Source organism: Abrus precatorius, unplaced genomic scaffold, assembly GCF_003935025.1.
Source record: "Abrus precatorius isolate BTA unplaced genomic scaffold, Abrus_2018 Scaffold10, whole genome shotgun sequence".
In the NCBI taxonomy this organism is placed as follows: Eukaryota; Viridiplantae; Streptophyta; class Magnoliopsida; order Fabales; family Fabaceae; genus Abrus; species Abrus precatorius.
Window position 1 is genome coordinate 14,899,078 of NW_020874292.1, and position 72,089 is coordinate 14,971,166.

The following is a 72,089-nucleotide window of genomic DNA, read 5'->3' on the forward strand; positions in this document are numbered from 1 at the left end:
ACATTCATACCCAAGAATTCAAGAATCCATGAACTCACTAAGGATTACAAGAAAGTTTAGCCCTCTATAAGGCTGGGTCTTACAAATTCAAGATGAAAACAAGGAAAATTCAACATTATCAATGCAAGAATTAAAGGAAAATGAAGAGAAATTGTAAATCAAACCCTAAGATTGGCCTTAACTGTCACCCAAGGACCTTAAGCTCTGCAAAATGCTCCCCAAAGTGGCAAAAGAATCTAAAGTTATGTAAAAAGCTCCGTACCCTAATTTCTCAAATCCTATTTATAGCGCAGAAGTTTTTGCCCAAAGTAACTACTATGGTTTCATAGTGATGACGCGCAGCGCTCTATAGTGTTTACGCGCAAGTCCTGTGATTTGGGCCTCTCTGGAGTTATCACTTTGGCTTCAGAGTGATAACGCGCAGCGCTCTATAGTAGTTACTCTCGCTCTATAATGTATATACGTTAGTCCTTTTGGTATTAGAGTGATAACTTTGGTTGCTCCAGAGTGTCTACTATGGTCCCAAAGTAAGCACGCGCAGTACTTCTTCAAAATGGGTCTCTGTAGTTGTCACTATGGGTTCATAGTGATCACTTTAGTCTGCCCTTTTGGACTTAGCTTGCTGTAGTGTTTACTATGGGATCCAAAGTGATCACTTTTATCTCAAACTTTCTCAAATGCTAAAAATCCATGGAAATAGTCTAGAAATTCCTACTTAATTATTCAAATGATCAAAATTGCAAACTATATCTATGTAAATCAATGTAAATTAACCAAAAATTAAGAAACCTATGATATTTGACCAAAGTGATGTTTTTATGTTATTTACACTTCTTAAGTTTACTTTTTCTATTAAGAAACATCAAAATGACAAGTAAAAATCCAATAAAATGTGGATTCATCACTAGGATCTTCTCGCTACAGCGAGAATGTCCCTGTAGGTCACTCTTAGTCTATATTTTCAATCAGTCCAAACATATCCATTATCAATCCATAATCAATATTCACATTTATACTTACATATTTATCCACAGATATTCACACACACATATTAATATCATTAACACATAAATCAAAATGCATATTCAATTAGAAACTCACAATTTATATAATAAACAAAATACCATTACAAAAATTTGGGCCGTTACACTCTCCAAAGTGTTAGTTTAAAATAAACCCTAACCTAATCGTCATCCCTGTCCTTCCGCTTGCTACTCTTTGTCACCTTCTCAACAGAAGTAATTTTGACTAGCAAGTGTACTAGTGTTATTGTAGCAAGTTATAAAAATTTTAGAACTATGTTTGAGTCCAAATATCGTCCTTAGGGAATAGAATTCTCAAATATCACTTCACAAGTCCACAATTATTTGAGCCTAACGAAATTCAGTTGAAGTTTGAAAGCAAAAACAACAAATATTAAACTCAACAAATATTAAACTCAAAAAATAGAACAGAACAAAGATCATGAAAATGTGTATTTAACAGATGTAGAAAACATAGTTAGGGACTTCTTTCACTAATGCTTCAGTGTTGATTCAATAAAGTTCTGAACTTACAAGTATTTAGATGGAATGACAATCAGTTTCGCAATATATTAATCAAAGGTTAATTCCTTAACTCAATGAATCTAACATTCAATTCAATTATTCTAATTCCTTAGATCTGGTTCAATTAAATATTGCATTAAGCATTAGAAACCAAAAGATTGCAAGATAAAGATGTCTGATTGATGAAACGATATTTGAGCTACTCGTCATGCAAAAGATTGTCGTTAATCCTCATCAAATATGCAAAGAAATGAATGCAGTACTAGGGTGTTATCCTAGGTCGTCTCCAAGGAATTTTTGGTTGAGAACATACATCGAACAAGTGTAAACATGTATTTTAAAGCAAGTAAATTGGGGGGAGGTTTGTCAATTTCTGGGTTTTAATCAAGAACGAAATGTAAATTTAATGAAATTCAATCAATTAAAATGAGTAATCCCTAGTCAAGCAATGAGTTCTATCATTATTCTTTCAAATGATTCAATAATCCCCTTTCTTTCCCTTGAATTAAGTTAATCTAACAAGCGAAGACTAACTTTAACATCCCAATTAAAATTAAGCATCTTAATGGGCTCCAATCTCTATCCCTAAGATTAAGCAACCTCAAGGATTAATCAAAATTAAGCAATTTTGAATTAGAATTTCGTTAGGTAAATTAGGGTTCATTAAGCAATGTTCCCTTCATGCAAATTCCATTTCATTCAGAGATTGGGGTTAATAAATTCAAGGAAAGAAAGATTTGTATTGCAATTAATCCCAAGAATTCAAGATTCATGTGCATTGACTAGGAATTACAAGAAAGTTTAGCCCTCCATATGGATGGGCTTCACAAATGAGAGAAAGAAATGCAAGAACGTAAACATCATTAATGTAAACTTAACAAAAATCAAAGGAGAAATTGGAAATTAAAACCTATAGAGGACCCTTGGCTGTCACCCAAGACTCCAATGTCGTAAGAAAATATCCCAATTTGACAAAGAGAAATTGTGTAAAGTGTCAAAAGTCCCGTACCCTAATTCCTAAAATCTATTTATAGTGGATGACATGTCACCAAAGTGTCCACTTTGGGCCTTCAAAGTGTCCACGCGCAGGATGGAAGGAATGCCGCTTCTCTGGAGTTGCTACTATTTGTGCTGAAAGTAGCTACTTTGGATGGGCGTAGCTACTATGAGAGCCCATAGTAACCACGCGCAGGAAGGCTTCAAAATCAGCGTCCAGGAGCTTCTGAAGTTGCCACTTTTGGTCTTCAAAGTAACTACTTTGGATGCGCGTAGCTACTATGAGAGCCCATAGTAACCACGCGCATCATGCTTCAAAATTGGCGTCCCTGGAGCTTCTGGAGTTGCCACTTTTGCTCCTCAAAGTGGCTACTTTGGGACCTTTAATGCCCAGGCTTGCTGTAGTTGCTACTTTTGCTCCTCAAAGTGGCTACTTTGTGGGCAACTTTCATTCAAGGACCAAGATTTCTCAAATTTAACTTGGGCATTCTGCAAATTAACCAAAAATTAATAAACCTATGATATTTATTCAAAATGTGATTTCTATATTATTTTCACTATCTAAGTCTATTTTTTCTATCAAGAAGCATAAAAAAGGCAAGTAAAAATATAATAAAAAGTGGATTCATCACTTATCCTTAAGAAATCAAAAATCTTGGTAATTGATTCAGATATGAGAAACAAGTTCAACTTCCATTGATAAAAGTTCCTTAGTAATTAGTTAATCAAATTTCCATTCAACAACTACTTGAAAAGCAGAATCAATTACTCAATCCAATTCAACACTCAAAGTTCAGATCCAAAATAATTCAACACTTCGATTTCAGATCCATAATCCCTAACTACAAAGAGTTTAAGCAACCATTACAAAATGAAAAGAGAAAGAAAGAAAAGAAGAAGATGAACGAAGAAGCATCTTCAAGCCAATCTTCAATCTTATTCCTCAAGATTTGAAGCTTGGTGTTCGTCCCCAATTTCTCTCTTAGACTCTCTCAACACCAGAAAACAAATGGAAAGTAAAAATGAACAAAAGATCCCAATAGATCTGAGCTAATTTGTATGTTGGTAATGAGGCCAGTACTTCATCAGCTCTTGAAACTTTGTCGCATACTCCCCCACAGTCATGCTTTCTTGTTTCAGGTCAAGGAATTCTCGAGCCTTATGCTTCTTCAGATCTTGAGAGAAGTAGTTCCCTAGGAAGCTTGTCTTGAATGCTTTCTACAAAATATAGCCACCCTCTTGTAGTAACGTTTGACTGGCAAACCTCCACCAATCTTCTGCCTCCCGACATAGCATGTAGGTGGCTTAGGTTACTTTGTGCTCTTTCCTGCACCTCATTGCATGGAAGATTTTCTCCACGTTTGCTATCCATTTCTAGGCTCCTTCCAGATCAAACTTTGAAGGGTTATGCCTAGTGAAGGTAGACGGCCTTTGGTATTTAGCCAGCACTCCATCTTGGTTATGCACCAAGGCCTCTAGACCATCATTGGTGACACCAGCTCCTCTACCTCTACCAGCCATTTCTAATCTAATCTAGCAAAAATTTCAGCAAATCACATTCAACAAGTCAAATCGATAACAACATTTACAATTCAAGCAAACAAAACACACCAACACACAGTTTGGATGCTTCAGCCCCAATACCCCAGTCCAGTTTGGATGAAATGCTCTGATACCAAAATTGTAACACTTTAATTTAATTTTCAAATAAATAAATTTCACAAAAATGGAAATAATAAAATTTTTCATTCAAACGGTTCCCAATACATAGTTCAATAGAGTGTTTCAAAATAAGGATGAATTACAAGTTTATATCAAATCATTGCTACAAGACTAGTTCAAATACATCAGAGTTTTCAAAATAACTTTCTAAGTTCTATAGTAGTTTCATCCATTCCTTCACTGAGCCCATGCTAATTGTCTTGGTCACCTGAAAATTAAATGTAAAGGTGAGTACTTCACACTGTCAGACACAAGCACAGAGACTCATCTTGCACGTTTCACGCATTTACTACTATAATTTAAAGCATGCATCAATAGACACAAGTAACACTTCAACATTCCATTCCAATTCACATACAGGTGTGCTCACTACACCATCAAACAATCCACACACATGTGCGCTCACTACACGTAGCCATGCTCACTGTGGTACTATAATCACAGTTTCATGATGCTCTTAACCTTAGGGACTTACTCAATTTCATACCATGGATGGTTGTCGAATAGACCCTGCTCCACGGATACAACGGGTGCGGTACTAGGCCCCCTAAGCAAAGGTGTTAGTGAGAGGCCGAGTTAGGAGGAGAGTGTGTAGCTTATGGTGCACCCACACTCACTGTTGGTGTCACCACCACTCTCTCTTCCCTAAGGTATTTTTATCGCCCCCATCTTCCACACCCTAGTGTATCGCTAAACCATTCATAGTTTTTCAACACATTCAAACACAATCATATTCAACATGTCATTCTCACACATTCTCGCTCATTTTATATTATTCAACATCAATCAATGGCATGTCTACACATATTCACCCACATTCACATTCACTTCCACACATGGCACATATGCCTACATTCAATCACATTACACTTAAACATCAAATTTCCATAATAGCTCTACCACAATCATGTCACTTCATCACACATAATATCAACCTACATTGAAACTGTGTTTTTGATCCCCATTTCCATGGAGGGCTAAATTTTTGTGTAATCCTTAGTGAGTTCACATGGATTCTTGAGTTCCTTGATTTTAATGATAATATAACTCCTTTCTTTTCATGAATTACTTCTTCCTTGCCTCTTGAATTGAATTAATGGTGAATAAGGGGGACATTGCTTAATTAACCCTAATTCGTTTTAAGGAGATTCCATAATAGCTCTACCACAATCATGTCACTTCATCAAACATAATATCAACCAACATCTAATACGTCATGCCAAACACGAATTGTCCATCAAAACACACATAGCAAAATAAATGAATTTTAACAAAATGAGATAGGGTAGAGTCCCCCTTACCTCGGATTGAAGACCAAACACAATCTAACGGTAGAAAACGTTTCCCACACAGCGTTTCATCCTCCCAACGTCCCAAACACAATCTCAACATTCAATCTTGCTTACACTTTGGAGACAGTTTAATCGGTGAAATAGGGCTGGGAATCGAGAGAATCGAAAAAAAGACGAAGAGAAAAGAATGGGAATGTGTTTCCTGAACCCTAAACCTCTCAAATACCTTAGGAGTTGCGACACTCTCGCTATAGCAAGATATAGGTTTTTGGAAAATCTCGCTACAACGAGACTGCAGCCAGAAATGCATCATTCTCTATTGCCCTCTTGCTACAGCTATAATACCTTAATTTTAATAAATAATTTTTGCAAAAATAGGAATAATAAAAATTTCCATTTAAATAATTCCCAACACACAATTTCATCAAAGTGTTTCAATATAAGAAGGGTTTACAAATTTATATCAAATAACTGCTACAGGATTAATTCAATTACATCATATTTTCAAAATAAACAGTCTAAGCCCTATAGCAATATCATTCATCCCTTCACTGAGCCTGGTGCTGATCGTCTTGGTCACTAGAAAAATAAATGTAAAGGTGAGTACTCTATACCATCACACACACAAACAAGCATAAAGTCTCACCTTGTCTGTTCCACACACTTTCTAACGTATTCTAAATCAAACATCAGCAATCACAAGTAAAACATTCTATTTCAATTCACAGACAGGTACGCTTACTAAACCAACAAACATTCCACACACATGCACTCATTGCAAGTAGCCACACTCATTGTGGCACTGTGATCATAGTTTTATACCATGGATGGTCACTGGTTAGCCCTTGCCTCACGGATACAACACGTGCAGTCATGAGCCTTTTAGCAAAGTTGTTAGTCAGAGGTCGAGTCAGGAGGAGAGCATGTGGTCCGTGGTGCACCCACACTCACTGTTGGTGTCACCACCACCCTCTCTCTCCCAAGGTATTTCTACCCCCCATCTTCCACACCTCTAGTGTATCGCTGAACAGTTCATAGCTTCCAACATATTAACGATCGCATATAACATGCCATTCACACACATTTTCAGCCACATTCTCAATCACATATACTATTCATGTTCACACACGACACCCATGCCCACATTCATTTGCGTTACATTCAAACACACAACATTTCCAACACAATTCATTCCATCATACATAACATTTCTCTATACCGAAAACACTAAGTTCCATACAAGATTTCCACTATACCCTATTACAATCAAGTCATTTTCATCCATATGCACACCTTTCTACGTGTTATTTCAATCAAAACTCTACAAATAATAATATAAACATATTTTCAAGCAAAATGAGATAGGGTAGAGTCCTCCTTACCTCAAATCGAAGACCCAATACAATCTGATGGTAAAAAATGCCTCTCACGCAGTATCTCAGCCTCCAAATGCTCCAAACGTAATTACAACCTTCAATCTTACTCACAATCGACTTTGGAGGCAGTTTAATCGGTAAAATAAGGTTGAGAGTCGAGAGAATCGAAGAGAGTTTGAAGAGAAGGATGAGAAATGAGCTTCCCAAAATCCTAAACCCCTCAAATACCCCTTCAATCTTAGAGGAAACTGGATTATAGTTTCTGTAAAATCTCGCTACAGCGAGACTACACCCAAAAATGCACCTTCCACTGTCGCCCTCTCACTACAGCAAGGGAATTCTCGCTACAGCGAGAACGCGACAGTTTCACTCCTCCTCTCCCAGTGCCTTCTCGCTACAGCAAGAACGACACAATTTCCTGCTTTTCGCCTAGGGTTGTCTCGTTACAACGAGAACACTCTGCAACACACACTTAGCCTATTTTCAATCCAGTCCAGTCATCCAATCTCAATGCACAATCAGCAATCAAACTTAAAATTTCACGTATTCCCATTATATTACAAAAATATGGGGTGTTGCAATAGCGAAGGGACTTTCGTTGCAGCGAGAACGCAACAGATGCATGTCCTTCACCCAAGGCCTTCTCATTATAGCGAGAATGCCTCTGCAGCCCACACTTAGCCTATTTCTCATTCTATTTCAACCATAATATACAAATATATGTACATCCATACATATTTACACACATATTCACGTCACCGCACAAGTCAAACGCACATTCAATACTATTCACATATTTATATTAATAATCTAACAATATTATAAAATTTGGAGCGTTACAAACGATGTCTAATTTTAACTTCAAATGCATGATCCCCGTATTATTTTTATGCTAATATTGTAATGCATATAATTTGTTTTAATTCTTTCATATAAAAACTCTTAAAGTTAACATCTTTTGTTTACATATTTGTTCACTTTTGCTCAAATTTAGAGTTCACTTTTTTTTTTTAATTTCTCAACTAGGAATAAGTCATTCACAAAGATCATGCACTTTGGAATATTTTTTTGTATGTCAAGTTAAACAAGTAAAAATTCAAAGCTTTACTTTAATGTAGAATGATTCTTATAAGGAAGTCTTTAGATACGCCTTCAAGAATTTTCACATTTGTAATTATCTTCTTATCCATGTTTTATTTAGCTTAAATACATGTTATACAAACCTTCTTTTTTTCTAAAGTCTTATAAAAGACTTCTCTTTAACACACAATCATATGTCTTTTTTTAAATTAATATAAAGTATCTTCTTTTGTAATATTATTTTTAGTAAAAAAGAAGTATATAGTTTTTGTTTATAGACCTTTCTACATAAAATGAAATTGATTATCTTCAATTCCAATTTCTTCTTAATTTATACTCCATCACCTTTTTTTTTATGACTTCATGTTATAATTCGTAAGTTTTATAACTCAATAATTCACAAAAAATACTAACATGTTAAAATTAGAATGTTGTAAACATAATCTAGCCACTTTTATCACAATTTTAATATATTATATATAAATATAATAGAACATTGAAATGAATTACTAATGGAGATGTTTTATGTGCATATCTTTCTTTAAAATATTTCAACCTATTTTCAATCTTCAACTATTTACGTGTCATTTGATATTGGTAAGTTCATAATTTTTTTAATTATCATGTCTTAAGATAAGTTATTTATGCTGTCAACTGTTATTTAGTTGTCTTATAAATTATATATTTAGTAAACTTCAATTCTTAAAGTTGAGTTCAACTAATTATAAACAGTAAATTTTTATTAAAAAATTAATAAAAAAATATAATATTTATTACACTTTTATATCTTTCAAATATTAAATAATTTTTTTTTCAATAAAATTTATCACTTTTAATTACTTATACAGATTGAGGATAACATTTTATTCAATTGGCCAACAAGTAAAATCATATCCAACAAGATCATATTCATTTATTTGATGCCAATGGAGAACAATAGTATACGGCCCCTAATCCTGAACTAAGACCGTGGTGTCATTTTGCTAAGTGACAAGCAATATATACAAAGATCTCAGCAAAACTGAGAATAACCCTTCACTTTCTGAGCTAAGTATAGTGCATAGATTTTGACGAACCTTGAAAAAGGTCGAAAATACAAGTCTGGAGATCCTCCACAGTGTATTTGATATACTTTTCAGCAATGGTGGATGAGTGTCTCCCAGTGTATGTGCGATAAGCAGAAACCACTTTCTGGGAAACTGAAATTTGAAGTTCTTCACGAAGTTGAGGGTCAGGGATACACCACCCTGTCTGAGTCCTATATATTTCACCAAAGGCAGTGCTAAACTCTTTGCACCTTTTTTGCAAAGTTCTCTGTGAAACATTTGACACACTTCCATCTCTAAGCATAGAAAGTACTGAACCCCAAGTGACCATCTCGTAACTTTTAGCATCGCGTTGCAACCTCCCAGCATGCTGGCGAAGCCAGCGATCACCAAAGAAATGGCTTAGGTCAGAGGACTTAACCTTCTGCACCATGTAATGAATGTTATTCATCATGAAAATATTTTGCAAAGCCACATCTTTATATAACTTGGATTTGGTGCTTAAGTTGGATTCTAGAGCGTTTGTGATCGACCGAAAATGGCAAGCCATTGGACACAATGAGAGAGCTGGAGTGTCATGTTTATTGCCTGAAGGATCAATAGAACTTTCATCAACAAGAAGGAGATTAAGGGTATCAGCATATCCACCTAGTGCCATGATGTAATTCATCACATACTTGGTAATCTGGTGAACACCCCCTCCAGGAAAACGGGTCTTTGATGGGTTAGTTGCAATGGCATTTCTGAATGCCTTAAGTGTAGACTTTACAGCATCACCAAACCTCCTTAAAAGCTTGTGAAACTCTCCCCTAACAAAAGAACCAACTTCTTCAAAGAACAAGATGTCCACATCCACAGAAAGATGCTCCAAAACCTCATACATGTTTAGAAAAGAAAACAACTTTTCTGGTGTGTGTGTTGACATTGCCACTGCCTCACCAAAATTCAGAAGGTGCAACATAAAACTCTGAGATATTTCAGAAAAGCAAAATTGATAAAATGAACCAAAGTCTCCAAGGAGCTGCTTACACAAACGTTTTTCGCTAACAAGATATCCCCTAATAATGATCTTCATGGCGCGAATCCATTTCTTTATCTCATGGTTTAAGCAATGCCACTCCAATTTTAGCACATTCTCAATGCTTAATTTCTCCATCTCAAGAATGACAAAGTACTCAGCCAAGGCATCCCTCCTGGATGTGACAAAGACCTGACAGAATTCCTGATGGTATTTTGAAGCAAACATGACATTTGCAATGGTCTTTAGATCTTGAAGCATTGCTGGATTCACCAAATCAACAGTGCTCGCCTGGGATTGATTACCGCCACTACTCCGGGATGCCTCCTCGATTTTTTCACCCTCAATTGAACCAAATGATTCATCATACACCATATCCATCCTATTAGAAAAGAAAGACATGTATTCAGGCTCAAAATATTGCTTATGTTGAACAAAAATGTGGACTAACTCTTCCTCAAGCCTTGACATAGCAACCTGTAGAATCCCATTGGCGCGCTGAAGAAGTTCCTTCTGCTTCCAATTCTCTTTCAGAGAAAGGTTTTGCAAACTCAGAGTCAGAGCTTGGATATCACCAACAACTTTCAAATACTCAGAAGACTCACTAGGACTAGAATCCCATATCATGGAGCGGTTTGTCTCCCACCTCATTACTGTGTCTTCAGCACACTTAAGTTGCCTCTCTAATTGCTTCATGCCCCTTTCATTTCTCTCATTGACTATGGACATCGTAGACAACTGGGTCACAATATCCAACAGCGTTTTCCTCATGTCATCAGAAACCGTCTTACTTGCTGCTAGTGCCTTCAAAATGTGCTGAGCAGCAGCAACCACATGTTGGTCCTCTTCACAGGAAGTGACAACAGATTTATGTCCCTCCATACTGGCCAAGAGGAACCAGCAAGAAGAAATCCAGACCAGAATGCACCCCTCTACAACTGAAAAGGACTATTTCATCTCCGATTCAAAATCATTATCCACTGTATACACAAAAGGAAAACAGTGATAGCAGCAAGAGCTTACCTAAAAGGAAGCTTGGAAATAAATGAAGAATATACTGCTTTGTCCTTAAAGGAACAATAATTGAAGGATTGTAAATGGTTTAAACTTCGAAGTTTAAACCCTGCATCTGAAAATTATCAAAAAGATGAGGACATAGCTGGATAATTTGAAAGAACTATTTTAACTTTTCATGCCCTTTTTCATTATCAGAAATACAAAGTAACAAGGACAAGTCCCAACTCTTATAAAGAACTCTATGCAAGTAAGAGGCTTGATGATCATTTGCATAGTACACAAACAGAAACCACAACTTCTAAACTCAAAATCTCATAAACAAAATTGCACAAGAAATGGAAAACTCAACCAATTGACCCTCACATAAACACCTTACCTCCCAATCAATAATCAATAATAAATAACTCCAAAAAAACTTCTCTTTTTTATTTTAGTTTCAATAAAAAGACACTGAAAATCACATGCAGTCCATACATATAGAAACGTGACAGATAAAAGAACTGCAAATCATAAGAAAGGACCAACAACCAAAAGAAATCTGAGACAGAGATGTAACCAAGCAGAGAGTTAAGAAAAAAAAAGGATTTTAATTAGTGGAAATTTGAGAAGAGAAAGGTGAAATATCTCGGGTGCAAGAAAAAAAAAAAAAAAGGAAATTGTGGAGGAGAAGCTTTGTTATTTGCTCTCCAAGTTTTCTCTCTCTGGTCTCTACATAATTTCCCCAATCTGTGGCTTTTGACTTTTGACTTACATATTCATAGAATAAAACGAAGAAATTAACGAGAAAGTGAGCACCAGTCAACATGCGCGTGTGCTTCCTCATCTTGTTTTCCCACACGTTAGTACCTACCATTTTCAATTATTAATACTCCTATATATTACTAGATATTAGATAAAATTTCAAATGTTCTATACCAAACTCACGAAAAAGCTTACTTTTTTTGTTCATTTTTCTGTGTTTAATATATTTTTAGTTTATATACTTTGGTATAGCTATAATTTTAATATCTTAAATTTTAATTGTATATTTATTTTTGGTAATTTTAATTATTAAATTAAGTCTATTATCTAAAATTTTTATTAAAAGATAATGAAAATGTAATAAAGATGTGATGTACCATTAATTTTTATAAATTCATAAAGAAAATAAATTAAATAATTATTTTTTATTTATATATTTTATTTTTTATTTTAATGTTTTTATATATGTATTATCACGATCCCCTTTTTATAAAAGATCTATAACATGTTAAATCATTTATTTCAGTATTAAATATCTGCATTTTAAAAGAGGATTAAAATTTAATAAAACGTAGAAGTCCAACATTTAGTAACGAAATAAGGCCGTATACTAATAGGAAATAGAAACTTTAGAGAAGAGAAACCCAAGAAATAAGAAGTAGAGTTAGAGAACGAAATCTCAGGAGCTCATTGAGTTCTGCACTAAACAAAGGTTCCCACTTGGATAGGGAAAAAGTTCAGCCTTGAATGAGAGAAGAAGGCTATCTGGTGAGAAATGGACGTTTCTCTATGATGTAGTTCCTTAAATACCCCTCCAAGCCTGCGTGCTCTCGGTTGAGCGAGCTAATCCTCACTTAAGAAAGCCTTGCTCTCGCCTGGGTGAGAAAACTAGACAGTGGAACTCCTTAAATTTTTGCTATTCTCACTTGAACAAGGAACATCTCGCCTGAGCAAGAAACGTCTCGCTTGAGCGAGCAACATTCTCGCCTGAATGAGATTAAGTCCAACGAGCTACTCATTTTTCCTATGACTTCTCGCCTGAGCGAGCTTCTTTCGCTTGAGCGAGGTCGCTTCTCGCCTGAGCGAGATCGCTTCTCGCTTGGGCGAGGGGACAATTGAGGTGATCCTATCTAATCTCGCTTGAGCGAGAACACTCCAAAATGTCTAATTCAGCATGACTTAGTCTCGCTTGAGAAAGAATTACCTCGCCTAAGTGAGACACTGTGCACCTAGAACTCACAAGAGGGGCAATACAAGCCTTTGGCTACTATTCTTAGGTTAATACATTTAACATCCTCATTTTTGCTCCCTTCCACATTCACATGTGTAATATGATTCCCCTTTTTTCTCAAAGATAATTAAATGTATTTTACAAAATTTTATGATTTTGGTTAAAGAAATTTTGGGATAGAATATTTATTTTATTTCGTTCCAATAATTCGTCCTATTTGATTTTTTTAAGAGATAGATCTCAATGCGTGGGATTATTTGAAAATTCCATAATTATATTTGAGTTGCAATTGCTATATGCACTAGCAAAGGTGGTGTAGTAGTAGAAGGGTTAGTCCTTAGTTAGGAGTTGGAAGTCTCTGGTTTCAAACCTCAGCAAGGTAGATTTTGCTTCAACAAGTTTTTTTGGAATGAATTGTGAAATGACCAGACTGGCCTCAAAATATCATGCATGCATGAAATAGGTGGCAAAATATGGCGAACCCTACATGCGAGATGACATGTGTCAGCCACATGTCGCAAAAGGAAAATCTGTTACATGCGCGACACCATGTGTCAGCCACGTGTCAGTGAAGGAAGACCAGCCCTTGCATGCGTGACACACATGCAACAATATGTTGAAAGATTGACAAAACTAAAATTTATTCTTTCTCCCTCACCGTGTAAGCTCTCTCTCACACACTTTCTTTCGGTTCTCTTTTCTCTCCACCATTTCTGTTCATTTTCTGGTGACCCTTTGGCTGTAAACCGCCACCATTCATAGCCAAAGCCTTAAACACTTCCCTCTCCATGCATAAGCCAAGGTTCTTGCACCTCCTCCATGAAAAAGCTTGAAACCTCCCCATTCATCCACTATGTGAGACATTTTTTACCCTCTAAACTTGTTTTTCTGCACTCAATAACTCATATTTGAATTGTACTATGGAAAAGCTTTCAAACACAAGTGGTTTCACTCAAAACGGACATCAAATTCATAAGTTGTGGTAAAAACAGTGAGATCTCTTCCTTGCTCTGCGTTTTTGTGTTTCAACAGCAAAGGAGGCCACTTTTCTTTTTTCTCTGGTCTCCAAACTTGACATACAAGTATCCTTCTGTATTCCTTGCAGAAATACCTTTCCAACAGTATATCGTGGGCTTAAATTCGACATTGTTTGCCTCCTCAATCACCTATAGTACATGAGTGCCTTCATTCTTACATTTTAATGCAAAAACAGTATAAAGAATCAATTTTCATGCCCTCTGTACTAATCTCTTTCAATCTAAAATTTTAATTTTCATAAACTACATAAAGATAGCTTTTCGACGCACTATCTCAAGCTTGATTTGGATTTCGTTTCACACCTCAACAACTTAATTCTGTAAGTATGATCCAAGCTGAATTTTGCTAGTCCAACAGCCACTGTTCTTCAATTTTTGGGAGAATTTCATGCAAAGAAACTGACATGTAAACCTTCCATCTTGTTCCTTATTGTCTCAGTTTTCTGACGCACTTTGCGGCTCATCAATCGGACTCCAATTGATCAAGATATGCGCAAAATGGTGAGACGCATGCAAAATTCAAAGCTTCATAGAGAAAGTCTGCATTTTTCACCTTGCATGAAATTTGTTCTACATTTTTCACTTGCTAAACCTACTTGTTTTTAACTTGACCTTATTCCTTCACATAATACACTTCATTAACTTTCCATAGCCACTTTCGGAGTAATATTTGGAGCAAAGATCAAGGAGAAAAACTTTTTTTTTACCATGATATATCCGATTCTGAAAAATTTATGAAAACAGTGAAAAGAATGTGTTTTTAAATCTCTCTTCATCCAGCTTTATGAACATTCATAAACACTTATGAAATCCTTGAAATTAGATCTTTCCAACAAGCTATCTTAAGCCCATTTTCGATCTCATTTGTTAAGTTGAAATGTCAGGACAAACAGAGGTCTCATTTCAAAAATCAGCAGACACACTCTACATTAATGTGAGTGTTGCGAACAATCTGTATTCCCAAAAATTTGAATGAACATATTTTTATAAAAATTAATGTCTTAGCTTTCAAACAAAATTGGTTGGACCTGATTTGAATCACAAATTAATGAGATATACAATTTTTAATGAAGTTGTCTCATAATTACATTTTCTCTGCTTTCTAACAAGCTATCCCAAGTTTGAATTGGATTCCATTTGCTTCCCTAAAGAACAAGGATAAGTCAGCAACTCATTCTCTAAATCGTGACAGTTTTACGTTTCCAAAGAACTATCTTGAGCACGATTTGGACACTATATCACTCAATTACACTCCATTTGGTAAGTGTACCGAAACTTGAAATTCTAGTTATTCAGAACTAAGCACCATGTTGTACCGATACTGTGTTTAGTTAACTAAAATTATTTGAGTTAGTTAAAAACCTCCTTTAATGAGCTTTGTGCCTGTATTCTTGAATGAGAAACGCATTGGTACCTCACGTACTTCATTCAGATACTAAACGCCTAAGTTATGGGCTCAATAGTAAGAACCGCTCGAAAAGGAAAATTAACGATCCCGTTGAGAAAAACGCGATTACAACCCAAACCAAGCTACAAATGGAGTGTCTTTCCTCACCAAGCTAAGTTACTCTCTGAGGTAGGGGGAAACTTTCATATGACTCGAGTTAGGAATTGATGGAATGGATAAGAATACACTTGATGAAATTATCAATGTTGTGTGTGGTTGAAAGCTCTTGAGAATTCCTCACTCTCTTGAGTTTATTGATATGTATTTGATATTGAGATTGATATGTTTGTTTATATTACTATGGTGCACATGTATGTGTGAAATTGTGTGATTAAATGCTAAGTTAAGCAACATTTCATGGTAAGTTTTAGACTTTTAAACTTGATGAATACCAAGGAGAATGGAAATTGTCCCCTACAACATAACACTAAATACACCAAAGCTAGTTGAATGAACTACGCCATAAATTGACATGTATATTCTATCACCTAGTAAAATCAAACCAAACTATGCTAGATAGAAACACCTAGGCAATTTATTTTTTATAATTTAGAAAAGGATATGACCTCTTGACTAGACTGTTGCTTAGGGAATCTAATGAACCACCGAGCCTCATAACTTTAAGTCATGCTAAGCTTAATTACACTAATTTATAATTTTAGTTTAAACAAGAAAATTGATAATAAGCAAGAAATTGGACAAGTTTAACAGATATTCCAATAATGGGTGAAAAAGGAAAGAGAAAATGAAGTCTCGATTTAGGTATCTAACCTTTTAGAAAATTTAATTGAATGTGGTGTAAGAATAGGAACAAAATGACTTAGGTTATATTTGATAAAATACTAGTCATGTTAACTATACCTGTGGATTTGGAAAATAATAATAATAATAATAAAATCTAAGTCCTTGTATATAGCAAAGTGTCTGATAAAAAGATTGAATGAACTACCATAAGGAAACTTAGACAAACCTAATGTAGGACGCCTATGAGGATAAAATCCACCTTTACTGGAGATCATTGAGGCATTGTGGTTTTGAATATGCTATTATTTGTATATGCATAAGCCTTGCACACATTGTGACATTTGAATATGAATGTGATGATTGCATGACTTTAAAGTCTGGTTTGGCACATGTGAATTGATGACCTATAACTGGTTGAAAGCATGTAGAGATGCATAGGTAGGTGAATTGAGGCCCCCATTGTGATTATGAGACCCTGAAAGGGTGTGTATGCGTTAATGAGAACGCATAGAGGGAATTGACATGTAAGTATGACCACACTATTGAGTCTAACCACTTGCTTGTCTTAGACCTAGAATTCGTAAAAGAACCTTAATGATTGAATCAAGGAAAACAAATGTTTGCGAAAATCTAACATCTTTTCAATCATAAGTAGTAAACTAACTAGGTGGATAAAAATTGGGAATTCAAAGAAAGAGACAAGGCTAGTGAGCTAGGGACCCTTAGTGGATGTGCTTGAAAGCATTGGTATAAATATATGTCAATCTCTTGTGAAAATTGTCTGAATAGTTGAACATAGAATGTTGATCCTGGATTTAAACCAACGCCTGAGTGCGTGATGTGAAACAATATGGGATATTAATCCTGATTTGAATTGGCGCTTGTGTACGTGATATGGAGATTGAGCTCTAAAGAGAAATGAACTATTCAGATGGCAATGGGTGTGGATACCTCTCCCATGTGAAGGAAGTCATGAGGTTATTTTATAACTATTATTGGTGAAGGAATAATACATAGAAAAATGTACTGATCTGCTATATATACATCATTAACACTTTGTAGTGATCTATTTATTCAATGTTAATCATACTAAGGAGATAGTACGTGAGCAGGTGTGACAAGAAACGCATCCACTTCTCATGCTAAAGGATCTGGCTGAGGAATTTTGAAGTCACCATACTTTTTTTTGGGAAAGATTTTAGCTTTAGTCATTCTGTTAGTCTAGGTTTTAGTGATAGGTCTAGATTATTTAGTTACAGTCTTCAGGAATGTAATTATTATTTATGAATTTGTATTTTGAGCTCTATGTAGAGCAATTGTTGTAAATATATATATAGACACTTATATAACTTTTGAGTTGTATGAAAAAGGTCTTGGGGCTTTATTATTATGTTGAATGTTGAAATTAAATTTCTAGAAATTTTATCTTCTACCTTATATTTATTTTATTTTATAAATAAATCTATTCTAGGAGTAGTAATACATGATCATCGATCCTTTAAAAAAAGGAGTTGTGACATTTTAGTGGTATCAAAGCATGGTCTAGGTAAACCTATGGGGTGAGGTTACTAGACTTTAGTTGTGTATTCTAAGTAAGGAGTCTTAGCTATAGATCATATATTGTAATTCTCTAAGCATCATGTTATGAGGGAATGAGCTTGATCACCTTAATTCTCTAATGTGGCTAATGCGGAGAACTTCGACATATGAAGCTTGGGTGAGCTATAAGTGAATCAAGTTGTTGAGTAATGTGTTGCTGAGTTGAGCTGTGAAGAGTTGTCAAGAAAGTTGGTTTCGTTATTTGTATTAGCTGTGAGTGCTAACATAATGTTGTGCTGAATAAGTTAAAATGTTATGATAAGTTTGCTTTAATGCATTGTTGTATGTTGAGCTTATGTATGAGCTATATTGATATGTGACGAAGTGTATTGTTTTGTAAGTATATTTGATTTGGTAGATTAGCTGGATAGCTAAATAAATAATTTTGAGATAGGGTTTGCTGTGAACATTCTAAGTTGATTTTACTTTGTGTTAAGATGGCAAGACCACCTAGAAGACCTGCTCCAAATCCTCCTCCATCTGATGTGGAGGAGGAGGCCATGACAACAGCCGTAAGGCAGAGTTTAGAAGTGGTTTAACAACAATAAGTTGCAAGCCAGGCAACAGTAGCAACTGTTGCCGCAGCGATACCGCCTCCTAAGTATCAGGGGTTGTTTAAGTTTAGGAAGAGTGATCCCCCTTAGTTCACTGGGATTGATGGACTAGACACAGTTGAGCTCTGGATCTGAGAGATTGAGAAGATATTTCTCACCATAGGGGGTGTGCTGAAGATAGAAAGGTTGTGTATGTTGCATATATGCTAATAGCAGATGTGGAAATGTGGTGGCAAGTATTAAAGAGTGTCTATCTGGGAAGGTTCTTTCTACTCCACCTCCATGTTGCGAGAGAAAGAGAGTTCCTAAGTCTAGTGCAAGAGAACTCATCTGTGTATGAATATGCTATCCAATTTGAGGGACTTTACTGATTCTATTCACATCCAACTTCTAAAGAATGAAGATGCCAAAGGTTCTCTGATGATTTGGGGACATATATAAAAAGGAATTTGATTTCACTGAAAATCACGAAGTTTGTTGATTTGGTGGATCAAGCCACTATTATAGAGAGTCTTTGTGGCAAACAGGGCCACGATAGAGAAAATCAAAACAAAAAATGTGAAACAAAAGATGGGAAATAGGAAAAAAAATAGAGATTGATGGAGTTGCCACCAAGAATTTTAGAAAATCCTGGAAAACTTTGAAAAGAAAAAAAAGAAAAAAGAAAAGGAACAAAAAATGGTCTGCTAACTAGATCCAAGTTCGGGAGTCTAATTATGCATGGAAAAGGTATTTACACCCTACAATGAAAAAAAGCTTCTTTTCATTCCTAAATTTGATATTTTATTTGTTTGTATATTTTTTAGAATAGTGGGAAAAGAAAAAAATTTAAAATAATTAGACCTGACAGGTTTTGATTCATGCTCCTACGTATTCCTTAGTGCTCTAAGAAAATTAGGGCTACGTAGTTTTGAAAAAAAAATCCTTATTTAAAAAAGGTATTTGAAAAATGAGAGTTGATCCTTTAAAGGTGATTAATTTTTTTATTTTTGTATTTTTATAAAATGGAAAGATGAAATTTTCAAGGTGGTATATTTTGTGAATGAAAGAGTAATCTATATATCAATATGTTTAATCCTTGTGAGTTTAAAATTTGTCTTTATTCTTTATTTATAAGAAAAAAAATGGGAAGAAATTAAAAAAATAATAAAATACAAATTTAGGAGAATTCATACATACATGGTACTAGATAGTGTAGCTAAACTGATACCTTACAATTTTTATAACATACAGATTATAGTAATCTATACATCATTATTATATATCATTGTGTGAATTATGAAAAGACCATTCATTTATTTATTTTATTTAAAAAAAATTCTTTTAAAAAATTATTTATCTGAATTTTGACTTAACAATCAAATAATTTATTTTCTTTTGCCATAAGCAAATGAAAAATTCTTACACCGAATTTATAAAAGTTGAATGATAAAGTAATATACACATCACTATTATAAAATCATTGCTAATAAAGATTAATTCAAATTAATTATCAAAGGTATAAGAAAATTTGTTTGCTATTTGATTTTAAAACAAAATTTACTTTATGTTATGAATTTTGTATGAGACCATCACAATAGCTATCAATGACGTTGTAAGAAATGCCTCTAATTGTCATACATATGTGCTTTTAGAAGGCCAGAATCATTTAAATACCCTTTTTTTCTCACGAATTCTCGCTTGAGTGAGAAAATCAGACAAAAAAATTACTATTTTCCTGTTGATATTTTTGCTCGAACAAGGACATTTTTGCTTAAGTAAAAACATGTCCAAAAGCTACTTTTTCTATCACGAATTTTTGCTCGAGCAAAGATTTATTGCTTAAGGAAGAGATTTTCGCTTGAGGTAAAAGAAATATTCTTTTATTTTTTTAAATATATTTTAAACTCTTTCATTTTGTAAATAAAAAAATGCAATTAAAATTTAGGGTATTACAATATCTTTTATAAAATATTTTAATTTTGTTATAAAACGAAGGTAAAATTGTAAGAAAGAATAGAGAGAAGAATATGAAGAGGAAGAGAGAATCTCAATTTTATTTCACTACTCCTCAATACAAATGAGACACCTATTTATAGGCCTAAAACTATAACTGAAGAATCATATCTCTTTGAATGAGAATTAAACAAAACAGTTACAAAATCGTAAGTTACAAAGAATAAGGAGGAGTTATGAATATGGACATTCACTCATATAATAATTCATAACACTCCTCCTTGATGTCCATTATTTGAGAATATGTTTCATAAGTGTTAAAATGATTTTATATGGATAAATCACATCCTTTGTGTACTCCAATGGTTGTAAGGTCACTAGATGTGAACAAAGATCCTTTCAAACCTCGGGAACAGGATGAAGAACTACTAGGTCCTGAAGTACCTTATCTTAATGCAATTGGAGCATTAATGTATCTTGCTTGTCATACACGACCTGATATATCATTTGCTGTTAACTTATTAGCAAGGTATAGTTCTTCACCTACAAGAAGACATTGGAATGGAGTTAAACATGTATTTCGTTACCTTAAAGGTACAATGGATATGGGTTTATTTTATCAAAACAAATCTAAATCTGAGTTGATTAGTTATGCAGACGCAAGTTTTTTGTCTGACCCACATAATGGTAGATCACAAACAGGTTATTTGTTTACATGTAGTGGTACAGCCATTTCATGGCGATCTATGAAACAAACTATAACGGCTACATCATCCAATCATGCAGAAATTTTAGCATTACATGAAGCAAGTAGAGAACATGTCTAGTTAAGATCTATGATTCAACATGTGCAAGAAACTTGTGATTTATCTTCAGGAAAAATGACTCCAACAATTATATGCGAAGATAATGTTGCATTTATTTCTCAATTGAAAGAAGGGTACATTAAAGGAGATAGAACAAAGCATATTTCTCCAAAATTCTTTTTTACCCATGATCTTCAAAAGAATGGTGATATAAATATTCAACAAGTTCGTTCATGTGAGAATCTAGCAGATATTTTCACAAAGTCACTTCCAAGTAAAACTTTTGGACAACTAGTTCACAAGATTGGACTTCATCGTCTTCGAAATGATTGTCCACATGAGGGGGAGAATTAATACACTCTGCACTCTTTTTTCCTTAGCTATGGTTTTTTCCCATTGGGTTTTCCTGGCAAGATTTTTAATGAGGCAGCATGTAATAGTGTAAATAATAATGTATTTTTCTTAGGTTTTATCCCATTGAGTTTCTCCTAGTTAGATGTTATGAAACATATTCTCAAATAATGGACATTCAAGGGGGAGTGTTATGAATTATTATATGAGTGAATGTCCATATTCATAACTCCTCCTTATTCTTTGTAACTTACGATTTTGTAACTATTTTGTTTGAGGATTAAGATGAGATAAAGATAATTCATTCCAACTTATCTCTTTTTCCAAATGTTTATTTTCTCCTCCTAAAGTAGGAAAAAATGATTTATCAAAATGACAATCAGCAAATCAAGCAGTGAATAAATCTCCTATCATTGGCTCAAGATACTTTATTATAGATAAAGATTCATAGCCAACATATATTCCTAACCTTCTTTGAGGACCCATCTTAGTGCGTTGTGGTGGAGCAATAGGAACATACACTGCACATCTATAAATTCTAAGATGATAAATATTTGGTTGTTGACCAGAAACTAATTGCAAAGGGGATAACATATGATAGCTTGTTGGTCTGATGCGAATAAGTGTTGCAGCATGCAAGATTGCATGTCCCCAAGTAGAAATTGGAAGTTTTGATCTCATTAGTAGTGGTCTTGCAATTAATTTTAAACGCTTGATCAATGATTCAGCAAGTCCATTTTGAGTATGTACGTGTGCTACAGGATGCTCAATATCAATCCCAATAGACATACAATAATCATTAAAAGCTCAAGATGTAAATTCACCAGCATTGTCAAGGCATATTTTCTTAATTGGATAGGCCGGAAAATGAGCTCTTAAACGAATTATTTGTGCAAGTAATCTCGCAAACGCTTGGTTGCGAGTTGACAACAAACAAACATGTGACCATCTCATTGATGCATCAATCAAAACCATAAAATATCTAAATGGTCCACATGATGGGTGTATTGGTCCACAAATATCACCTTGTATACGTTCTAAAAATATGATAGATTCATTTCTAATTTTAGCTGGTGATGGTCGACTAATTAGTTTTCCTTGAGAACAAGCAACACATGAGAAATTATTTGATTAAAGAATCTGTTGGCTCTTCAATGAATGTGCACATGAATTTTCAATTATTTTTCGCATCATGATTGATCCAGGATGGCCTAATCGTTCATGCCAAATAAAAAAATTATCATGATTTGTAAACTTCTGGTTTACAATAATGTGTGTTTCAATTATATTTATATGTGTGTAATATAAGCCAAAAGAAAAAGAAGATAATTTTTCTAACACACATTTTTTATTTAAGAGAATTTTTGTGATATACATGTATTCTTCTCTTCCTTCATTTGTTGTTTCAACATGGTATCCATTTTTGCGAATATCTTTGAAACTTAATAAGTTTCTATGAGACTTAGAGGAGTATAATGCACTAACAATGTGTAATTTTATTCCACCAGGCAACAATATATTAACTCTACCGGAGCCTTCAATAATTTTTGTACTACCAGATATAGTACTCACATTAAATGAGAAAAATATTTTTTAATTTTGAGAATTGTGTGAGTTGTTGCACTATCAACAAGACATATGTCTTCATTGTTGGTGTCATCCATACTTCTTCATAGCAAAATAGATAAATAAATGAATAAATAAATAAATAAATTAGATACAAAAAAAAATAGTGAAAATATATTATTTTTCATTATAATTTATTTATAATGACTATATTAAAATTTAATTTAAATAACAATTATATCAATGAAAGAACAACTATAACTTATTTTAAACATAATTATTATTAATTTTTTTTTACATATATAAAGAGAAGAAGAAGAAAAATACATTAAACATAAATTTGCATAAAAAACACATAATAACTCAATAATAATAATAACTTATTTTTGGACACTTCCATCACCAATGAGATGGTCAATTTTTTCATCTGGATCAGCAAAAAAATCAACAACATCTAAGTGAGTAACGTCCATGTGATCATAAATAGAATCATTATCATCTTCACAAATAAAATTTGTCACTATCTTTTTTCCCTTGTTTTTAAGTGATTCTTGATAAAGATCAATAAGATTCTTTGGTGTACGACAAATACGTGACCAATGACCTTTGCTTCCACAACGATAGCATATGTTTTTTTATATTTTCGCTACTTTGAGTAGCTTTACCCTTTTCAATTTTTCACCATTTTTCCAATTCTAGTGTGAAAATGTATATTTCTGATTATCACCACAACCATGTCCATAACCATTACCACGACCATGACTATTGTTACATCCACGACCACGACTATTCTTACGTGCACGACCACGAATACGACCACGACCACGACTATAAGTTTGTGCATAATTATAGTAGTCACGAGTTGTTACATTCTGTTTACGATGAAAAATGATAGTTTGTAAACAAATAATCCAAAGATCAATCTGGGGACTGGATTAGGTCCTTGTCGGGTTCTTTTAAGTGTGTTATTAACGTGATGCTCAAACTAACGGCGTAAAAAGAGTATTAAGCAATAATAGGAAATAGAAAACGTATAGAATTGAATCAAACATAGAGGTTCTTTACAGAAAAGTGTGAAATAAGACACAAATTGCAGAAACAAGAACTAAATTGCGTACAAAGACATAAGCAGAAGGAATATAAATTAAAATGCGGAAGAGTAAATGTGCAGGAATGTAAATATGCTGGAATGTAAACGTACGACTCCTCACAACGGCGAACAGCGGCCACCGTGAGTCTCCTTGTAACTGGTGTCTGGCGCAGTGCAGGGTTTCAGCGTCTCAAAGTGTTTAGGTGCGGTGTCTAGGTGCAAAAAGTCATCCTTTGTAAAATGGCGCTTTGGAGTATTTATAGACATGAAGACCACCACCGTTCTCCTCCTTTTGCGGGCACTTCTTAGTAACTTCCTTCAACTGTTGATGCCCATTATCCACGATTGCTTGTGATCGTGTTATTGGTTGGGGCTTCTTTCGTAACTGCTATCACCCACGATCTCCTTTGCGTAGTGGTGAATGTTGATAACTGTTGGTAACCGCTATTGGATTTTACAATGACTTGACCTATCGAAACTCTTGCTTTTCGAGTATTTCTGGGAGAAACCTAAGAGACCCATTTAGTGTTATGGCCTTAGAAAAATTTCTTCTTGACTTCTCTTTTCGAGCAATTCTGGAGTTTTGAGAGTTTGTCTTGGTCTTGTGGACTTAGAATATTTTCTTTGCTCATTTCTGTTTTTTCAAGCAATTCTGGAGGAAATTTGGAGCTCAACCAAGTTTGTGGACTTAGAATATTTTCTGACCACTTCCTGTTTTTCGAGCAGTTTTGGGTGTCAGGAACTTAGAAACTCCTCAAAACGCCTCGAAAAGCCATCAGCTTTTGTAGACTTAGAATATTTTCTTGTTAGTCCTGTTTTTCGAGCAGTTTTGGGTGTCAGTGACTTGGAAACTCCTCAAAACGCCTCGAAAAAGCTCTTAGTTTTGTGGACTTAGAATTTTTCTTGTTAGTCCTGTTTTTCGAGCAATTTTGGGTGTCAGTGACTTGGAAACCCCTCAAACTACTCGAAAAAGCCTTTAATTTTGTAGACTTTGAATATTTTCTTGTCTTTCAAGCAGTTTAGAGAAAAATCAACAACGTGACAAAAAATCTTCTAAAATAGCTTGAAATGTGTCCCTTTTAATAAAACTAAAGGTCTTGGATGGTCTTTCAATATTCTCTTATGTTTAGGCTTATTTTTTGGCTCCTTCTTGACCCTAAAAACTTGTTGAAATGTAGTTTCCTTCAAGATGATTTTTAACTTAGAAAATTTTCCTTATCCCAAACACATTCACTTTTAGGAATGGAGCAATGCAAGTTGGACGAGATTCATGATTTTTCATCAAAAGCTCATTATTTTGTTCAGCCACAAGGAGACAAGAAATTAGTTCAGAATATTTTTTGAATCCTTTTTCATGATATTGCTGCTGCAGGAGCACATTAGATGCGTGAAAAGTGGAGAATGTTTTTTCTAACATATCTTCATCAGTGACCTTTTCTCCACACAATTTTAATTGAGATGTGATTCTAAATAATGCTGAATTATACTCGCTAACAGTTTTAAAATCTTGCAATCGTAAATGCATCCAATCATAACGAGCTTTTGGTAAAATGACTATTTTTTTGTGGTCATATTTGTCTTTTAAATTATTCCAAAGCATAAGTGGGTCTTTTATCGTGAGATATTCATTTTTCAAACTTTCATGAAGGTGATGACGAAGAAAGATCATAGCTTTAGCCTTATCTTGATTAGATGATTTATTTTCTTCTTTGATAGTATCTCTAAGACCTTTTGCATCTAAATGAATTTCAGCATCTAATACCTATGATAAGTAATTTTTTCCCGTAATATCAAGTGCGACAAATTCAAGGTTTGTAAGATTCGACATATTTAGTACTATCATAAAAATAAAAATAAGTTAGATATCATCTAAATATTATAACGATCAAAAGTAAAAAATAAAATAAAATAGTATGAAATTACTAGTAATTTACTTATATATATATATATATATATATATATATATATATATTTTATAGACACAAATTTATATATACAATAATTAAAATAAATAATGATATATTTCTATAAGAAAAATAAAAATAAAAGAATATCGTACCTTTATTCAAGATTGTTCCTTTCTTGCAAAAATGTGTAGTAGAGCCCTCGTGCTGATAATGTGTTATAAAACGAAGGTAAAATTGTAAGAAAGAATAGAGAGAAGAATATGAAGAGGAAGAGAAAATCTCAATTTCATTTCACTACTCCTCAGTACAAATGAGACACCTATTTATAGACCTAAAACTATAACTGAAGAATCATATCTCTTTGAATGAGAATTAAACAAAACAGTTACAAAATCGTAAGTTACAAAGAATAAGGAGAAGTTATGAATATTGACATTCACTCATATAATAATTCATAACAAATTTTAACTATTTATAATTTTTCAGCTTAAATGTTTGCTCTCATTCATTTAAAACAATGACAGTGGACACATTTCTTATCAATAGATAGATACATAAATAGCTAAACTATAATAAATATAATCTTAAATATAAAATTTAATATCAACTTTGTCTTCCAATTTTTTATTTGTTTATTTTGGCACCCATAAATTTAAATTTTTTAAATTATATTATTAGTGACTACATAATATGTATCTAACCATGTCACTTATATATTTTAATTAGTTAATACTGGAATTTTTTTACATTGATAATATAATAAAAATTTAAATTTAGATTAAAGGCAATATTTTTATGATTTATCCCGAAATTAAAAAATATCTTTGCATGAGTTTTCATTTTGGGAATTTCTATTGTTTTCGAAATTGGAGCAGTCGGGAATATTTTCTCAATCGATTTAGATAGTTACAGTTTTGGTGTAGCGAAGGTCTTCGCTAATCAGAGGCGTTGAAGAATTGATCTATTAAAAAATTAAAAATTAAAAAATTTGAAAATTAAATATTTTCTTACTTGGTTTCGTTTTTCAATTTTCATATTTAAACTCAAATTAAATTAAATCACAAATATATTAAATTAGTATTATTTATTTTCTATTTAATTCTTAGATAAATACTAACTTATTGTATATGGATTTAAAATTTGTATTTACTTAAAAATATTAAATTATTTAGTTTGTGATTTATAATTTAGACAAAGTTATATTTATAATGAGATTAATATTTCTTATAATTTTTTATATTTATACTTAATTTTTTATTTAATAAACATCATCTTTTAAATAAAATATTAGTTACTAAAAATATCATATACTAGTTTAAGACTCAGCTTGCTCTTTAACAAATTAGTTTTTATAGTTAATTAAATTTTATTTGTTTGCTAACCAAAATGTTAAAATGTTATTTCTTAAAAAATAAAAATTAAATTAACTGAGAGAATTGAAATTACACAAAGATTAATTTATTTTGGTTATATTTTAATATTGTTCTTAGATCAATCTAAATAGAACTATAAATTTATTTTCAATTAATTTAAATATTTTTACTTCAAAATTGATTGAAATTGTACTACGAACACTGTTATCGTTACCGGTCCAAAGTTCTAACAATGGTATTCATCTGCGTCAAAGCTTTGTGAGTTCTCACTTTTAAAAGTGCGCTATTTTAAATAAAAATATTTAAATGAATATTATTTTTCATTATTTTATATAATTTTTTACATTAAGTTTTTAGTTTTAATTTAGATTTTAAATTTTATAATTTATTTCTTAATTTGATAAACCTTATACTGTCATTATAATTTTATTTAATATAATAGAATAATTATTATTAATAATTAAAGCATTTAATATTTTAAAATTTAAAAAATAAAAATAATTACATAACACATTTTATATTTTTACTTAAAAAAAAATTATTTAATAATATTTATATATTGTGAAAAAAGTTCAATAACAAGGAAAAAAACTAAATCCCAATGATAGATCCTGATCTGTTGGGTCATAATAAAATAGATATACAAAGTCAAAGGCAAATTTGTACTTGTACGTCCAAGCCAAAGCCATGGGACAAATTGTTCAAATGTAGACTATTCAAATGCTTACTTTGAATTATGACTTTATTTTCAGAGTTTCTGCATGTGGACAAACGTCCATGACTCATATTTTTTCGTGTTTTTACTAAATATTATACTATTTTAAGTCAGGATTTACACTAATGTGTGTTTGTTGAACAATAATAATAATAAATCATAAGATTACATTCATTATTCTTCATATATCGTTTTACTTATTCAAAAGTAAAATGTTAAATAATTTTTCATTTTAATTTTTCTTTCATAATTTTATTAGATTATTTTAAAATATAATGACAGTATATTTTTTGATGAAAACTTCAATTGTAAAGAGATCATAGAGCACTATACAAATGTTTTAGAGGGACTTCAAGATCCTATAATTAAATCAAGACGTAAAAAGGTTAAAGAGATACTTAACAAAATTGTTGAGATTGTAAGGCATTTAGAAGAACTACACTCTTTGAAGGATGACATAAAAATCTATGCATATTTCACATTCACCATACTAGATACATAGGTCTCATGTACATCTTGCAAGATTAAGTCACATCTTTTTCTTTATATAATATCATGCATTAGTTTATGATTTTTTCTTTATATTTCATTAGTTAGTCTTATATTTTTTGAGTTAGTTACTTAGAATCTTTTAGACAATGTATTTTAGCTATCTTTAGTGAGATAATTTAAAAGCTTCTCTCTTTGTAATTGGGAGCTTTTTTCTTTTGGGGGGTTATGTATAATCCTTTTTGAGTTTATGAGTTTCATTCTTATTTCCTCTCAATTTTTCAAGTAAAACTACGAGCTTGAAGTTCGTATCAACATATCCTTCTATTGTAAAGAACTACACTTAGGCTTATCTTCACTGAGTAGTGTCTTCTCCTTTCCATTTCCTTTTCCTTCCATTATTTGTGCATTTTTCTTTCCCTTATTCTTCATTCAATTTGTTTAGATTACTGCAAACTGCACATTTGGCGAAGAGTTTCTTCATACAAAGAAGCATTAAGAAACAATTTTTCTCAACGATAGATCCACCTCCTACATTATTTTTTTTTTTTTGCATTATTATCTAATGACTTATTACAATTAAAATTATTTTTAATATTTAATTTAAAAATTATATTTAAGTTGTTTTTTCTTTGATAGGCTATCCCAATGCAAGAAAGTTAGTGTAAAAACTTGTTTAAAATATGTTGGGACAAATCATTTTAAATTTTAATGTGCTAAATCTTTGTTTATTAATGAACTACTACTTGAACTCTAGGATGGATCACACTTAGAGTGTAACAGTACAAGTATAAAGTTATTTTTTCTTTCTAAATTCATGGTTTAATTTTTTGTAATATAATTTTCTTTCCTTATAAACTAAATGCATTTTTTTCAATGACCAAGCTTTTAGCTTGATTTTATAAAGATTCATGAAAGTGTAGTTAAGTAGGTCTTCTAAAAGTTTAATATTGTAACTAAGTTGGCTATTTTTAAATGGTTATCTAGTTTTTTAAATTTTTTATCAAGAAAATAATTTTTTGACGTTAAATTTTTATCACATAATTTAATAAAATTTAAGATACTTTCACAAAAAATTAATGAATCACCAAATTATATTTTTGTGTCTCTTATTTTTTTAAAAAAAAAATATGATGATATTTTAAATTTTTAAAGTACTCATTTGATGAAAAATGAAATATTTAAAAAAAATTACTAATGTTGAAGCAGTTTAATTTTTTAAAATACTAATTTTTTTACTAAAACTTTGTTTAGATATTTAAAAATAATGTGCTTATTATTTTTTTATTTAAATATTTTTGTTTAAAATATATTTATTATTAATATATTTAATACTCTTTCCTATCTTATACGAAATAATTATTACTATATTCTTTTTTTTAAAATATAAAAACAGAAATATATTTTTAAAGATATTGATTGCTATATTTTTTTCTACATCTTTATTTATCGTAATATTTATATTATGAAAATACTTACCTATTAGCATATGAGAGAATTTATTTATTTAATGTATGAATTCTTAATTTGATCATTTATTATGATAATTTTTTAAAATATATTATATTTATAATATATAACTAATTTTTAGTCTAAATGAATTAATTTTGAAATAATAAATATTTAAGATTTATAATAAATACATTCAATTTTATTGATAATATTATGATACTAATGGTATCAATTAGTTATTAATAAATGCACTTAATATAAAGACATAATTGATGATAAGGGTGATGCCATTTAATTAAATATTATTAAAAATATGTTTAGTTGTATTTGATAAAACAAGTTAGAAGTTGTGTATTTATAGTTTTCATTTATAAGACAGATAGCTGAAAGCTTATAATATTAAATATCATTTATTTAATTTATTTATTTGATATTAATTAATTTAATAAATATATTTATATAAAAAATAAATTTTCTTTTCATATATGATTTTAAAAATAACATATTCTAAGATTTATCTTTAAATACATAAAACTAAGAAAAATGACTCTTATGATATTTGACGCATCAATCTTGAATAAAAATGTTTAAAGATTATCTTATTATTTTGTTTGAGTACTATTTACACTATTCAGAGTGTTGTAATCTGACTCTAAGTGTTTGGATTGCATGACTACAATATTTTACCATACTTTTAATATGATAGTTTATCATAGCAAAAGTATATTGAGAATGTAAAATTGTGTAGTTCCAAGATAGTTAGTACTTTACTTGTAGGTCATTTTAAGTTGAGTTTCAAGCAATGTCCTACTTGTAGGTCATTTTATATATCCATCTTTAGTAGTTTAATGTATATATGTCATGGTATGTGTTCAGAGGCAAGTGTACCCATTGAGAAGTAATAGAGAGTTCTTAAATTAAGTTCCTGAAATATCGTCCCACAATGATTGATTTTCAATTACTAAGAATTTTCTAATTCAATTGTTTAAGCTTCAAAGATACGAGATTTATTAAAAACAAAAATTTATAAAATTAATTATAAACTAAGAGTAAGGAATACAATGCACGTCTTGGTTAAACTTATCGGAGAGAAACTTAAGGCATATGAGTTTTCTCATTCAATCCTTTATGTTATTCTTCTGTTTAACTCTAAATCTGATTTCCTTGTGATTACCAATCATTTATACGAATACTATTAATACTCAATGGTCATGCAATATTAATATTCTTTTCTCTAAATTAACATTCTCAATGGTCATGCAAGACATCAATTTAAGAAAGCTTAAAGAACCTATGAACTTATTAATTTAATAATAATTAGAAGAGAAAGATTGGTTTGGTCCACCTAATCCTTTGTCTCGTTTTACCCTATAGATCTATTAATTAACCGAGGTACGGTCGCCTGATGATATAATTAATTAAGATTAAGAAAGAAGCACAATAGGATAAAATCTAATCACAAAACAGAAATCAAATTTAAATTTAACTATCAAAATTTCATAAATTCATGAACAATAGTTTCCATAGCCCTAGCTATAGACTTAGTTACTCATGCTAAAGAAAAGAACTAAAACAATCATAAACAAAGTCATAATCAAAAGAAATAGCAAACTAGAGTGTGAGATGTGTTCCCAGTCTTCAAGTACGATCGCTTGAAGCTCCAAGTGTCGCCAAGCATGTGCCAAGGATCCTGTGCAAGAGAGACGATATTAGATGATTTCTAGAGCCAAAGCCAAGATGTAAAAACGGTTCTTTTACGATGCATGAGATCTTCCCTTTTATAGGATTTGAAAACCCTAAAAACTATTCATAATTGGGCTTCCCGCAGATTAGCACAGCCGTGTAAGGCCTTAAGCACGATCGTGCATGGGCTCGAAGCACCCCGTGCTTATTGAATGGATCTGAGCGTGCTGACTGCTGCGAAACTCTAATCTTCCATCAATTTGGGCCCAGAATGCATCCAAAATCCACTTGCGATCTCTTTATACCAAACTGCACAATTAATATATAAATTAGTGTAAAACCCAAATAAAATAAAGGTTAAATATGAATATATGGGCTGTAAAAGAGGGTCTAATTACAGACTTATCAGTATGCACAAATTTTAGTAGGTTTTCTTCTAATTGAGAGCATCATTTTGGTATATTTTATTTGATATATTGCTTTTTTTTTTTTCTTGTTCAGTTAGTTTACATGTTGGAAGATTTTATTGTATTGATTTTTAGTTTATTGGTGAGGTTTACATTTTCTATTTATCCTTGGAGGTCAGGAAGACTTATGGTGGACTCATTATTGGAGAAATTTTATTAGATTAGGTTCGTGAAATCTTCCTTTGCAATGAGAGTTTTTCTGTTATTAATTTTGTGCCTTTTGTAATTTATTATTCTGTTATGAATGAACTCTTAGCTACGTATATTATTTGTTGCATGCAGATTTTGTGAAACCTATTTTAGTTACTCAAAGGACAAAAGAAGAACCAGATAGCTTCCATTTGTATGCTATTATTCATGATCTTTTCCCAACATTTAGGATCTTTGGGAATCAGGTTGAGTTAGACATGAAAACCGTATTGTCGGAGAAGCATGTACCAATATGGAGCTTGCACTCTGATCCTACAAAAAATGTGGGTGTAGGTTCTTTGGAGATCAACTCTCTATGCTATAATGTGCCGTAAAGATGGTTGTTGATTCTACATTAGTAGAGGGGACCTGTCCTTGTGGTATGTATAAGAAATGGATGGATGAAGGAACCTTGTAAAATAGTGGTGTTCACCTCTTACGACTATCATGGGATCAATGACTCGATGTTGGGATGCGCAAACAAAATCCCATATTTATTAAAATTGGAAAGAATCAAGGACATATAAGTATCTTACATTAGTATGAGACCTGGTGGATGTTAAAAACCAAAATCATGAAGACTTAACCTCATAACAAAGATATATGTCATGTCCATATTAGACTAACAAGCAACATCACTGGGATGTGGGTGTGGGTGTGGGTGCGCAGTAGAGTACTAGTTCCAAGGAAAATTGTGGATGCGAAGAGCTTTAGATTCATTCTTAAGAAAATTGCATCCAAGTGTCATGGTTTAATTTATTGGCAAACAAGATTCGTTTTCTTTCCTCCATGATTAGTTATGCGGAACTTGATTTGTTAATTTTAAATTGGTATTTTTTGTACTTTACATTTTCGTATTGTCGTACTGTTTAGCGATTACTCGAATATAATTTGTCCCAGTGACTTTTTTTTGCTATCAATCTTGTACACAAGGGTTGAGAATGCACCCATCACTATGTTGTTGTTGACAACAATCAATTGAAGGAGAAATTGGAACGTTGTTATAAATTAATTCCATCATGCATCAATCAAATTAGTATGCAGACTGCTTACCAAAAGGAGTCAAGAATGATACTAGATTGAGAGAGAAAATTAGAACCAGAAATTGTTTGAGACAACCTTTTGTTCTATCTTTGACCTTTTTATTTATTTATGTAGATTAACTAAATAGAGATAGAATTAGAGACCAAATATTTTGAGGTGATTCACTTTTTTCTTTAAATTTAGTGTCTAATACATTCTTTTAGTAACTTTTTAAAAAATAGATACAAAATTTGAGACACAAATTATATAAAAATAGATATTTTTGTCTCTAACATCCATTTCTCTAATATGTTCAACATGTTTTTATTTCAAATTTAATTTTTATTTTTAAATTATAAAATTTGTCTCTACTTCACCATTTGTTAGTAGTGCTACTTCTCATGCATTAGTATTTAAATTAATGTTACCTTCAGTCTATTTATAAGAAACAATTACTAATACTTTCCACAATTACTAATATTCATTTTTAAATATATTAATTATTAATTTTTTATACTCTTATTAATTTGAAAATTTGTGTTATAAGTCTATTCACTATTTACATAAGTAGATATATTCATTTTTTAATATATAAATCATTAATTTAATTATTTAATACTATGAATATTTTTAAAATATAGTATAAATTTATAATATATTGGTCTTAATAATTTTTTAATATGTATGAGTAAAATATTAAATTGTAAACTGAATAAAATTTCTTTCATAAATTAAAATTATCTAATATTTTATATTTTTTAAAAGATTTTTAGTTTAACTTATTTAAAAAATTTAAAGAGATAAATTATTTTTAATTTATGTTAGAAGTTTCATGCATTTTTCATATTTATTTCTTATAAATAGGCATGACTAGTATTACAGTTATAATTGTCGCTTTATATATCCATAAATCATATTATTATGTTATTTTTTAATTTAATTAAAAGTTTCCTTAGTAATATATTATAATAACAATATGAATAATATTTGAATACTTTTTAATTGAGTTAGATATTATTATTTTAATTAATATTTTTATTTTGTTGATTTTATAATTGTTTATAATGTTAAAATAGATTGCAATTTTATTATTGTCAAAAGAAAAACACGTTAAAAGAAAATGTATTTTATTTTCTTAAAATGTGAATAGTAAGCTTGGATTATTATTTTTTTAGTAAAATCAAATCGGAGTATTTAAGTATTCATAAAAAATACAGAAATAAATATTTACACGGATTAGTAGAAATCTGAAATCAAATCCTTTTTAAAACACAAACATGAAGATAAAATACTCAAGTTGAATAAGTTTCTCTGAAAGAACCTGTAAAAGAAGAAAATTATAAGTAAAACAATTTAAATTATTTTTATAAGTTAAAATTACATTATACATCTCATATTAATATTTTTGAAATTTTTTTAAAATTAAAATAGTAGAAATTAATTTTAAATTCTTTTTTATATTTTCTTAATTTTGTTTAGTTTAGTTGGCCATTTACAGTCATGGGTAGCGAATGTTTGTCAGATGAGGAAACGCCTAAACTTGAGCAACATCCTCTCCTTTATTTAACCCTTTCTTGTTGCAACTATTCTCTCTCTCTGATCAAACTTTTAGACCTTTTTTCTTCTGGATTTCTGTGCATCTTTGTTAGTTCGTTGAGATTGAGATAATGGGATCATGGAACTGCTTATTACCATATTTGTAAATGTCACTTTTCTGGGTACATCTTTTCTTCAATCTTTTCAAATGCATTTTCATTGTTAAATCCTTTGTTTCATTATTATTAAAATAAATTTAATATCTTTGTTTGTTTGCCATTATTTTCATCATCTAGTATTTAATGTACTATATGGTTGCATACACCTTCTCAATTTGTATTATGTTCATCACGATAGTGCAATTAGTTTGTTTTTACAATTTCTCTCCCTCCTTTAAATGCTTTCTAAACCAAATGGTTTATTGAAGGCCGAACCGTTTTCAATAAACCAAATCGATATAAATAGGATTAAACACGTTGCATTGCCATTTCAGCAACATTTTATTAGGATATACATGGCATGTTTTGGGTTTTCTTGATATATTGAAGAACTGAGAATGACAATTTTCTTTTAAAATAAATTAAGAGATAACATCTGATTCTGTTGGGATCAAAATTTGCACATTCTTCAAACAAAATGAAGACGCGTGATTTTGTGGAACTTAAAACCTTTGTTATGTTACATATATGTTGGGTGCAATTTTATTTGGATTCATTAAAAATTAAAATTTTAATAGAGCCTAATGGGCATGTTTGATCCAACCTAAGAGGATTACATTACGGTTGGTGCATACTTTCTAGTAGACATACCTGTTTATGCTTTATAGTATTGTTTATTGACCTAATCTTTGTGTTCTCCCATCTTCAAGTGACTTCAATTTTTTCAGCTATAATTAAACCAACATCTAGGCTTTAGAGGGTTCAAAACGTAGACTTGACGTAAATGCTTGTTTCTCTACGTTTTCTCATTTGAAATTCTGGTTTTACAGAATATCCTGATCCTGAATCACTAGACATTGTGTTGGCTGAGGGAATCTGCACGAAATAGTGGATCTAGTGTTGATTTGAGAACTGGTCCTTCAACAAATTCAGATGAAAGATAACAATGCAACTCAGAAAAGAAGCAAGTATCCTCCTCTTCACCCTTTTCGTTAGAGTTTACATCACAAGATCACTTTCACTTTATGCCTAATGCAATAACCACTATGCCAATCCTAGATCTATAAGTGCAACCTCTCTTCCTATACATGACCAAGCATACTTACAGTCCGAAAGGCAACACATGCAATCATTGAGAGAAAACGGAGATAGAAGCCCAATTAATAACCATTTGGAAGCACATTTTGCTAACCCTTTTGGTGAAGCTCATCCTTCTCAATTCGGGAATAACTCAGCCACTACTCCATCATCACAAAACCCCTTTCTACATATGAGTGATGCCACCAACACCACACATGTGGGTGCAACTGAATCTAAAACTTTTCGTGACCATCTACCTTCATTGCCAAATGGGGACATGACTAAGAATAGTCCCAGTACATATCCTGTTGATGATATGCTAGGTGGCCTCCATTCACAATTGGCACCATCCAAATATGAATCATCACCAGGAAATCCCTTTGAAGTGCCAACAAGTACAACCAGAAAGGAGACCCCAGGACGGGCATCTGTTTCATGGAAAGTTGATGAACGTCATCATGATCATGGCAATGAATCACATCACACACTTCTATCCATGGAACAAGGACATCATAACGTGGCTAGTAGCAATTTGGGAACAGATAAGAATTTAGGTTCATCAGTGTCATCATTTTCTCCAGCTTTTGAATCTTCTACTCAAGACTCCAAGCATAATTCTGTAAATGCTTCCACTAAATCACCTTCAAAATTGGGAAAGGATTTGCTGTTAGCTTCAGAATCTAGTGATGATGACATCCCAGTCAGCTCTTTTCCTAAGAATGGACAACAACCTAGTGATGTTGCAGGACAACACTCATCAGTTGCAGTTGTTCCTGGCACCAACAATGGATCAGAAAAACAAAGTCCTCCAATTCAGGTAATGGAGCGTCCGGAGAATCCTGCTACCTCTTCCAAGTACAGGTTTCCATCACATGTGTTTTCTAGACACAAATCAAACACCCAATGGAGCACTGCCTCTAATGAATCTTTGTTCAGCATTCAAATGGGAAATATCAGTTTCTCTAGTGAGATGGCTGGGTTGGGTAAATCTGGTGAGTTTGATAAGCCTGGTGACACACATTCGTCTAGTGCTCTTCCAAATAATCAGCCCCCACTCCCACTCCCACCCCAACCTCAAGCATCAGCCACAAAATTCAATGACATCAGTGAAAGCACTGCTAAACAACATGAAGGTTCAAAAGTGACTGAAGAAAAAGCTGCTGAGACAATGAGAGAGGTTATAATGGAAAACAATCAAAACAAACAGAATACAAGTAAAGGGGATTTGACAGTTGCGGGTGAGGAAACAGATAGGCTTTCAAATTTTAATGACCATTCTCACCATTCAGATGGGAGCACAAAATCTTATGCATTTAGAGCGTAAGCACTGGCCATTAACTGCTTTTATAATGCATGCTTATTTTAGTAACCACTCTATTTAATATATCATATAAGTAGGTGATTTTGGAAACTGATTCTGGTATATTTTTGTTTATATCAATGTGAATATTTTTGACATGGCAGGTGTAAAATTTAGCCCATGTATATTCATACTAAAAGATTCAGAACTTTAAGCACATGATATAGGGAACATGAATATGAAAAATGAATTGAGAAGTAAATCTTACTATCAAGAGAATAAAAGTACTTGGATGATGATGCTTCTTTGTCGTGATTAAAGCTATGTTTTATGCTAAGTTTCTTGAGCAAATAGTTGAACTGTTTTTGTGATGTGAAGATTGACAGAGGGACACAAACCTCTTTCATCAAAGCATGGTGAAGAGAAGAGCAAGGAGCAGCACCAGCCAGAGCAGCAGACCCTTATAGTAACACCAGATGCAGCTCAGAACCCCAAGTCAACCCCAAATGCTTCTCAGAACAAATGGCTATGTTGCTTTACATGCTGTAGTTAGAACACATTAGGCAACCGTCTAATCACGGTCTCTCTTGGCTTGTGCCAAAACCATTTTGCTGTCTCTATTACCGTTTGATAGTTTAGTGTTGTGCACATGCACGCATGCTAGCTCTAACTGGTTAGTTTTTATTCATCTTTTGCCATTTTAAACCCTTACATATATAGTTTGGAAATCAGAGACAAATTTTCTTGTAAACAATGTATCATTATAGGTTAGCCTGATAGCACTGTTGGTAGATGTATCATCAACAGAAGCAAACAAGGGTCCAGCGATTTTGCAGCAAGTTTTTTTTTAGATGGCAAACTAAAACTCTTGCATTAGTGCGCAAGCTCGCACTAATTTTCTGTGGCACGTTAATAATAACAGTGGTTTGATTATTATATTATTCCATTGTGATTTGGCATGTTCACAGAAATGTAGTCAAGTAGCTGAAAGTGTCTGATAGAAGATACATATAATGTGATAATTGAATGAAGAGGAGCCAATTTATAAGTGGTAATGAAATTGAGTTTTAGGAAATCAATTGAACTATAAAACTACTAGTACTGTGTCTCGTTATTTACTGTTTTGAGGGTTAAAAAGTAAGAAATATGTATAGAAAAATCATTTCTGACAAGATTGTCATTGTCAACCCAAGAGGTGTCTACACCTAGTGAGAAAGAAGAATAAAAGAGAGAAGTGATATATTTGATAGGTGATGTGATATAACAGAAAGAGACAGAGAGAGAAATGAGAGGTGGTAAAAGAGTGGCTTTTTCCCCTTTTGGGGTTAATTTTAAAAAAATTATCAAAATAGGGCTTTATCGAAACAAATTCCCGGTCTAGAGTTGGCGGGTGACGTGGCAAGAGAATCGTCCAGAACAAGGATGACACCAAAAAGAAAAATCATCCAATTAACAGACGACACACGTGTTGTACCAAATAAAGGAAAACAAAAATGAAAAAAATGAAAAATGAATCGACGGGTGGGAAAAAACGAAGCCACGTGTATAAATCCTAGATAATCGTTTGGGTCAGAGCCGACATCAGTGTCGATGGGGTCAGGGACGATTCAAGACAGTCGTCTGGGTCAGGGATGACACTCCTTTCATTGGTCCACATGGTAGAAAAGTTTGACCGTTTGGGCGCGGGCTTCTTCCTTTCTTCCCTTTCTCCTTCATCTTCTTTGTTTCGCATTTGCAGAGGTTTGTCTTGCCTGAAAAAATACAGCGTTTAAATTAGCATTTTGTTGGCTTCGTGTATTAAGATTTTTGAGCAAAAAATTATTAAAAGGTAATGAGACAAATATTTTGAATATAATTTTCTTTTTAAATATGAAATTGCATGTATGTAATATTGAGATTGTGGTGCAGGTGGTGATTGTGGGTGAGTGGTTGGCTGGTGAGTGACTGGAGCTCGTGAAGAAGAGAGTTACTTCAAATCCATATCAAAGCTGCGGAGGTGCACAAATTAATTTTAATTTTTAAATATTTTATAAATTAGTTTATTTATTTTGTAAAAAATAAAATTTTAGATAAATTGTATTAGAAATTATATAATAGATATGTTATTATTTATAATTAGTTGTTTAAAAATGTAATCAATAAAAATTATAGTAATCCATAATATGTATTAATTATTAAATAAAAAAATTCTATTATCATAACTTGATAAATTAAGAGAAAAGAATAATATATATAAATATATAGTTTAGAAAAAAAATAAAAAACATGATAATGAAAAAATATGTATAGAATGCAGTGAAAATATTAAATAATTAATTTTGAAGAAATAATAATTTTTTATATTTTGATAGTAGATTGATATATAAATAAATGAGTGAAATAAAAAATATTAGATATAGTAAATACAATAATTTTATTAAAAGAACATATACAATTACATTATAGAATAGATAAAATATGAAAAGAAAAAAATTATAAACATATTTAAAATATTATATTCATAAAAAATTAACAATAAAATATAATAATTATGTCATCAAATTTATTTAAAACATTACATATTTAAAAAAAAAACTTTATGATTTAAGAAACAAAATAATTATTAAATAAATATAATAAATTAAGAAAATAATGATTTTATGAAAATTAACATAATAGAAGTTTTACTTTAAGTAAGAATGTAGTAATTAATTTGCTAAAAAATAATACATTATTATCTTTCAGAAATTTTATAATTTATCTAATTTAGTTGAAAGGATTTTAGAAATAAGGTATAAATTTGGTTTTAACATGTATTTTATTCTTAAACAAATCAATACTTAAATTTGGTTTTAACATGCATTTTATTCTTAAACAAATAAATAATTAAATGAAAATAATTAAATATTTAAAAGTTGTTAAATTGTTAATAAAAATAAATAATATAATAATTAAATGAAATAATTTTTTAGGTTAATTTTAAATTTTGAAATTGTTAGAGTTAAATAATTGTAATAAAACCCATGTACTAATAATGAATAATAAAATGATAAACTGGATAGAATTTTTAATTTTTTAATTTGAACGTACATAATTTAAGTTTAAGTTGACAAATTTAATTTCATATGGCATCATCTTCATTGCGGAGTAGGGTTTTAAATCCTGACCCGAAGGATAGTTCATTATTGAGGTATTAGTCTGTTCACGTATCGGAGCATATTTGGAATGGACGTGACCACCCAATTTTGAAGGTGAGAAGGAGTTATTTCATACTGGCTGGCATGGAAGGGGTTCCAGTGGAGATACTTCCTCATCTTACCTTAGCTGGATTTGTTGGGGTAGCTCAGTTGGCATGCTTTCCTATTGACCGACATCTTATTACAGCCTTGGTAGAAAGATAGAGGTCAGAGACTCATACCTTCCACATGCCTCCTGGAGAGTGTACTATAACTCTTCAGGACATTGCTATTCAAATAGGGCTTCGTATAGATGGAAAGGCAGTCATTGCAGCTGTAGGAGGTAATAAGGCACAAATTGTGGAGGACTTGCTTGGTATTAGGCCACCTGATGATGCATTTATGGGGAGCAGTTTGAAGTTGAGTTGGTTGGACCAACACTTTATACATGTTGCAATGCATAATCATAATGAACTTCAGCTGACTCGCTTTGCTAGAGCTTATATTCTGAGGTTAATAGGTGGTTTCATGTTGGCTGATCATTCCTCTAGTAGGGTCCCAGTTAGGTACCTTCCATTGCTTGAGGATTTTACTATCAAAGGAGAGTATAGTTGGGGAGCTGCAACATTGGCATTTCTATACCGAGAGTTATGCATGTCGACCAATATTGAGCGTTCTGGTATTGCAGGATTAACCCCACCCTACTACTTATGATGTGGGCATGGGATAGGTTTCCATTTTTACAACCTAATAATTCTATCCACACACGACTAGATCTTCCTTATGATGCACTGTATGTCTTGAATTATTCTATATGTAATTTATGAATTACTTTTCAAACTTGTGTCACCATGATTTAAATTTATATGTGCGTCTTGCAGGTGGTTAGTGAGTCAGAGTTATAGTAGAGGAAAAAGAGATCTCGCTTACTACAGATATAAGTTTGATCATTTGAAATGTGATGAGGTATTTTGTTAATATACATTGATACAACATCAACACGATGGGTTAATTATTATTCACAACAAATTTACTATTTTGCACAACTTTGAAAATGCAGATTGTATGGCAACCGTATAGTATGGAGTTGATGAATTCTTTGCCTGCCATATGCACTGAAGCATCGAATATTTGGAGGTCAGTTGTGCCACTTATATGTTTTCAAATTTTTGAGTGCCACCAGCCTGACTGTGTAATGCAACAATTTAGGATGGTTCAACATATTCCTCGTGCTCCATACCAACCTGACCAGCTACATGACATTACTTTAAGAAGGAAGACTGGTGAGAATTGGTTGGCTAAGTTCAAAGGCATAGTGGAGCTATGGGACATGCATCAGGCCTGGGTAATGACTAATGATCCTCAGATTGGGTTGTTAAGTTCTAACTCTAAATATATGCGATGGTACATTACTCACACCCGACGATGGATGACTAGGGATGCAGCTATATTTGCATTATTTGTAAGTAATATGAATGAAATTACACACTATTTGATTGTGTTTATATTTGGTACTTGTTAAAGGTTTATATTGTGTCATTGCAGGGAGATGCTCATGAAAGAGCATATTACTTGTGTAATGATGGTAAAGACTCATTTTCATTTGAGAAGATGAATGAGTTATGTGAGACCATGCTCTCACTACAGAATGAGCAAGAGCGCATATTAGAGCCTGCTTCTTCTTTTGACCCTCCTATTTGGAAATTCAGCTGATCCGGCCATTGACATTGGTCAACTTGCAGACCGTAAGGAAGGAAAAGATTTGCAATGCCGTCGAACAGAAGTGAAGGTAAAATTAATAATATTTCTTTTAACTATATTACATGTTGTACTTATGTTCTTACATGTTCCTCATGGTACAATTTGTAGGAGGCAAAGTGGTCACTTCCCTCTTTGCCAGAACGCAGAGACGACATCTATTATATCCCACCACAGTTTTCCTTCAACCCTTCCCAGGCCATGTAGACATCTTATTTTCATGCATAACAGTTCACTTCACAACCTCCTCCATCTCCATTTAACGGTGGTTAATATTATGTCCCCGAGGGTAGCCTTTACATGACACCTCCTCCATATGAGCCATCATTCTTTACTCCTGATGCACCGGCTATAGGAGGTCATCGAGTGGGCAGGGATGGGAAACATCATCAATGCAAGTAGGTTCGGACCATGGTATTGATCTTAATGCAGATTTTATTGTTGCTGCTGATGCAGACGTACAAGATGTGCGTCGGAACCCTCATCGTGAAGCACGAGATCGTCGTCGATAGTGCATCCTTACACCTCATGAGGCAAGGCATGCAGAACAATCGTTTGACTTAGATTGATGGGTTGTTATTTATGTATTTATTAACTTTATGTTGCACTTGTTATTAATATTAGTGGAACATGTTCTCTATATATAATCAATTTTGCTATATTACCCTATACTTGTAAGTTATTTAAAACATTAACAAGGAAATATGCGTTACACCCTTCTTAACATTAACAACAAGATACATTAATACATCTGGTAAAATTAACAACAAGATACATTAATACATTAATAACATTAACAACAACAATTCCTCGTGACACGCAACATGTTCTTACATCTGTTGTACATTACGATCATGATGTTAAGGACATTGACGTTGGTTATGACCAGGTTATCGACACAACCTACATCTTTGTCGTGGTTGTGACTCGACCAAATCTATTTCATTCCTAATTTAAGTAGCCTTTGGTCTTCCTTTACCTCGTGCTCTTTCTACATATGGTACTGGGCTAAATGTAGGGCATGATACTGGGCTATTCTCGCTGTAGCGAAAGGGCCCTGGGAGGAAGGACCAGAACTGTCGCCTTCTCGCTGTAGCAAAAGACATCTCGCTATAGCGACAGAGCGACAGTTTGGGGTGCATTTCTGGGTCCAGTCTTGCTATAGCGAGAGGGCCTCACTATAGCAAGATTCTGCAGAAACCAAAGTGCAGTTTTCTCTAGTTTTTTTGCTGTAGCGAGAGTGTCGCGATCAGAAAAGGATTTAAAAGGGGTTAGGGTTCAGGGAGAGTTATTTCTCCCTCTCCCTTCAATTCTCTCATTCTCCAAAATCCTATTCCACCGATTAATTGTCTCTAAAGCTATTCGGGAGCTTAATTGAAGGTTAAATTTGTGTGGGGAACGCTTGGAGGTGAGTTTTAATGGTTAGGGTTCCGTTTCTCATCCCCAATTCTCTATTTCTCGGTTTCTTGGGGTTCTCATGGAGTTCTTCCATGTGTTTTAGGCCGTAATCTGTGTTAGGAGCACGTCCGTGGTCGAATCCGAGTGTGGGCCTTGAATCTAAGGTGAAGGGGGACTCTATCCTACTCTTTTGTGCATGAATTGTTGTTGTTTTGCTGAATATTGTGTTGTGGCTGAGTTAGTGGATAGGAAATTGCTAAGAAATGTAATGTGGGTCAAGTGCCGTGATGTGTGAACATTATGTGTGTTGACCCGAAATTGATGGATTGTATGTAAATGTTGTGTGATAGAATGAGGGCATGTATGCCGAGTGTTGTGAATGGGTATGGGCACTTGTGCCGTGTATTTGAATGAATATTATGAAAATGTGGGCCCAAGGGTCGTGTAATATAAACGATAATTGTAGGCTATGTGTCATGTGCTGTGAAATGGAATGTGGGCTGTGTGCCGTGTGTAAGCATGATTATTGCATGCGTGAATGGAATATGTGTGATTGGGCGTATTAGTTTCGTTGTAATGTGCTGTGAATAATTCAGCGATACACTAGGGAAGTGGGAGATGAGGACGGTAGAAATATCTTGGGAAAGAGGGAATGGTAGTGACACTGACTGCGGAACGGGTGCACTCTCTTCCTGACTAGACCTCTGACTACTATCTTTATTGAGTGACCCGTGACTACCCACGTGGTATCCGTGAGGCGAGAGTAACCGGCGACCATTCACTGGGCTACAACCTAAGCCCTTAAATTATAAAAGCATGTCAGAGGGAAACCAAAATTCACTTATAGCTCAGCAATTGGCTAATAGCTATCCCTTTCTACTTCTCTACTATTATCTTGGGGATAGTTGTGATATGGAAAGAAAGAAAAAGGTCATCTAGCTATTACCACAAGCCCTAGAAACAAGATCAGTAGAAGTTTGCAAATAATTATTCAATGCAGGTTCTAGGCTCCAATTACTGCAATAAATTGCCTTATGTATTCAAAGTAACCATCAAATGTGATTTAAAGCATGTTAGAGGAGCAAAATTCACTTCTATAGCTCAGCAATTGACTAATAGCTATCCCTTTCTACTTCTCTACTAGAACATGATTGTCTTGGGGATAGTTGTGATATGGTTAGAAAGAAAAAAGTTGATAGGAGTCAGGGTCTGAGCCCGAATATCATTGTAAATACTAACTCAAACAAGGTCAAACCTTGGCTGGTTTACTCTATGTAAAAGAAAGTCGTTAATAATGACAGTTAGCAGTTAGGAGTTATTTTTAATTTTCAAGCCCCAACTATAAATAGTAGCTAGCAGAGTTAGTTAGGGGTCTTTTTTGAAAGTTAGTTTCTAAACTTGGTAGAGAAATTTCTTTGAGGAGCATTGCTCTAAGGTACAGGATTGTAGACTAAAAATTCATCAATTCAATAAAGATTTAATAAAGATTGTCTTTTCTTCTCTCTTTTCTTGTGAACATGACACTGGTCTGACCTGCCGGATAGCATTGAGGAAAAAATAGAAAAGTGTGAACCAGCAAGAATTTCAAGATGATGAATGTAAATAGAAAAGTGTGAATCAGGTTATCATCATATAAGTGTTAAGGAGGAAGGCACTAGTAAAACAACCTTTAAAACTCATAAAGGTCATTATGAGTGCCTAGTCATGTCTTTTGGCCTAATGAATGCACTAGCCACCTTCAGTCTACTATGAATCAGGTTTTCAAACCTTTCCTTCCTCACTTTGTACTGATTTTTTTTTTATGACATATTAGTTTACAATAGGGACTGGTCTGCACATATTTTGCATCTCCCTAAGGTTTTGCAAGTCCTTAGGGAACATCAATTTGTTGCTAATATGAAAAAATATAGTTTTGGTAGAAGTCAAATTGAGTATCTTGGGCATGTGATTTCTAAAAATAGGATGACAATGGATCCTGCTAAGGTCAACAACATCTTAAACTGGCCAACCCCTAAGAATGTGAAAGGGATGAATGGGTTCCTTGGGCTGACAGGATACTACAGGAAATTTGTTTTGAACTATGGGAAGATAGCTAAATCTCTCACTAAGTTAACTAAGAAAGAGGCCTTTGTGTGGAATCCAAGGGCTAAACAAGTCTTTCAAAAATTGAAGAAAGTAATCACTTTTGTTCCTGTGTTGAGGTTGCCTGATTTTTCACAAGAATTTTAGATTGAATGTGCTGCCTCTGAGAGTAGTATAGGAGTCGTTCTCATGCAACAACAGCCACCTATTGCATTTTACAGCAAGGCTCTTTCTGTTGGACAATTGTCTAAATCAGCTTATGAGAGGGAACTGATAGCTCTGGTCTTGTCCGTCCAGCATTGGCATCATTATTTGATTAGGAGAAAGTTCACCATTTTTTCTAATCAGAAGAGTTTAAAGGAAGTGTTGCATCAAAAAATTATCACCTTTGCTTAGCAAAATTGGTTATCCTAGTTACTCAGATACTAATTAACAGTAGTTTGCAACGCTGGTACTGAAAATAAGGCAACAGATGCCCCCTCACGAATCTATAAGAATGTTGAATTAATGCTATCTTATCCTATCCTTTATGGTTGCAAGGTGAGGCACTTCAGAAGGAGATAAAGGAGGATGATTTTAATCAAAAGATGAAGACTAATTTACAGAAAAAGTTCTGAAAAAAGGGCAGGTTATTCTATTCAAAATGGGATCTTAGTGCATAAAGGGAGCATAGTTATACCATCTACTTCCTCTTACATTCCTCAATTACTGGAGGAATTCCATGCTTCACCTGAGGGTGGACATTCAAGTTTTTTGAAAACTTATAGGAGGATTGCACGAAATATTTATTGGGTGAGCATGAAAAAGAGGGTCTTGAAATTTATCAAAAGTTGTGATGTCTGCCAAAGGAAAAAGTATGTAGCCATTTTCCTAAGCGATTTACTTCAGCCCCTACCTATTCCTTCTATGGTGTAGGATGACATTTCATTGGATTTCATTACAGGGCTACCAAAATCTAACGGCTATAAGGCGGTTTTGATAGTAGTAGATAGGTTGTCCAAATATGGGCATTTCATATTGCTTAAACATCCTTATACAGCCAGAACAATAGCTAAGACTTTTGCTAAAGAAATAGTTCGTTTGCATGGCATTCTCTCTTCAATTGTCAGTGACAGGGACCCATTTTCCACTTTTTATTAGCTCTTTCTGGAAAGAGCTCTTCAGATTACAGGGGACCAAGCTGAAAATGAGCTCCTCATATCATCCTGAAACAGATGCTCAGACAAAGGTTCTAAATAGGTGCCTTGAGACATACTTAAAGTGTTTTGCTTCTAAGCAGCCAAGGAACTTGTCCCTATGGGTGCATTGGGGTGAATTCTGGTATAACATGTCCTTCCATACTGCCACAGCTACTATTCCATTTGAAATTGTTTATGGCATACCTCCTTTAGGACTTACTTGGTTCCTTCTTGGAGAAATCAAGGTACAAGTTATAGCTAGTGATTTACTAGACCGTGATGAGGTTTTATTTCAGCTGAAGTTTAACTTACACACAAGGCCCAGCAGCAGATGAAGCATTTTGCTGACAAGAAAAAAAAAGCAATATCCTTTGTAGTTGGAGAGTTTGTTTTCTTAAAGATACGCCCCACAAGCAGCAAACAGTGGCCAGGAGGATCAATCATAAACTTGCTGCTAGGTTCTATGAGCCGTACAAGATTTTGCAGAGAATTGGTGAGGTAGCTTATAAGCTGCAACTACTTGAGACCTCAAGAGTGCATCCGGTATTTCATGTTTCTCAGTGAAAAAGGGCCATTAGCAATTATACTACCTCTCCTGACCTACTTAGTGGATTTGAAGTTGAACTAGAAGCTACAGTTGAACCTGAAGTTGCTCTAACCCAAAGAGAAGTTATTAACGGTGGCACTCCTTTCAAGCAATGACTAATCAAATGGAAGCACTGCCCTCTAGAGGACACCACATGGGAAGATGAATTTGTGCTGCTGAGCCAATTTCCTCACTTCAGACTTAAGGGCAAGTCTATACTTCTAGAAAGGGATAATGATAGGAGTTAGGGTCCTAGCCCTAATATCATTGTAAATACTAACTCAGACAAGGCCAAGCCTTGACTGGTTTACTCTAGGAAAAAGAAAGTTGTTAATAGTGACAATTAGCAGTTAGGAGTTATTTCTTTGTTTCAAGTCCCAGCTACTATTAGTAGTTGGGAGAGTTAGGTAGGGGTCTTTTTTGAAATCTAGTTTCTAAACTTGGCAGAGAAAATTCTCTAAGGAGCATTGCTCAGGAGCATAAGATTGTAGACTGAAAATTCATCAATTCAATAAAGATTGTCTATTCTTCTATCTTTTTCTTGTGAACATAACAAAATTTAGCTACAATTGTGAGCCCTGAAAACAAGATCAGTAGAAGTTTGCAAATAATTATTTAGGCTCCAATTACTGCAATAAATTGCTTTATCTAGTCAAAATAACCATCAAATGTGATTTTCTCATATGAGTGCACATAAAAATTATTTTAGTGTATGAATATATATATATATATATATATATATATATAACATGTGCATATTACACAAAATAAAAAATTATATATAGTAAGTTTTTTTTTAAATTACATAATTTAATGTAATTAAGTGCATTAACAATATTAAATGCTATAATTTTTTATGAAAATTTACCGTATATAACTTCTTATTATATTCAACATTGCACAAGTAAAATAAAAATCTTGTATAAAATAAAATAATAAAAATATTTTTAAGAGTCTTTGTATGCATTTGTCAAAGATTTACAAGATGTGATAAAAAAAAAAGACTTCTTTTACACTAAAGGGATAAAAATACGAAGAGAAATATAACATGAATATGATAAGTAAGGCACAAAACACGTTGTATTTAAAGCTAAAATAACTCACAACACAAACCGTATTTAAATCAAAATAAGTTAAGGTACACAAGTTGTATTTAAACAAAAAATTATGTCCATAATCATTCACCATGCAAAGAAAGTGTTCATATTTATTATCATAAAATATGATTAACAATTAGGGTTTAACACTTAAACCATTTTTGACACTCAAACTATGAATGTTTCATGTCTTATGGAACCCACCAAATTGCAGTTTTACTAACATAATTGCAACCTACATATTGCAAGCAATTTGTACTAAAATTGGAATAAACACATAAGACAAATTATATCATAAAAAGCATTTTTTCAAATTTAAAGCATTGCAAAAAAATAAGCATGCTGTGAAAACTAAAAACACAACACCATATTGCTATAATGGAATTATGTTCAAAAAAGGCAAAATAGTTTTTGCAAAACCCTTTTTGCAAGAATAGAATAAACCAAATATATGACAAATTATATAACTAAGCTAAAATTGTAACACCCTCATTTCTATTGCCTTTGTTTTTTAAAATAGAAAATTTGGTGTAAGGTATCTCGTTCAAGCGAGACTAGATGAGTCTCGCCCAAGCAAGAAGGCACAAGTGAAGGTAGAAGCTCTCTGACCAGGTCTCACTCAAATGAGAAGGCATCTCACTTAAGCGAGATTATTAGATAGGGCAAAAATATTTTCTGTATGGCGTTCTCATGCAGTTGGCGAGTAGGGTCTCGCCTAGGTAAGAATGTTTCTCGCTCAAGCAAGAATCTGCTTGCTTAAGCGAGAATTTGTGGGCCAAAGAAGATATTTAAGGAACTTTATGTTTTAAAACTTGTATTGTAAGTCAAACAACTTCCGTTCACATTTCTTTGTGTTCTCTCACCTTTCCTTTCCAAAAAAACCTCCTCAAACTCTAAATCTGTTTAGATCTAAACTTGAACGTCTATTCTATTCGAATTTAAGTAAGTTTTTCAACGTTTAGCTCTCAAACTTCATTCATTTTCTTTTGTTTTTCCTTCCTCACAAGTTTTTTTACCTGTAGTACTTAAGAAAATTTTGGTCTTTTAGTCAATATCTTCCATCCAAAACGTGTATCTTTCTTTTAGATCTCAAGGAAAACTTAGCCTTAAAAACACTACTTCTCAGTTGAACAACTAAGAGCACTAGCGGCAAATTTGGTAAAAATATAAGGTTGAACTTAAATATACCTTGTAACCATTCTTTTCAGTAATAGCTAGAATCAACTAAGCTTAATTTTTTCAATATAGTATCAAATCTATTCGGTTAAAATGTTAAGTCATCCTCGTTTGTTCAGTTGTACAAACTTCATATATTAGATGTTCACTTCTAATTAACGTTTCTACATTAACTAAGAATAAAGTAAAAATATTATTACACATACTCTTTACTTCTTATAAGCTAAAACAATTATTTCTACAATCAGTTCAAAATTTCCTTCAAAATGACACTAAATAATTTAAGAATAAATTATCTGTGAAAATAATATGATAAATAATGGTATCCATCCAACCAATGTAGCTGTAATAAAGACAAAAAAACTAAATTCAATATTTGATATTTTTAATTATTTTTAATTAAATTAATTTTACCATAACAATTTACAAAATAAAAGTACTTATTATGAGTGTAAAAATATTAAAAAACTTATAAACATAAATAAATACAAAAGTTACAGCCGTTAACGTTAAAGTAAATATAAATTATTCAAACGTAAAAAACAAAAGACGCACTAAATCATCACGTTATTAAAACAAAACACTAATTTTAATTAAAAAATTAACTCTAACTCTAATTTTAAAAGCTTTAATTTTTTTTTATCAGTAATCTATCTGTGCTACTGAACCTCGTGTTTAGGAAAATAAATTTTGTTAACTGTAATATACATCCTATTGTTTATGTTGAATTCATTTGGTTCCAGTTCCTTAAAGCAACATAGCGAGGGGCAAGTTTTGACCTAAATTAGATAATTCTGTTGTTTTTTTACCTTGTATTAGAAAGGTTAACAAAAAGGACAAACAACCTTTGATGAAAGTTTCCTTTTACACAGACCACTTGAACAAGAGATGATAAAATTATGGAAACAAACTAACCAAAGATAGTTTCATTGCTTCCACATTCCTCTACATTCCAAAATGGATATAAATTATAAAGTCATTCCCATTCACCTCTAAAATGAGTTAGAATAAACAGTGATATGCTTCATGGGATTGGCCACTTCCTTGCCCCCAGCATGCATCACAAACTCTGCTGGAGTGAGGAAGTTACCATGGCAGACACATACAATACAGACTTGACCAGATCTATACTTGTACAGAAACCCTTCTATTCTCTTACCACTGGGACCATCTCCAGTAGTAGTCACACTTGGCATCTGTCTCAGGATCTCCATTACATCACCCTTAAGACTACAGTAGTTCCCAAGTTTATGTTTTTTGGCTGGATTCTCCAGCATAGTATCAGCAGGCCTGTGTGGAATTTCCTTTGCCATTGTTTTCTGGGAAACCATGGAATCATTTTCCTGCTTGGTTGATGTCTGGATGGTTGAACGAACTCCTTTAGCAGAAACTTTGGGACCTATAAACGGAATGTCATATGAGCCACCTGAGAATGTATCTTTCAGATTGGAAAGCATGCATGAAAGATTCAGGTTCAGTTAAGCAAGACCAAATGAGTAAACAGTGTTAGGAATCCAGACTATAAACTAGAGAGAAATAAAGAAAGATGGTATTTATTGATCAATTGAAAAAGGACAGAACACAGGACAGAGAACTTTCCTCCAAGGGTGTCCCCTTCATAAAGGATTTCTCCTTTCACAAAGAGCAAAAGATCAATCCTCAAATCATAAAAGATTGAATGAATTCTTTCACCTTCATCGTCTTGTTTATTTAACTCACTAACCCCTTAACAAACTAATTAATATCCTAACTGTCTTAACTAACTTCCTAACTCCCAACACAATCAAGTATGAGTAATTGAGTTATCTGTTATATCTGCACACAAAATGTGAAAGTTATCTTCAAGATAAACTTACATCGAATGGATTTAGCAAGGAAACTAAAACATACTTTCAGCAGTGCAAAGAATTCTGCTATACAAAAACCCTTACAGCTTTAATTTATGTCCTGCTCCATATGTGTTATCGCACATGATTAGCACAGTAGAATAAAACAATCACACTAGACAATCAGGCAAATGTTATGTCAGAATTACTGCTAAATGAGAAAATCAGTTTCTAGTTTTTGTACTTTAAATCACACGACTGGTTTTTCATGAGCTTAGAATGTCTAAAAGCAAAACCGTAACATCTCACAAGGTTTCTTGTAAAGTGGTTTTCCAAGAAAAGAAAAAATGATGGTATACTTTTGGACATCTTGTTACATTAAAAAGCCAAGGAAGATGCAGCTATAACACACCTTATGCTTATGTAGAAACCAAACTACCAGGAAAGCTATGAAGAAATTGTGAAGAGAAAGAATCAAGGGCCCGAAATTACAAAATTTAAAAATAAAGCAAAGAAATTGTGAATAGAAAGAATCAAAGGCCCGAAATTACAGAATTTAAAAATAAAGCAATTATGTTTGATGAATAATCAGAGAAACTAGTGATTCCAGGTTTACTGTCATAAATATTAAGCCTGGCTGCATGTTTGCAGCATCCATTATAATTTATTTGCATGCCGTGGGAAAGTAAATGAAAATGAACCTGGTTTCAGAGGACACAAAATCATGAAATCAAACAATATAAACAAAAGTCTAGTCTAAACGAATTGTACACCACCCAACCAATTTCCATATATAAATGGATTCAGGATATAGAGTATAATGTGACCTTACATACTGACATATCAATGATGCATAAATTATTTCTTGGAAGAGTATATGTGTCAATGAATATTACTTGCACAAAGAATAACAAAAGCCCTTCATACAAGATTAACTTAGTTGTGATATCACTGCAGATTTGTACAAGGAACAAACTGATGTTGAGGGAGAAAATTTACACAGTTAAACATAACTCCAGAAGAAAAAATTGAATATGTAAAGGCATCAAAAGAAATTTTCAAAAAACTCTTGTTAACTTTTTTTCCTATGGGAACATGTTAAAAACTTAGGCATTTCTTTTGTATTTTTATTTTTTACTTTCTTAGGGTCAATTTTCCCCTTTTACTTTCTTTAAGTGAAACCATTTCTTATTTCAGTAATTACACAGCATTTTGTGGCTCATCTAATACCAAGGCAAGAATACACTATCCTGGTTCCTGGATAATACAAACATTTATAAAGATGAAGCATTGTAACACTTCTAAGCAAAAAGGAATATAGCTTCCTCCTTGTCTCATTGTTTGAGATTTGAATGACCCCTCAGCCTCCCCATTTTGTTTCAACACTAACAGATAAAAGAAAGAATATTAAACAAGAAGACTATTCAGAGAAAAAGGGAGTGATGTGTGTGTGGGTTGGGGGGGGGGGTGTTCACGTCACTGAGTTACAAAGAAATGCAGTGTATCCAGTACTACTTCAATGTGAATAAATTTGTAACCAGAACTGAGAAGGAAAGAGTATATAATGATGGTTTAACAAAGGAAAAGTTAAGAGTAATGTAAGTCTTATAGTATCTCAACGTCATTTGTAATGGTAATATTTGATTACTGAGGTGAGCATTAAACATATGCAAGCAGTAAACAAAAATAATATCCTCAGACAAAATTGCACATGCACTAAAAAGTAGTTTCTCCCTATCATATTTATTCACACAGTGTTCTGATCTTTAGATGTTCCTATAATTTAGAAATTTCAGTACCGCTTATGTCATCTTAGTAAGATATGATATGATTTGCTGTTACTAATAAGGAGAAACTCGGTTTACTTCATTGGGTTTAAAATCTCTCATATACATCATACATTTTCATTTTTTTTTTATTTGTTACAAACTGCACATTATGATATGCAATTCTGTATATTAATTATTTAAGATGTTTATTTATGCAATTGATTTGTATATCTTTTCTCTGTACCTAGTCAAATATAGTTTCTTTACATCATGCGATCCATGGCTGAATTCGAGCACTGACCAGGTTTGGCTCTTTGACTATCAACAAAGGCTAAATGTGCGCTTTTAACAATGTCCCCACTCATTTTACCCTACAATATTTCCGTCGCAGTTTTTAGCATCTTCAATTTGCTTTAAGCTAGTATTTTTATTGCTTCAGTGCTCCATTTACCCTTGAAATGAAATAAAACATGAAATTTTTGTTATAATTTATGAGAGTTCATCTCTCCCCCTCTTAAGTTTTCAGTCATACAAACTAATCTTGCAAAGATTATGCAATCTCTTCCGCAGTCCCATAACACCAAGATAAGAGATTAATAAAAAAACTCTAACATAAAAAAAGAAAAAAAATTGATGTAGGAACATATCTCCTAAAACAAAAATGGAAAAAGTTTATTTTTTTAAAATTATTTAGTCACAATTTAAAAAGAAAACATAATTTATTATATTATAACCACTAAGTTCTCACAAGAGAAGTAAATGAAACATATTCGTTACCCTGAAGCTCTGAATAATCCTGAAAAGGTTCTCTGAGTTTATGAAGTGTTGGTATCTTCACATTAGCAGCAGAAGCAGCGACCCAAGCAAGAACTTGAGGTGAGAGTATTGTCACCCTCCTCTGCCTCTCCCCCACCATTCTCTCACACTCAGCTGGCAGTGAGCAAGATCTGTCAAGAGATGGACCCCACTGGGCCCCATTTCCCACCAACGACGATGACCTTGTCAACCTACTTTCTTCTGCATTTTCATCCCAAGATGAAAGCTTTAGATTAAGATCTATTTTTTCGCAGCTGTATTGAACCCTCTGCACCAGAAGAAAAATCTCACTAGTCTTAAAATGTTGCATGATGAAAAAAATCAAAAAAGAAAGACACTTGATCAACATTTCTTTTCATTTTACCTCCATCGAAACAAAGGAGAAAGAGAAAGTTTTTCAACAGATAATTGATGTAAAACTTACGAAAAGAAAGAAAAAAAACAATGGGGGAAGTTGGCTTGCAATGTTTGTCGTGGAGGTTATATACATAAAAAAAGAGAGAGAAACGAAGGAAAGTGAGTGGAATGTGAAAAAATAAGAAGGAAACAAAATCTCGCAGAGGAAGAGAGAGGTTTTGGAGTTCGATGGTTGTTCATGAATGAATGTTATGAGAAAGCGTTTGAGAAGTTCCACGTGGAGGGAATAGACGCTCACATCACCTACACTTACACTTGTGCTGCATCTCTCTGCAATTCTCAGGGACACACCCTCTCTCACACCTTTCTTTCGCCCCCGCCACGTAATTTTCAACTGATCTTAGGGGTAATAACGTCAATTTATTGCAGAATGTACCCCCTAACGTCTTCGTGTCTTTCACACTCCGTACTCGAGAGGTTCGTGTTCCCAAGCTTTTTAACTATTTTAAAATACTTAATAAATGTTAGTCCCTTTAAATTTACCTTTTAAAAGGTTTAAAATTAATTTTTTATAAAAAATATTATTATATTCAAATTATAAAAATATAATATTTTTATTTTCTTACACTTATTAATCTTAAATAATATATTTTTAAACATTATTAATTCTTATGAAGTTGATATTTATGTTTTTTTATTTTCAAAGAAAAAGAAATCAAGATGTTAATCTCATAGTAATATTGAAAGTATTTAAAAATAAAAAATTTATTTAAGTATATTATTCATGTTTAATGTAATTTTAATAAAAATACTTACTTCAAACATTTTATTAAATTCTCTTAACAAAATATTTATATTATTTACACATTATTTCAATTAAAAATAAAAAAATGGATATTATCTCAATTTAAATATTTAAATATATTTAAATTAAATATTATTTATTATATATTTCTACGTTACTCCTTTATTTTTTTTATCTATAATAGAAGTTATCATTGGTACAAAGGATTTATTTACTTAAATCAATGAATTATTATTAAAAATTAATTTCAAATAAATATATATACTTATTTATATTTTTTTGTAATTAATATTTTTTATTAAAAATTATTTAATAACTCAATAATATAAATATAATTATTATATTTAATTTAGATATAAATATAAAAAAATAAAAACACTCTTAATTTCATTTATGATGTTGATTATGTATCATCTTCAACAATCTCAATTTAAAATATTTTATTTATGTTAGAATTGAGGTCACTGTCACATTATACAATAATACAACTATATTTTAACATTTTTAACATATGACAACCTTGCAATAGTCTTAATTTTTTATTTAAAAATAAATAATTTTTTATAATAAAAAAGAAAAATAATTTTTTTCTATTATAACTTAAATAATTGAATAAAAGTGAAATTTACACTTTCTTATTAAATTTATAAAATTTAAAAATTTTTTAAAATTTTTGAAAGAAATAGTTTTAGGAATTGAAAGTGATAAATAGAATAAAATTTAACTTTGTATCTAAGAATTTATTTAGTTCAAATTATATACATATAAGTTTAAAACAAAATTAGCACTACTTCTTAAATGAATAGATTTTATTTAAAATTGATTGCAAATTACAATAAAATAACCAATTAACAATATTACAGATACAATTTAAAATTATTAATTACAATAAAATTTAATAAAGTATTACAAATTTTAAAACTAATACTTAAAATATTTATAGAACCTGAGCAACTTAATAAAATATTACAATTTTTTAAATTATTTTAAACCCTAATAGAACAGTCATTCCTTACAGTTCACTCAGAATATAATTTTAGATTAATTAATTTTTTTTAACTTTTTTTAATTTCAATTCCTAAAAATAATTAGTAAGGATAAGTATCTTGCGCCTCACTAAATCTCTTTTATTTATAAATCAATCAAAATAATACAAGAAACATAAATTAGTGCCAAATATAGTAAAAAGTATTATTTTCAATGTCAATTTAACAAAATCACGACAACAATAGTTGTATCCTTCATACTTTAAATCGTATAATATACATTGAGATAATATTAATTCATACATTATATTAATTAGTATTACAACAGTTCAAACAGACTATTAATAATTTTATTTCACACATTCCCACATCGAGCAACATGTCATAATATGAGCGTTATAACTATATTAATTAATGCATTACAATACATGTATTATAATTACACTAATCAATCCATTATGACTCACCTATTACAAACACAAATTTCACAATTTCATAGTCATTGCCTCTGGAATCCCTTGAGGTCTTATATAAGCATAGATAGTCGTTGTCTAGCCTGAACAACATGGATACAACATGTGTTCCTCTAGTCCATTTTAGCAAAGGTATAATTAGGAGTCTCGTCAAGAAATAAGTGTAAAGCTTGTGAATGTTTTTTATTTTTAGCAAATCATTGTACACTCACTTACAAATAGCATCCACTACCCTTATTTATCCAAGATTTCTCAAATCTTCTTCTGACTCTATACCTCGAGTGTATCTCTGTAACTATCTATACAGTGTCTCAATATTTCTCATGACACTTACTTTCTCAACATTTCACATAACATTTAATTTCTCAACATTACTTATTACATTTTCTTTCTCATGCATACCATTTACATCAGCCTTTATTCATCAAATTTTTCACTAATGAAACATTTTATCATAAATTCACCATATACCGATTATCAAACAAAATCCATAGTCATTGCTATATGTCATTCTAACAAAAAATAAAACATCCACATCACATATACTGAAGGAAAACATTTTAATCATTCTAGATTAATCAATTATGTATCACCCACTTTTACATATCAAAGATTTCATTCAAACACATATTGATGAAATAATGAAACACCTCATCTACAAATCAATACAATGTATCGAAGGTCGAACACCTCCAGACTCAAACCAACTGTATAATTTAACATACATAGAATTAAATTATCGGTATATTGCCAGAGATCACACTTTCTCTATCTTAATAAAATCATTTATCCTAAAGTTTAGCATCCTTTACTTATTTTCTTGCAACATATATATATATATATATGAAAACTCCTTGAAAACTTATTCATGTTCATAACTTTTACTATAAAATTCTATCTTAGGTGATTCTTAAACTAAACCATAGGTTTTTTGTATCAAAAATTCCTTTTTAACACTATAATTTCAAGAAAATCTTATAACTCTACTATTTAGAATAAAGTAGTTTGAGTTTTCCAAGTTAAAATAAATAAATAAGACTTAGGGATCGGGATCAACCCCCTTACCTGGAAACAGGTCTCTAAGACTATGTTCTTCGCAAGATTTAGAGAAAACGCAAGGTTATAATTTGGGATACCACCCAAGGACCAATATTTTTCCTAGATATCACAAAAGAGAGTACTTATAAGAAGAGAGAAAATAGAGAAAAAGAACGAAGTTTAGAGAACTAAACTCTGAGAAACTTACTTGAATTTGAACGGAATAGATGTTCAAGCTTCGATTTGGAAGAAGTTTGGGGTTTGGGGTTTGGGAGAGTTTTCTCTGAGGGGAAGAGAATAGAGAGGGAAGGTTGTTTAGTTCTAAAATGAAGGTTTCTAGGACGGAAGTTCTTTAAATACCCTTCAAACTCGCGATTTTCTCTCTACAGCGAAAAACCAAACAATATTTTTCTTTTACTGTTTGTCATTCTAGCTACAATGAGAGATACTTGCTATAACGAGAAAAATGTTAGGTTATCCTTATCTACTTCTCGCTATAACGAGAGGGCTTCAGATAGCCTAATTTTGAATTACTTGTCTCGCTACAGTGAAATATCCTACAGTTTACACCAATTAAACTCTCCTTATTTCAAACAACACATATAAACAACACACATAAATTGTAATAATAATAAATAACAAAATAAGGGTGTTACAACCTTATTTTGGTGCATCATGCATTGTTGTACAACGGCAAAAATGCACACCATATCCAACAACCCATGACAGGTATGCTAAATGACAAAATTGTCAAAATCCATATATAAAAAAGGAATCTTTCTAAGAAAGATATGACTTTTACCCTCATTCAACCAAATAACCTAAACAAATTCTTTTAACTTAGGCATTGAAGTATTTTGTGTCCATCCCTAAGTCAACACCGCTCAAGAAGTGCGATTAGAAGAATCAGCCAAATTATTGCACCTTTCACAATGGATATAGATACACTATTGATGAATGTCTTCAACTAAATGATGCAATAGAAGAACTTCTCCATGATAGAACACTTTGACAATACCTGCACTGTGATGCTCATCAAAGCTTAGCCAAAATTAAGGGGTCATCTGAAGACACATCAAGAAGATTAGGGCTGCAAGAGGACAATGAGTCTAATCTGACACTATGAAAGAGAAAAATAACTCAATAGTCAGTGAAGTGAACTGAACTCCACCTTGAGTCACCATTAACATGATCTCAAGAGAACTAGCTAGCGAAGGAACCTTTGTGAATTCAACTAAGTCTAGATGTATGTGACTTTAAATATGTTTTATTTAATTGAATGATGAGAAAAAGATGAAGGAAAATGTTTATTAGTGAAAAATAATGAAAGAAATTGATGTGAATATTTGAGAATTGTTGAGAATATGTGAGTAAAAGAGAAAGGGTGATTAATACATGTGTTGTAAATACATTGATTAGTGTGATTATAATATATGTCTTGTAATACATAGACGGGTTCGATTATAACACATATGTTGTGACATATTTATTAGAGTAATTATAATACATATCATGACAAAATTGATTGATGTGAACAATACGATCTTACTGTATGTCATTGTTAAGTTTTCCCATGAATAGTTCAGAGATATACTAGGGATATAGAGTTCGGAGTCGATTTTGAAAATTTAGAGGAAATGAGAGTAATGAATGCTATTGCTAATGTGTACACAATTGAAAGTGAAAGCATTCATAAGCCTCACATTCATTTCTTAACTAAATTTCTAATTATATCTTTGCTATGAGGGCCGTATAACACACACATTGTATCCATGTATGGTGGCTAACCAGAGACTATTAATGTTGGTGTAAGTCCTTCATTACTAGGAAAAATATGTTGGCATCGATTTAGAGGCCTGTGAGTATCGAGAGTACCGATAATTGATGAATTCAAGAATTGAAATGAATGAAGTGGCATGAATTCAAGAATTGAATGATTGTATTTGATTAAGTGTGAAATATTATGCATTGATGGTTTCTATTTGGTTCAAATTCTATAAATGAATTGTTCCTATCTTAGTGCATACTATATTAGATAATATTTTATGTATTATTTTGATTATTATAAGATAGAGATTTATTCAGGTAATGAAAATGAAGAAATAAAAGAAGGTTGATTCGTTCTAGGATCATACTCACAATGAATTGTAAGGAAAAAAATTGCTCTCTTAAGATGTAATTTATTTAGAGGACTTTAATAATATTGATTAAGTTTCCATTTAGAGTTAACAATGATATGCAAATATTTTAAATGTTAATCTTAGAATTTATAATATTTTGATAAATCTTGTTGTAAATATTGATTTTCATTTGTAATATTTGATTGATAACATTTTTAATATAAACTTACATTCAACCTTGGTTAGAAAAAAATTAATCTATTAAAATGCAATGTTGTTCATTATTTAGGGGCAAGTATACTTGTCGAAAAGTAATAAACGGTTGTAAATAAGTTCTCAGATTATACGTCCTACAAGGATTGTTCCAATTATCAAGAATTTCTTAATTTGATTGTTTAAGCTTAGAAGATGCAAATTTAAATAAAAACGAGGATTAAAAATAAATCAATTATCAATTAAATTCAGAACAAGTAACATTAACACACTTCTTGATTGAACTTATAGGAACGAAACCTAGGGCATATGGATCTACTCATTCAATCTTTTATGTTAATTCTTCTGTTTGACTCTAAATTTGATTTCTTTAAGATTACCAATCATTAATACAAATACTATCAATACTCAATGGTCATGTGATATTAATATTTTTTTCTCTGAATTAACATCTACAATAGTCATGCAAGATATAAATTTAAGAAAGCATAAAGCACATATGAACTTGTTGATTTAATAACGACTGGAAGAGAAAGATTGGTTTGGTCCACTTAATCTTTTGTCTCATTTTATCTTATAGATCCATTAATTAATCGAGGTACAGTCACCTAACGATATAATCAATTAGGGTAAGTTACAAGTGGTTAATTCACAACATACAATTATGTGCAATAGGAGAAAGACTAATCACAAACAAAAATCAAACTTAAATTTAAACATCAAAATCCCATAAATTCATGAATAAGAATTCTCATAGTCCTAACTATGGACTTAGTCACTCATGATAAAGAAGAGAACCAAAATAATCATAAATAAAGTCATAGCTGAAAAGAGAAAATAAAACTAGATTGTCTCCAAAGATTGAGGATGAGAAGAGTTCGTGGTCTTTAAATATGATCACTCAGAGCTCCAAGTGTAACACCTTATGTTTAATTTCAATAAATCATAATTTCACAAATTCAGAATAAAATAAATTTCATTTCATATAAGGTTCTCAACCCTTGGTTTCATCAAACATTTTAAAATAAGGAAAATGGTCACAATTCCTATCAAGTCACTACTACAGGACCCATTCAAATACATTAGTTTCAAATTAAAATCCTAGTCCTATAGTAGTTTCATCCGCCTTTTTCACTAAGTCCGGTGCTGATCGTCTTGATTACTTGAAAAATGAATGTAAGGGTGAGTACTCTACACTACCAAAAAATACAATTAAGCATCGAGTCTCACTTCCAGCACATTTCAAATACATTAAACAAACACAAATCCATGCATACGCATATCAGTCACACTCACTATAGTACTGTGATAATAGATTTACACCATAAATGGTCGTCGGTTACCCCCGCCTCACGGATACCATGTGGGCAGTCACGAGTCGCTCAACAAAGGTAATGGTCAGAGGTCTAGTCAGGAAGAGAGTGTGTGGCCTGTGGTTCCACAATCGGTGTTACCACCACTCCCTCTTCCCCAAGGTATTTCTACCGTCCTCATCTCCCACACCCCCAGTGTATCGCTGAACCATTCACAGCACATTACAACGGCGTTACACGCTCCAATCACACACATTTCAGTATATGGCACATAGCCCACATTTAATAGTACACGGCACTAGGCCCATATTTGTTCAACTTTACGGCACTAGGCCCACTTTTCATTTTCACAACACACACAACACATAGCCCACAATTCTTTCAAGACACACGGCTCCTAACCTATTTCCATTCATATTACATGGCCCTCGGGCCCACATTTTCATAATGTTCATTTAGATATACACACATAGCCCACATCACATATCTCAGCAATTTCCTACCCTCTACTCAGTCACATCACAATATCACACAAAATATCAGCAAATCACACATAAAGGAGTAGGGTAGAGTCCCCCTTACCTTGGATTGAAGACCCACGCCCGAACTCAACCACGGAAATGCTCCCCACACGGCTTTCGGCCTAAACACATGGAAGAATTCCATGAGAACCCCAAAAATTACCAAGAACAGAGAAAGGGAAGAAAAAATGAAAAACCTAACCGTTTAAATCTCACCTCCAAGCGTTCCCCACACAAATCCGAGCTCCAATCTCGCTTCCGAACGACTTTGGAGGCAATTAATCGGTGGAATAGGGTTTGGGAGTGAGAGAATTAAAGGGATTTCAAAGGGAGAGGGAGAAATTACTCTCCCCGAACCCTAGCCCCTTTAAATCCTTTTCTGTTTGCGACACTCTCGCTATAGCGAGATATTCTCTGTTGACACGCCCTCTCGCTACAGCGAAAAAACCAGAGAAAACTGCACTCTGGTTTCTGCAAAATCTCGCTACAGCGAGACCCTCTTGCTGTAGCGAGACTGCACCTAGAAATGCACCCCAAACTGTCGCTCTCTCGCTACAGCGAGAAAGTGACAGTTTCAGTCCTTTCTCCAAGGGCCTTCTCGCTACAGCGAGAATAGCCTAGTATCTCGCCCTGTACTTAGGCACTTAGCCCATTTCAGTCCAACCAGTCATGCATATACACAATACTCATGTCCATATACTTATTACAGACAAAAATATCATTATCAATTAAATCAACACACACACACACACACACACACATATATATATATATATATATGCATTTAGATTTATATAAATAACAATAATTAATATTACCAAAATTCGGAGTGTTACACCAAGTTCCACCAAGAATGTGCTAGAGACCCACCCGTGAGCTAAAATGTGTGAAGGATGAGATGAAAAGGTGTATTAAAGTGTCCTCCAGTGTTCATAAGGTTCCTTTATTAAGGTTTAAAACCCTAAAAGTTAGGATAGCCGCAGGTAAACATGATCGTGGATGATTCATTTTTTATACTCACATTTGTAGCCTTATTGCATCTTCCAAAATGTCTTTTCTTCTTTATTTATTTCATTTAGCATGTTTTTGCATTTCTTATATTAAATTAGAGTTTCATAAATGCTTGTTATCTTTACTTTAATTACATATTTTTGTTATTCTGACCTTTGTCCACTATTTCGACCATAACTTTTTCTGTAGATCTCCTTTTTTGCTGATTCTTTTTGCAATGGATTCCTTACTTCCTAGGCTTCAATTTGGACATATGGATCATGCTGTTTGGAGTTCAGATCTATTTTATTAATTTTTGAAGTTCACACTTTAAACATACTTTTTATATTTAGGGCTTTTATTTTAATTACTTGCGGTAGCCTTGGCCTATTTTATTTCTATTTTCATTTAAGACCAATATATATAGTGGTCAAAAGGTTGATTTTGGATCTCTCTTATTTTTCATAATTTCATTTTTTTGTAAAGACTTTTTCCCACTTTTGAGAGAAAACCTTTTTCGTTCCATTCACTTGTCTATTTTTGGATTCTGCTACGTTCTCAATTATTATTTTTTTTGCGAATCATCTCGTCACAAGCGTGGGTGCAAGATAGATTGATTGCTCCAAGTTTGTCTTTTTACTTTTTCGCAATTTTTGATTAAAATTGGTGCATGCATAATTCGATTGAATATAGTTTTATTCTTGAGTGTAATATTGATCAATTGATTTCTTTTGCATTTGAGATTTAGGCAAATTTGGTATAATAATCCTAGTTCGTGCCTATGATTCATGATTTTAATTGCGTTTATTCATTTTAATTTGCATTTGTTTTTCAATTTTTTGGGTATTGCTTTCAATTCGTTTTCAATTTGCTTTTTGTTTTTCTGGGTTAAATTATTTTTTGTTTTCATTTTTAAAATTCACTTTCGTTTTTAGAATTGTTTTCATTTTTTAAGATCTGTTTTCATTTTTTAATTTTGTTTTAATTTGTAGATTCGTTTTTGTTTTTAGATCTATTTTTGTTCTTTAAATTGTTTTTGTTTAAATGACTTTCATTTTAAATTGCTTTCGTTTTGCCTTTGCTTCGTCTTCAATTTCTTGGTTTAATTCGTGTTCATTTTAATTGCTTTTGTTCTTCCTTCAATTCATTTTCTGGGTTTTAAATTTTGTTTTCATTTTTTTGTGTTTTAAATTTGTTTTCATGATTTAGATTTAGGTTTTTGTTTCTGTTTAATTTCTAAAAAAAATACCCCCAATCTAATCACTGTTGCATGTTTAAAATTGGAAACAAAATGAATTTGTGTCCTTCTGAGATGACCTAGGTTTGCTCCCCATATTGCAAAATTATTTGAGGAATCTAGTTTTGTTTAAAACCATTATGATGTGGTTATCATCGTACAAGCCCATATGCACAGTCGTGCATAGGCTCAAAGCACTCTTGTGTTGGATGCTTGAATCTGAGCATGTTGACTACTACGAATCTCTATTTTTCAACCAATTTGGGCTCAAAATGCCTAAAAATCCAATTGTGGCCTTTTTCTGTTAAACTACACAATTTATATATAAATTAGTATAAAACCCAATTAAAATAAAGGCTAAACATAAATATATTAGCTATAAAAATGTACCAAAATATAGACTTACCATTTATGTTTTAAACTTATCTATATGTAACATGAGTTTAAGAAAAATGTTAAAATTGGAAATTTTAGTTTTACTCTAATTATAAACTTAGATTGCAAAACTATTTTATACTATTAATGAGATTTATGTATGGAGTTTTAAAGTTTTGGCTAAAGTTTATCAGTTCAGATTTATATACATGTAAAGTTTTCAAACTATTCATATTTTTTACAAATTTTATTCATATTTATATATTTAACAAAGAAAAATATTTAAATTATAAAAAGGATATTATACTGGTTGTTAGCTGTTATATCATAATGCACACTTACACTAATACTATCACTAGTACTATGCACACTACCTTGCAATTTATTTAATCTATGCAATATTCTATCTATTTCATGATCAAATTCATGCAATTGGTCATGATTAGTCGTAGTAATGCACCAAAGGGCAAAACAGCCAAAATTATACTATTATATATATATAGATATATAGACACACACACACAAAGCTCTAGAAAATGTAAAAACAAATTAAATGACTTTTAAAAAAATCTAAGACACCACCACAATTCATCTACTATGACTATTTCCTATTTTTGATAATTTTTTTGGTGATTTTTTAAAAATATTAGAAAAGTGGTCTAACGATTAAATTTAGGATTTTGAGCAACACAAGACGTTTATTTTTTTAGTAAAAAGTGTTTAATGATCCTTGATTTTTTTAAAGCCTACTGACAAAATTTGGAAGCAATTAGAGTCAGTTTTAAAAAAATTTACCAAACTACCCTTAAGTAGTTATACGAAGGATTCTGAGAATGGGCAATTTGTGAATTTTTCACTCAAAAGGCTCCAAATTGCTTCCAAAGTGGCACCAACCTCCTTGCACCATCCAAGAATGGCAAACTTTAAATACTAGTCGATTTTGATTTTACTTCTCCTCTGCATAATTCTGTAGCAAGCTTATTAATCCATTTTTTTTTTCAAATGATAAACAATTATCTTAATTTTTTTTTCTAAACAGACTAGCCATGCATACAACAAGCAAAATGAATAACATACTAAATCACAAAATTGCAAAAACATATAATAACAGAGAATACAGAATCACATGGAACATAGAACAAATGACAGAAACAATTATGCATAACTAACAAACAATTAAAATACAATTAAAAACTCCTAAAATGAATCAAAATTGACAATGTGTTCCCAACAATTACGCCAATTTGATAGCGATTGCCGAGTCGCTATCAAAACAACTAAGTTTTTTTTTAAGAATTTTGAAGTACAAAGTTCAACCTAGGTCAATTCATAAAGACACATATTCAGTTAACTTCAATTTTAGGATTGTAAATTTTGAATCAATTGAATGAAAATTCTAAACGTAATTAACTTGATGAAAAACATAATAAGAATTATCAATCTACAGATTCACAGAGACATGCAATTCTGGTTATCACATTATCTCAAGATTTTAATCTGAATTTGAACAATTATCCAATCTAATTATTAATTCAATTAAATAACCTAATTAAACTAAATTATGAATTTAATCAAATTATCATCTAACCTAATTAGTAATTATTTATCAAATCATAATATCAATTAAATCCTAATTTTAATTCTAATTGATAGAAAAATTAATCATGATCACGAATCACAAATCAGATATTAGAGAAAAGGAGAACAAACTCAAAGCGATTTGTAACATCCCTAATTTTGATTTACTCGTCATGGGTTATTTGTTATTAATTAGTGACTTCTCGCTTCGTCTCTTTTATTCTAATTTAGTCTCGTAGTGAGTTAAGATGTTTCTATGGTTGATTGAAAATTTTTATGTGAATCCTTCCAACAGACTTGTGTTCCTTGCTTGCGTAAATTTTTTATTTCCATAATACGTTAATGACTGAGGTCTTTTTCGTTTACATAAGCCTTCATGGTTATGTGGTGGAATATTTTGAGAACCCTAGGATAGCAAGACTAACCATAGGAAGAAATTGTCTTTTGGTCGAAATAGGTGGACCCCATTTTATTATTATGATGATTATTATTATTACTCATATTATCCTCCTACTCCATTTTATTTGTTGATGTTGTATTGTTATTTTTTTAAATTGAAAGAGAAATTACTCGTGTGACCCTTGCCCTTCCTAGCCATTATTGATAATTTTCTCTCTCTTGCATTGAATACCCACTTGACCCTAGTTAATATATGCATGAGTCTTTTCGTTTTCTCCTAATACCATGCGCCCTAAATTCACCATTTATATATTAAAAAATTTTCCCTCTTAATTAGGGCAACCAAATTTTGGTTTAATGCATATGGGAGGAAGAGAGAATCGGCCTTAATGGCCTGGATTCTGAGCCTAAATAATTGCACTTAATGCAATTTTTATTTTCCTAGTTACCCTAATTAAATGCAGCCGCCCCATCATAAACTGCCACACTTCACGTGGCAATTAATGGAAATTTCCCTCTTTATGATGCAACCAAAAAATGGAGCCTTTATTCTTCTCTTTAAGTGCAGAATTTTCATATTCCCGTGCATTTAATTAGGATTGACCATTCATCTTAAATTAGCATTAATCCCATGGTCATTTATTAAGGAAGTTTCCCATGTCTTTTACACTCACACGAGAAACCTTTCCCTTACCCTATTTAAAGCACCACTAACACCTTTAATTGCTTCCTACATGCATTTAATCCCTCGAGAAAATGAAGAGATGCGCGCCCATTCCCTCCTCAAATGACCCCAACCGCCGGCCTGCATTAATGGGCAATCCAATCAATATTGGAGATTACCACCTGGAGCATTTAAACCCTAGAAACTGTGACCCACATTAATTGCTTATTCCTTTCCTTAATTACGTTGCAATTACTACTCTTTATGGAGGCTTTTGCATGCACATGATTCAAAGAGGGATGTCGCCCTCTTCACGAGCAAACCAAGGGGTTTGACCACTCAAATGCTTGGAATATGAAAAGACTATTATTCCTTCCTTAAATTGATCCAAACGGCCATCTTGCCTTAATTACCACCTTACTACATTTATTGCCATTATGGGACCTTTTGCATGCACTAGGAAGCCAGGCAGGCATGACCTTTCAAGGAGAGACCAAGAGCCACGTCCCCCCAATTACTCTAACTATGACCCCTCGTGTGCAGCCTTAACCGTCATGCCCACTAGAAGCAAAAGGACACTAGCCTTTTTGCTCACATTATATAAGGACCTTACTTGTTTCCATGCACCCTTTTCACTCTTTTTCAAAAACTCTCTCAAACTCATCACACCCTGACACAATCACAACCATTCTCTCTCACTCTCGTGCCCCTTCCTTCCTCTCTCAAACATCTTCTCGCCCTCGTCTCTCAAGGAACTAATAGACGCAAAGGGACTCGTCTTCACGGCCTGCATCTTCACTTCCTTTGACAGCCTTCACCCTTACCTTCTCTGACAATCACACCGCTACCGAGGAGACACCGTGGACGAACTTTCGTGAGTCATCTGAACGAGTTTTCAACCTTCCTTTTTATCCTCATTTCTGACAAGGTAAATGGAGTTCTTGCTTGCGTATGAATGTGTGTGCGTGAATGTGTATTGTTGAGTGTGGTGTATTTTCTTCTCCCTCATCTTCATCTCCAATGTCGTTAAAAGTTCACATGCAAATGAGTCTCCTTTCATCTCCTAATTTCTTCACTCGAATAACCCTTAAAAATGATACGTTGTAACTTGAATGGGTGTGCATGAGTGAAAACGCTACTTAAATGTCGTTGATGTTGTAATCTTTCCATGATTCTTGGTTGTTCTTACTTTTTATTAAATAAAAACGATGACTTTGAATGGGTATGTTTTTGCATGTTAGGTTTCTACATGAATCATTCTCGATTCTTGTCTGCCTCTTTTCTTAATCATTTTGTTATGAAACCACTTATTTTTCCTCTATCCACGTCCTCCAAAAAATAAAAATATGTATATAAAAAGAAAGAACTTATTTCTTTTTCTTTTTTTTTTTGTTTTGTCTAGCCGAGAGTCAAGGAACCTTTTTTTCTTGATCGTAAATGAATTATTTTACTGTCTAACTATAAATTTTACTAATTTTTTGCTTAAAAATCTGATTGCATGTGGGGTTGAGCCTATGGTTGTTTTTATGAGTTTTTAAAAAAATGCTTATGCAGAAAATACACTTTTGATTTTGATATTCCGTTGAAGCTATTATAATAATTTTCATCTTCTCCCCTTTTCTTTTGCCTTAGACCGTGTGTGTATGACTACCCTTTTTCTTGAATGAGTTAGTTGTCTTCAGTATGGTTTGATTTCGTGGTGTATGATTTCCTTGAGATTGAATGTGAAATCTAAGAATGATGAGGTGCAGGTGTTATTACATGATTATTTATATGCATGATGTGGAGGATGGAGAGTCAAGGTTACAGTTTGGCACAACTGGGGGATGTTGTGTGTCCAGGTTCAGGGGAAGAACCTTGGAAGGGGATTGTCCCAATGGCGTGGAATAGCTCACCGTGGCTGGGATATGTCATTAGCAAACCTTCACTAATCCTGACGCGGACAAGCATTATCGAATATCATGGTAGAACTCATTCTTGAGGAAAAATGATGAAATAATGGAAAGGGAAGTCCCTGTAAGAATGTGTACTTTATGTGCTTGTAGGGAATAAGGGTCTCTGATCACCTTGACTGGAGGAACGAAGGCGAACCGAGGGAGTGGAAGTTTCATGAGCGACACACATATTATTGACATTTTTGATTGGTATTATTGTTTTCGTTTAATTTAATTGCATGAGATATTAATGTGAATCCTCAAGACAAGTGCTTTTTGATAGTATGACTTCTTGTTTGATTTTAGTTAACTTTTGTGTTGGACTCACCCTTTTTGTTCTTTTCTCTGTTGTTGTATTCTTTTGTGTGTTGCATGACTGTGTGGCAGATGGATCCTCAATGGGCAATGATTTGGGGAACAGACACCAGAGGGAAAGAGGTGTGGACGTATAATCCAGCGACTCATTGGCTTGCGTACAAGGGAATGATCACTATGAATTTGGGACCCATTACTGAAGACGGTTGGAAACCCTATTGGAATGACTACATCCTCACTGACATTTTCATACCTTTGCCGTCTGAAAAAGTATCATCATCCATCACCACCTCCCTTTACTTTATGTTCACCACCACCTACCATCGGTTGGATTGACAGCGATCCGGATGACTTGCCACCTTCACCCCGCCCTCAGCCAGCGAATGAATTGTCTGATTCTGATGGAATGGAATTCGATCCGAGTAAAGATTCTCTTCTGTTAGAATTTTATGTATAGACTGTTTATGTTTTTGTCATGGGTTGGCACTGCTCGTAAGACTCTGGTTGTTTCACTTTTTTTTTTTGAAATACTACACTTTAAGGGTTTTATTCTACTACTACTTTTCCCCAGAGAAATTGGTTTGGATGATTTGCCTTCTATATAAAATTTCTCGTTATATTTCTTAATTTTATTTTGAATAGTTATGCGATATTAAATGCATGTTTTATCGTTATTATGAAATTATATCATGGATGCTTAGAATGATGAATGGATTTGAGTAATACATTATTGAGATGATGAAATAGTTCGATATGTGATGATTTAATGAAAGGATTCAATGGAATCTTCGTATTGAAATGTTATTTTTCCAATTTAGCTCAAGTGGCTAAGATGAATTGGCTCATGGTTTAATCGAGAAAATAGAGGATTGATTTTGATAGTGTTAAACAGTATGAGAGGAAATTTTATTATGATTCCCTATGGATGTGCCTAGGGTTGGATGATGAAACTTGAAGGTTTGAAAACGATTCCCTCGTGGCAATGCTGTAAATAATTCTGTTATGATGATAATTGGAGTGATCATATGTACACGAATATGTTTGTGCACCATTTCACAGAAACCATTATTTTAACGTAGTAAGATTGAATCTTGGTAGAAATAAGGTGTCACACTTTAGTGGTTGGTACAAAACTTAAACCAATTTTATATCATTTGGTTTAACCCTCCATTGAAGCACTTAACACAGAGTGAATGAGAAGGAGATGAGAATTTAGGAAGAGGAGAAAAACAAGGATTTTGAGAGATGTTTGGAGCCAAATATGAAAATTCAAAAATAAAATTGTCTAACCAAAAATAACACCTAATTTAGAGCCTTATTAGTCTATTTATAGGTTATGATAAGTGTAAATGGCCAAAATTTAGGCTTCAACTGTAACTAAAAGCTCAAATACAAATATTAAATTACAAAAGTACAAATGTAATCCTGCATACAAAATTTAGCATATCTGCCTCAACTACAAAAAATTATAAAAATTGAAAACAACTCCGAATCTAGCAATCCATATACGCATTTTGAGGCCTTGGATGTGTAGAATCCAATGAAACTAGAATCAGTCAAAAATGATATATGTAGAAAAAGTTATGGTCAAAAGAGTTGGCAAATGTCAGAATAGTTGAAAATATAAAATTAAAGCATTTATGAATAACAAGCTAAATTTATTTCAATTACTAGAAAATGAAAAAAAAGCTCTAAATAAAACATATGAAAAATATTTTAGAATCAAAATAAAACTATAAATGTAAATATAAAATATGTCATCAAATTCTCCCATACTTAAGACTTTGCACTCTAGGATGTAAAGACCAATTTTTGCCTCCCAGGAGATTGCCTCCAAATATAAAAAAAAAATTAGGAATAAAAATAATAAGGTTGTTTAACAAAAAAAAAATGGAAAACTTTAGAAAATAAGCTTTGCTCTTTGAAACAAATCTTTCACTATGCAAGTTTATACTCAATACCAAGAAACAATTTTATATAATAGAAGAGGAAAAAACTAATAGATTTAGCATTTTGTTAAACCCCTAAGAGCAAAATAAGGACAATATAAATAGATAAATGAGAAATCTCAAGAAGGGGAGACATTGAGAAAAAGGGCACAAAGTTTTCGAAAAAGAAAGTAAGAATTTAGAGTAAGAGATCTGAAAAAAGAGAGAAATAAAAAAAGCAAATAAAGATTACAAATTGGAGATAAAAAGGAGAAAAATCACACCATTATCTACCATCGTATGTTATAAATTAATAAAGCCTACGTGTACTTACGTTACTTAGGCTTTATGCAATATTAATTTATCATATATAGTTTGTAATTAATTAAAAATTTATCTTAATAATTAATCAAGATATATTTCTCATATAATTAC

General features: G+C 32.4%; 4 protein-coding genes across 6 annotated transcripts; 2 read left to right on the forward strand and 2 right to left on the reverse strand.

Annotated features, from left to right (window-relative positions):
- Positions 1 to 4,271: 4,271 nt before the first annotated feature.
- On the reverse strand, positions 4,272 to 11,824 carry LOC113871054 (exocyst complex component EXO70E2-like). 3 transcript variants are annotated; one of them, XM_027507785.1, is made up of 2 exons: positions 9,090 to 11,824; positions 4,272 to 4,473 (listed from the first exon to the last, which is right to left on the reverse strand). In XM_027507785.1, the coding sequence occupies exons 1-2, from the start codon at positions 10,957 to 10,959 to the stop codon at positions 4,457 to 4,459; spliced, it is 1,887 nt and encodes a 628-aa protein (XP_027363586.1). In that variant the 5' UTR covers positions 10,960 to 11,824; the 3' UTR covers positions 4,272 to 4,456. The 3 variants fall into 3 exon arrangements, with proteins under 3 accessions (XP_027363586.1, XP_027363575.1, XP_027363565.1); XM_027507774.1 differs by lacking the exon at positions 4,272 to 4,473 and having other exon boundaries at positions 8,906 to 11,015; positions 11,101 to 11,815; XM_027507764.1 differs by lacking the exon at positions 4,272 to 4,473 and having other exon boundaries at positions 8,906 to 11,009; positions 11,101 to 11,671.
- Positions 11,825 to 35,656: 23,832 nt separating this feature from the next.
- Positions 35,657 to 39,033, forward strand: LOC113853265. The gene has a single exon (XM_027483807.1). The coding sequence runs from the start codon at positions 36,311 to 36,313 to the stop codon at positions 37,589 to 37,591; it is 1,281 nt and encodes a 426-aa protein (XP_027339608.1). The 5' UTR covers positions 35,657 to 36,310; the 3' UTR covers positions 37,592 to 39,033.
- A 1,938-nt stretch (positions 39,034 to 40,971) lies between these two features.
- Positions 40,972 to 42,992, forward strand: LOC113851950 (serine/threonine-protein phosphatase 7 long form homolog). Its single transcript, XM_027482223.1, has 8 exons — positions 40,972 to 41,369; positions 41,411 to 41,515; positions 41,604 to 41,688; positions 41,783 to 42,184; positions 42,268 to 42,346; positions 42,432 to 42,511; positions 42,592 to 42,683; positions 42,836 to 42,992. Exons 1-8 carry the CDS (start codon positions 40,972 to 40,974, stop codon positions 42,990 to 42,992), a joined length of 1,398 nt encoding a protein of 465 aa, XP_027338024.1.
- A 7,997-nt stretch (positions 42,993 to 50,989) lies between these two features.
- LOC113853158 (ninja-family protein AFP3-like) lies at positions 50,990 to 54,798 on the reverse strand. Its single transcript, XM_027483636.1, has 3 exons — positions 54,773 to 54,798; positions 54,370 to 54,676; positions 50,990 to 51,396 (listed from the first exon to the last, which is right to left on the reverse strand). The coding sequence occupies exons 1-3, from the start codon at positions 54,776 to 54,778 to the stop codon at positions 50,990 to 50,992; spliced, it is 720 nt and encodes a 239-aa protein (XP_027339437.1). The 5' UTR covers positions 54,779 to 54,798.
- Positions 54,799 to 72,089: the final 17,291 nt, after the last annotated feature.

What these genes read in the sequence shown, in the direction of transcription:
- LOC113851950 (XM_027482223.1), top strand. Translation starts at nt 40,972, where the DNA reads ATGCCTCCTGGAGAGTGTACTATAACTCTTCAGGACATTGCTATTCAA. An exon ending in GATCTTCCTTATGATGCACT is followed by an intron (nt 41,516 to 41,603) that starts GTATGTCTTGAA and finishes TGCGTCTTGCAG; the next exon opens with GTGGTTAGTGAGTCAGAGTT. An exon ending in TGAGAAGATGAATGAGTTAT is followed by an intron (nt 42,347 to 42,431) that starts GTGAGACCATGC and finishes TTGGAAATTCAG; the next exon opens with CTGATCCGGCCATTGACATT.
- LOC113871054 (XM_027507774.1), bottom strand. Translation starts at nt 10,959, where the DNA reads ATGGAGGGACATAAATCTGTTGTCACTTCCTGTGAAGAGGACCAACAT.
- LOC113853158 (XM_027483636.1), bottom strand. An exon ending in GGATTATTCAGAGCTTCAGG is followed by an intron (nt 51,397 to 54,369) that starts GTAACGAATATG and finishes TTCCGTTTATAG; the next exon opens with GTCCCAAAGTTTCTGCTAAA.
- LOC113853265 (XM_027483807.1), top strand. Translation starts at nt 36,311, where the DNA reads ATGCAATCATTGAGAGAAAACGGAGATAGAAGCCCAATTAATAACCAT.